This window comes from Acinonyx jubatus, chromosome C1, assembly GCF_027475565.1.
Source record: "Acinonyx jubatus isolate Ajub_Pintada_27869175 chromosome C1, VMU_Ajub_asm_v1.0, whole genome shotgun sequence".
Taxonomy (NCBI): Eukaryota; Metazoa; Chordata; class Mammalia; order Carnivora; family Felidae; genus Acinonyx; species Acinonyx jubatus.
In genome coordinates, this window is record NC_069381.1 from 103,061,918 (window position 1) to 103,134,006 (window position 72,089).

Sequence of the window (72,089 nt, forward strand, 5' to 3'; positions counted from 1 at the left end):
TCCATTTTCAGAATCCTGGTCTAGCTGCAGGTTTGTGCCAAGAGAGAAGGCTGCTGGGAGGGGCAGCTGGAGGAGGGAGGTGGAGCTGAGTGACTCACAAGATGAGTCACAGATCCAGTTAAGAGCACAGAAAGAGGCCAAGGTCCTCCCCACCCCCCACCGCTCTGCACGTTACCCTCGGCCAGCGTCAGCCGGCTTCCGTTCCCCTTTTCCACCGCCCCTTACCCACGTAGCCAGGGAAGGGCGGTGGCTTGGAGAAAGTCTACGTGAGGGACTACGTCATAAGAAGTATTTCATTACTCAACTTAAGTACAGGGGCAAAACACCCTGCGATTTGCAGGCTGGGTATCCACAAAGTGAGAGGGACAAGAGTGCCTGGACAAGTCACTGAATCTGCAGTTGAAGGGCCTTGGGGGGAGAGGGGGAAGAAATTGGAAAAATCTGGGGTGCAGGTGATTCTGCAGGCCAGGAAGGGGCTTCTAATTGTCTTCTCACGTGTGTCTGGGGCACTGACTGCCTGGAGAAAGAAGAGGACACAAAGTCCAGAGTAACTGGTGTCCAAGGAACACAGGGACAATCATCTTAGAATCTCTAATGGGAAAGATGAAATGGGACGAACCTTAGATGTGTGGTTGTTTAGAAAGGAGCAAGAATGGCAAAAGCTAGGTTCTCAGAGATCATTCAGAACCAGCTCCATTTTTCCTGCCTAGGTGTCACCTCCCAAGTGCATAATACGAAGTCATGGCTGATTTTTGTTTTATTGGTCTGTGAGCTTTAGTTTCTCTTAAGAAACTGAGCCAACAGGAGAGGGCTCTGTACAGCACCGAGTTTAACACCATCCCCACTCCATGAAGAGATTGAATCTTTAAAAAAATGTTTTTATATAATGTTTTTATTTTGTTGATAGAATCCTGTATGAGGGAAAAACTTTTGATTAAATTTTTTAACTGTCAACAAAATGAGCGCAGGTTAAGGTAGGAATCTGGAGGCCTATCCTATAGTATACTTGCTGCATCAGGGCTGGGGTGGAGAACGTAGGGTGGAGGGGTAGCGCTGTCTTCAAAGGGGAAAAATAACCCTAAGTATTTCCCTTCTCCAATAAAAACCTCAGTAGACACCCCCCGTGCCCTGGATTAAAGGAACTAAGTGCACTTATTTAAGCCTGAGAGATACCATCCCTCAGCGAGGGTTACGGGATCTGCCTCCCCCTTCACCCACGTACCCTTCCTTAACCAAGGAATTCTTGCTCATTTTGGGCCAACGTCACGGACCCCTCTCCTCCCTTCTCCTGAGCACAGTAATTGCATGGGCCTACCTCTCCCCCACCCCCTCATCTTCCCAAAATACCACAAACCAACCAGAGTCTGTTTTCATTCCCCAGGCATTATTCCTTCACCCTCCATCCCACACAACCCCCTCAAAGAATAAAGCAAAAACAGTCTACTCATCCCTATAGAAAAACATCCATGGACTCAGGGTCCCTCATCCTTAGAATGGAGAATTTTTTTTAATGCCTCAATAAATAGTTACCTTCCCAAATTAAACAAAAATAATTTATTTCTGAATAAAAAGCCATAGGGCCTAAATAAAGCCCTGTTTTACCATACTCACCCCTAGGCCACCCCCAGAATTTCCATGGTTTTTATTTGAAAAGAGGCCAAAAGGAATCAGATTGGTTAGTTTATAAATCAAAACAAAAACAAACATGACACAAAGTTTCTGTTTTTGTTCATTTGTCCTCAGTTTTTAAAAACAAAAGTATTAACTAGAATCTAATAACAAATCAAACCCAAACACAGCAGTCCAGTGGAGAATCAAAACTTTCCTGGTTTTATTCTCTGGGAAAACCCCTGGTCTGTTTCCACTTTTATTGATCCAGGCCAGAATCCTATGCGGTAGACGGCACCTATGGGAAAGCAGGGTGAGTGTGCAAGGTGTGAGCTGGAGCCACCTGTTGTTCGGGTGCCCTCAGGGGACAGTGTTTCACGAGGTGGTAGTCTCACCAGTGTTGTTCTAACCCCAGAGACGGAGTGAGGTGAGCAAGGCACTCACTTTGGGCACAGAATTTAAAGGGTGCCCCAAAACTCAATAAACCAACCTACTATCTTAGTGCAGTATTTTTTGAAAATCAAGACCAACGTAAAAAATCCACAATATCAAATCCACTAAGTATCAAAATTTTAAAGATAGGATTCAACCTGCTCAATTCAGCTTATTTCCCTCACCCTAATCTCAGTCCCGTTGGATTCTGTCTTCAAGATTTTGGTATTTTATTCATTATGGATATTTTTGCATTATTTTTGAAACACTGTGTTAAAACAGTATTCGTCTTAATTACTGAGTTTTTCAATACCCCTTACATTTTGTACCCAAGGGAAGCGCTCATCTCCTACTAGTCCCAGCCCTGCCCAGAAATATATACATCCCCTCCTTTGGAACCTATCTCCTTTGACCTCATTGCTTCTTTAAAACCATCCTATTTTCAAATAAAAGCCTAAGTATTAATAGCTATAGGAAATTATTAAATCAACAGACATCAGATTTAAAAAATAAGTGACCTTCAAGTTTGCTGAGGAGAGAGTAACCTTGCTAAATTGTGAGCAGTTCCAATGAAGAGGATGGTCTTGATGGGCTTTGTTACCGAGGGGTATGGTGGGATGACAACTTTCCTGATGGGGCAGAAGCAACATATGGCAATTACAGGTCTCCAACACACACATCCAGCCCTCGTCCGGTTTAGAGCAAATGTGGGGATTACAGTCCATGAGATGGGTTAGGAGTACATATCTCAAAAGAGAAATCCACGTACAGAAAAATAGCCCCAATTAACACTCTGGACACTTAAGTACACTTATTCCCCTTCTTCGTATGCACCCAGGAGTGTATACAATTGCATAGTTGATTTTTTTCCCCCAGAAAAAAAAAGAAAGAAAAAGGAAAATTGGCCCAGGATAGGTTCTCCAGTTTAAAGCTCTTAGAAATGGTGCTGGCCAGAGTGAAGGCTGGCCAGATTTGTGCTTTGTGCAAAATGCAAAGGGGCTTCCCCTTCTGTGTCCATAGGCCCACTCCACCCCCTGGGGAAAAGGGTTGAGTCAGGGGAAGGGGGAAAACCCAAAGAACATATCAGCTCATTGGGAGGAATCTGTGATCTGTGGTTACAGTTCACTAAAATATATTTCTCTAACTACCTTTTTTATAAATTGCCCCTAACCCCTACCCCCGCGTTTTAACATCAATCCTATTATCAAAAATATGTCTTCTTACAAAGTATTTTTTTAATTATTTTAATAAACTAACCACAGATTAAGGTCAGCTATGGCTTAACAAAAGAAGCCGGGATGGTAAGTTCATTCTCCAAAAGTAGAGAGGAAGGAGAAAGAATCACTTAAATAGGAAAAAATAAAACCAAAAACAACCACTTTTTTAAAACGTTTTTGTTCACTGGGGTCTTTTTCTTTTCCTTAAAAACAAAAAAGTCAAAATAAGTTGCCTTCTACAGAAATGCAGCAGCAGAGGATGGTAGTGTTCTATTTAGGTTTTTGGTTTTGTTTAAAACAGTCCGGCCAGAGGTCTGTCCTGCTCCCACCCTTCCCGGGGTGCACTCAAACCTCACTGTGTGGTTATTGCTAAGTAGTTACAAAAGGATCACCTGTGCACCCGCTGCCTGGAGAAGATTCAGCCCACACAGCTGCTCTTCTTGTCACTCCTCCCTTCCCCAGAGGGAACTTTTTTTATTTAAATAAAATTAAAGTCGTTTAAAAAAAAAATCACAATCTTAACTTAGCTGAGGCTCAGCCCTCAAAAAGGATGAGGAAAAGATAGAGGGCGATCAGCAAGACTGTTTAGAAGGAAATAAAACTCGAGAGGAAAAGGATTCCCCTTTTAAGTTCTTCCCTTTCCCATCTCAACAAACCAATTTCAACTAACCCCCTCCTAATAAGCACCTGTGAGCACACATTACTGCCTAGTCTTTCCAGATCCTTCAGGAGGAAGAATTTATCCAACCCTAATTCCTACCTTAATTCAAACCAATAGCAAATTTATCTAATTTCCCAGTTTCCCTCCACACTCCCAACTCCACCGTCATGTGCTTTTTTCCAACCTACAAGGACTTTGGTCTGTTTTTTCTTTTATTGACTGAGAACCTCCTTTGCCTGCTCCCCCCCCCACTTCTGCCCACCTCCCCACTCCCACACACTAAACCTTCCCCTCTTTCCCTTAGGTCCTGGGGTGTACCCAAGCAGTTATGAGACAGAATCAGCATCTCCCCGCCCCACCCCATACTTCCTCAGTCCCATCAAGATTGGCAAAGGACCAGTGGAGCCCTCCAGGCACCGTCTGGCCCTGCCCTGCTCTTGCCAGCATGGCAGCTCTCCAGCGCGCACCCACTTCAAAGTTTCCAGCCAGGCTCCCACCAACGTTACTGCATTTGCCCCATTTGCATGGGGGCTGGGTCTTGATGAGCCAATTAGTGGAGCTTAACTCTCTTTGTTTAGCCCCCTTGCCCTCCAAGGTTCCCCCACTCAGAACCTGTGCACCAGCAGCTCCCCACCGGGTTCCCGCTCCCTCCTCCTCAGTTCTTCCCTGTAACAGCAGGAGCAGAAGTTGTTTGTCTCCGGGTGTCCATAGAAGCTGCAGTTCGGTTGTTTGCATTTGGTCTGGGCCGGAGGCAGCCCCCGGGGACCTCCAGCCCATCCATCTGGCTCCGGGGGCTCTCTGTAGCCGTTGCTATAGGAATCAGCCACGCGGAAGGGGAGTGGTAACAACGCACCCCTGTGACCGCCATCCTTGGAGTGACTGCCTGGCTCCAGAGAAGGGATGCAGTCCTGATGGGGGTAGGGTCGCCCTGGAGGGCACTGTCTGGGGAAGGTGGCATATGGTGGTAGGCCTCCCCCACAAGGACCCCCTGCCAGCTGCCGCCGGGGCTCCTGGCAGTGGACCCCAGCCCCTGTAGACCGAGGGACAGTAAAGCCCCCGGGGTAGCCAGCAGAGAATGCCATCGCCTTGGACTCTGCTGGAGGGGCAGTCAGCAACTCCTCCCCACCATCTGGCTCTGGCTTTTTGGCTGGAGGAGGCCCGCCGCCTAGCCCTCCATTCAGGAGCTTCCTCTCTGCTTCCTTCTGCTTCTGCTCTGCCAGGAATCGCTCTTCAGCATCAGAAAGGTAGCGCTGGATCATTTCCTCCTGATACTGATGGCGGTGACCCATCTTCAGGGTTCCAACAAAAATAAACTTCCCCTCCCCTTGCATTGCAATCCTCATGATGCTCAGGCTTTGCATCACCTCCTGGCTATACTTGCTCCCTCCGTTACCGACAGACTCCGCCGTGGGCTTCTCAGACACAGGCCCGTCCCCAGCTGCCTCCTCCTTGCCCCCCTTCCAGCTCTTCAGGGAGTTCTTCTTCTTCTTCTCCAGTGTCTCAGTGCCGCTGCTTACCCCCGCCCCTGCTCCCATCCCTCCGGGCTTAGAACCCTTGCTGTGCATCAGGCCGCCCATGTTCTTCTTGAGCTTGCTGCCCAAGGTTTTGCCAAAGCTGCCCAGTTTGTTAGCCACGGAGTCTGCTCTCTTCTTGTCTTTCTCTCGACCTCGTTTTGCCTTCTCTTTCCGCTTGCTGCCCTCATTGCTCGTGGAACTGCTGCCGACGGACTCTTTGTCTGATTCCCCAGACTCAGGAGTGGACCGGGGCTCATCTCCAGCTGAGGCTGTGGGGGACTCAGGTTGGGCCAGAGGAGCCTGAAGGGAAATTAGAGCAGTGTTATGGTTGTCCCATTGGTCTGGTTGAGGGAAGTCCCCGGGGACCCTAGCTCATACCTCTGGCTCATGGGGCTCGCTGCAGCGTTGCTACAGGCATTAGCCAGGTGGAAAAGGGCTGCTAACCCCCCTATAAACCCCATCCCTGGAGAGCCTGCCTACTTTCAGAGAAGGACTGCTGTCATGGCAGGCGAGGGATTACCTAGGAGGGCACTGTCCTTTCTCAGCTCCAGTCAGCTCTCCCATGGACCAGGGAGCGATGTGTCTACTAGCTAACTTTTACCTCGCCCCCGCAATTTGACTCCCTCCTATAATAAGGAGATGTCAAAGTGAAGCCTGAGGCTCTTCTGCAGCAATGAGCAACTAACACAATACACGGCCTCTGGGTAAGGAGGAAGAATATCCATAGACACTAGAGTGTGTCCTTTGTTATAAATTTCTCTATACCAGATTCTGCCCAGAGGTAATCTCAACGAAGTCTTGACTAACCATAGCCAGGTCTGACCATTCTGCATCCCTCCAACTTTTAGACATTCAGCACTGGAGTCCATCAGTTTGCCTTTGCTCCTGTGTTCCTGCTCTATGCATAATGATGACAGCCTCCGAACCTCCTGGATTGAGATCTCTTAAGCTATTCTGTCTCCTCTTGTACCCACCACCACAGAGGTCTATATATACAAGGCTTGGGACAAAGTAATGACCATCTCAAGTTGACCAAAGTATCTAGGAAACTTTTCTTGAAGAATGTGTTTTAGTATCACAAAGTAGAGCTTGGCTGGAGAGGAGCTATGGAAAACAGAGGGCACTAACAGATAGAAAGGCAGGAAAAAGTGTCTTTTGGAACTTACCCAGTTATTCCTAACCTTGAATTACAAGCTACCATTCGGAAGGGATTCAGAAGGAGACCACCACCAGGTCTCCTTGGCTTCCCTTCATTGCAAATGAGGGCGCAGAAGTCCTCACCTGTGCATCAGAGGACACTGGGATCCACTTCACATTCATGTAGCCATGCAGCAGGTGCAATTTGACCTCTAGGGACAGGATTACACTGTGAGATGGAGAAAAAGAATTAAAAACATACTGTGACCTTTAAAAGGCAAAGCAGTATGAGCCAGCTGGGAGATAGGATGGGAGAGGGCTACAGGGCTTGGGACTCTGATGAGGTTGGGTTTGAATTCTAGGTCCACCAATTAGTGTTTCTATGGCCCGGAGGCAAGCCACTTCACCCTCCCTAAAACTCAGTTGGGGTTGATAATGGGTGTAGATAACATCTACCCTGTAGGGTTGTTATGAAGATTAAAACAGTATTTGGAAAGGACCCAGGATAATGTCTGGAATACAGGAAATACTAAACAGTAGCCATTATTACTGCTGCTAGTATAAATATTAAGAGAGACTTTTTGATAGGTAGGTGAGAACATACTTTAAAAGCCATAAACTCTGAATTTTTAAATCAAACCTTCTCAATTGGATCCCCAGGGTCAGGGAACCCAAAGAAGGAAACACTGTGTCAGAGGGAAGGGCAGAACTTTTATATTCATACACTGTTCCCTGGAAGCTGTGGAGGGCTCAGGTAGAAGACTAAACCCACTGGAGGGCTTGGGGGAGGGTGACAGGCAGGGAGAACAAATCTTTCTGGCTATTTAAATTCCAGAAAGGCAACAATCCAGAGCAAACCACTTTGGCCAATTATTTAAAAACCCCTCTCATGGGGCACCTGGCTAGCTCAGTCAGTACAGCCTGCGACTCTTGTAAGTTTGAGCCCTGTGTTAGGTGTAGAGATCACTTAAAGGGTAAAATCTTTAGGGGCGTCTGGGTGGCTGAGTCAGCTGAGTGTCCAACTCTTGATTTCAGCTCAGGTCATGATCTCATGGTTCATGGGTTTGGGCCCCAAGTTAGCCTCTGCACTGGCAGTGAGGAGGCTGCTTGGGTTTCTCTCTCTACCTCTCTGTGTCCCTCTCCCATTCACTCACTCACTCACTCACTCACTCTCATAAATAAATAAATAAATAATCAATCTTAAAATTTTTTTTTTAAAATAGGGGTGCCTGGGTGGCTAAGTCGGTTAAGCATCTGACTCTTGATTTCAGCTCAGGTCATGATCTCATGGTTCATGAGATCAAGCCCCGCATCCAGCTCTTCGTGGCATAGGGCCCGCTTGTAATTCTCTCTCCCTCTCTCTCTTGCCCCTCCCACACCTAGGCGCAGGCACGCTCTCTCTCTCTCGCTCTCTCAAAATAAATAACCTAAATTTTTTTTAAAATAAATAAATAAACACCCTCTCACTTGGGCTAGGAAAAAAGTGTGATTTGATTTTTTTTTTTTTAATGTTTATTTTTGAGAGAGAGAGTGCGATCGGGGGAGGAGCAGAGAGAGGGAGACACAGAATCCGGAGCAGGCTCCAGGCTCTGAGCTGTCAGCACAGATCCCGATGCGGTGTTGGAATTCAAAAACCGCGAGATCATGAGCTGAACCGAAGTCAGACGCTTAACTGACTGAGCTGCCCAGGCGCCCCATGATTTGATAATCTTGATTTTCTGATCACTGTTTGGGAGACTGTGGGGTGTAACAGCAGAACACCCTTCATAGTATAAGGAAAGACCAAGTTGAGATCCCAGATTCCCATCTCTTTCGTGGGAAGACAAGGCAAGCTGCATGTTGCAAGATTCCTGGTGCCCAACACGTCCCCCACTTTTCCATCTTCCCCAAAACGCTGGAGTCAAGATGTAACTGTCTTCCCTGTGGGCTGAGGAGAAATTCCCAGGGAAATGGACGCTTTTTGTGGAAGAGACTGCAGCCACCTAGCAGGTGGGCCTGCCTTACCTGGCCAATCGGACGTTGTCACTGTCATCTCTGCCCCACTCCCAGCCCTTTCCAGGGTCCACAGCAAAGTGCAAGGGCAGCAGCTTATGCTCCGAATCCGTGAGTGGGATCACAGCTGGGGAGGAAGAAACATGTCATCAAGGAGTCTTCTTGAGGAGAGAGGAAGGCAACTGAACACAAACGAACTTCATTAAAAAGGAGGCTGAATTGTATCACAGGTCTCTAATGAGCTCGCTTCTCAGGTTTCACAAGTGAAATCCCCAGGCATTAAAAATGAACAGACTGGTTTCCCCTTACGAGCCAGCACACAATTTAGGCCACTAATCTCCATGACTCCCCAGCAGTCAGTCAAGGAACACTCACGATGTTCTTGCCAGTTAATGTGGGTTCGAGGAATAAGGCAAATACAGCAAAGCATCACTTGGAAGGTTCTGTGTCCTTAATACATTCACTCTTTACTCCAGAATGGGGAGCAGTAAATACAGGCAGGTTACTGTGTTCTCCCCAAAGCTGTTCTTAAAAACAGTATTTATTTTTAATTTAAAAACCCCGGTTTATCTTTAGCTTAGTAAAACTGTATCAATGTGCGTGGTCTGGGTTTGCGTGTCACTTAATTCTTTCCTGCTACATTCTCTCCCATTTCAGTTTCTCCAAGTGAGAAGAAAGCACCAAAAGACACCACAGACACTAACACTGCATTCAGCACCTTGTTCCTTGGCGGTCTCCTTCTGCTCCATGGACACAAGTGCAGAAAAGTGGGCCTGATCATAGGCGAGCACCAGAGGGGAGCGGTGACACTGGCTGGCTGGGACCTCCAAAGGCAGATAGATTCCCCCAAAGGGAATAGGGGCAAATGCTGCAGCAAACCACAAAGATTGTTATTCAGGATGTGTTCCTGCCTACAGGGTAATCCCCACACCCACTCTACCAAGTGAGTGCCCCCCTTTCATTAATTCTAACCCCTTGTTCATCATTCTTTCCTAAGAAGCCTCATCAATTAATCCCAACCACTTTGCTCTTAATCTCTTGAGAGTTTTGCACTGTTCTCATGTATACCTTGCTTCTCCCCAGGGGTCTACGTAGCCCCTTCCTTCCCTCCTCCCAGTGCTCAGCCAAGGCTCTGCAAACAGAAGGTGCTCAGGGCATGAGGACTGACTCACCTTCCCCACCAGAGTCCCTCAGCATGGTGTCGGCCACAACAACTATGGGCCTCCTAAGTACGTGAGCAAGGACAAAGACATGGAATTCTTCTAGGCTCTCATACACGGGCTCCTCTGAGCTCTCCACCCTAGAGTTACAGGAGAGGAGATTGTGGAGTGGAAGGGGAAGAAAACACAACAAGACGCCCTTGAAGATCAGTTGTGCAAAGACAAAAAAGAGGAATGTCCTTTCCTGGTTTTCTCATTCTTAAGGCTGCCACGGACATACCTGATTATGTTATGCTACCATGGCTGTTTCTAACCCCATTTCACAGATGGGGAAATCCAAGAAAAGAGATCTGAAGGCCCTAAAGTTAAAGTTGTATTAGGAATCTGGAGGTAATCCCTCTGCTAAAACCAATCTTGTTCAACAGCCTTCCCCAATTCGCTTTACGCTATAGCTCAGTATACAGCTGTGTAGTTCCGCTCTACCCACTACAACCACCCACATACCATATGCATCATGTCCTACACAAACAAAAGAAACAAAAATTCCTCTTCCAAGGTCCATTCCGTGAAGAACAGTATCTCACTTCACCATCTACTAGTAGCCTAATCAGAAATCTGGGAAATATTTACCCTTTAATCTTCAGTTAATCACCGGGCTTGACCAATTCCATCCCTTCCGTGTCTCTTGTATCTACCTCCTCTGGCCTGTCTGCAGTCCACTGCTTAGTCACACCCATGGCCCTCTCTCCTGGATTCCCACAACTGTACCCAGTCTCACTGCCCTCCACTTCTCCACCCACTCTGCTGGCAGTATGTTCAAATACACGACTTTGGCTCCCGTCACTCGCATGCACACAATACAGTGGCTTCCTGCCCCCTGAAGCAATGTTATTCAACACTGGGTGCTTGGGATAGATGCAGATTTCTGGGCCTGAGCTCAGTCCAACTCAACTGGACTTCCTTAGAGTGAAGGTCCCCAAATCTGCATTTAAAAAAAATTTTTAACGTTTATTTATTATTGAGAGACAGAGAGAGACACAGCATGAGCAGGGGAGGGGCAGAGGGAGGGGAAGACACAGAATCTGAAGCAGGTTCCAGGCTCTGAGCTGTCAGCACAGAGCCCGACGCAGGGCTCGAACCCACAAACCGTGAGATCATGACCTGAGCCAAAGTTGGATGCTTAACCGACTGAGTCACCCACCCAGGCGCCCCTCCCAAATCTACATTTTAACAAGTCTCCCAGATTATTCTTATGCACAATAAAGTTTGGCTAGGTTATCATTTTTAACTTTGTGTTTCAGAAAATTTCAAAATTTTAAACATTCACAACTAGAAAGAATATTACACCTAGACTTTCATGTGTCCATCACCCAGCTTCAACAATTATAAAACACATGGTCAAGGTTGTGTTCACTTAGACCTTGATCTATTTCCCTGTTAACTCCCACCCACACCCCCACCCCACCAGATTATTTTGAATCAAATCCTAGACATATCATTTCATCCATAAAATTTCCAGTTTCTATCTCTAAAAAATAAAAGACATTTAAAAACAACCACATAACCATAAATATCACATTTCAAAATTTTAACAATAATCAAACATGTAGACATTGTTTACATTTCCCCAACTGTCATAAATGTCCATAGGTTCCCACTAGTTGATTTGTCTAAGTGTCTTTAAACTTAGGTTCCCTTTCCCTTTCTATTTTCCTTGCAATGTATTTATTGAGGAAAGAGAGTTGTCTGTCCTGAAGTTTCTCAACATCTGGATAGGATATGGTTTTAATTCCTTAACATGGCACAACAGAAACCTCAGCATAGCACATGAAACTGTGGTTACCCAGCCTAGTCTATCACTCTATACTACATACTCTGTATTCTGGCAACGCCAAACTGCTTGTAGTTCCTAGAACATACCATGCTGTTACACCCTTCTTTGCCCTTGCAATGGCCCCTCTCTTTCCTTCTAACAATCCTCTTAGCCTCAAGTTCTTTGGACACTGAGGACTCAGTAAAGATTATTTTCTACTCCCCCACTTAGCCATACTTACCCACCACAGTTGGCTCCGTTGGTACCTAGATGCATGCGGGGTTCACTCGAGGCAAGCTTGATCAGCTCATTCCATTCCTTCTGCCACTCATCCTCTGTGTAAACCAGCCCTGACTGTGTGAAAGACAGGCAGGAGAGATGAAGCAATTAGAGGCTAGGTTCTCAAGGCAGTAGCTGTTCAACTCAGTCACACTGTCCCACTGCCTATTCTCTTGGCCTTGGCTTATAATGTGTACTACAAAGTCACAACTCTTCTTCCTTTCCTAGTCAAGATCCACAGAAGTTTCGGCTCTCTCTCACCCTTCTTCTTCTTCCACTCTTTTCCAGCCCATTGTGGTCTAGCTTCTGTTTCTTTCCTCAGCCTACACCCCTTACCCCATTTACATGACTTCACCTAACCAACTCTGGCAAAGGATAATGACCTTCTAATTCCCAAATTCAGTGGATTCTTTGGTTCTCATCTTTCTCAGCCTTCACACAGATTTCAACTCCTTGTTAAACTTCCTTTTCCTTTAGCTTCCACAATACTACTTTCTCCTGTCTCTCTCAACTCTGTCCACCCTAGCAATATTGGTGTTGTGTCAACAATATCAGCAGCCTTGCTCCCTTCTGGGTGATTTCTTCTACTGCCATAATCTCATCTACTGCCATCTATATGCTCAGGACTCTAAAATGTCCCCTCCAGTCCAGACTTCGTCTTAATTTCTATATTCATATCCAGCTGCCTACTGAAGATGGCTACCTGCCCGTGACTATCTCAAATTCTATGGAGTCAAAACTGAACTCCTACCTCTTCCAACACCACACTCTTCCTCCTGTATTCCTGCCTTAGTGAAGAGCACAGAGTAACAGCCAAACACCCAAGCTAGAAGCCAGGGAGGGTACCAAAGACTCCCCTCCTTGTACCCACTCCACACCTAGATTCCTTAGTCAACAATTATAAAGCATGAACTACTGTGATGGACCCTTAAATGGTATCACTACTCTAGTCTGCATTCTTCTCATCCACCTCCTACAATGCTAACAGAAAGATTTTTCCAAAATTAAAATCTGATGTTTGCATCCTGTCACAAATTCTTTTCAGAACCATCATTACCTACTAGATATAGCTCAAACTCCATAAGCATAGCATACAAAGTCCACTTCCTGGCCCCTACCCACCTCTCGAAGGCATCATTTAATTATCTGTAATTCCTTGAATGCACTGTGTTACTTTGTGCTTGAGCCTTCGTCTAGCTTGTTCCTTCAGTCTGGAGCAGCCTACTCCCTGCCACCTGGTGAACAGTTTCTCCACTGTCAGGACAGAATTCAAGTATTTTCTTCTCTGTAGCCTTTCCTAAATCTTCCGGGTAGATCCACTCCTGCCTTTGTGGTCTCCCTCCTCAACTGCTATATAGACTTCATCACAGAAACCATAACCTGTTACCTTGGTGCAATTATGTATTTACATTTCGGTCTCCTACTACTACTCTTACGGGCCAGGAGCACATTTTAGGCAACATGCTAGTGCCTATGATGTGATCAGTAATCGAGAAATGCATGCTGAATGAAACTATAATTTTTAGCAAAGGAATGGGAGAAGTGATACAAATAATTTAAAAATATCATTTGGCTTTAGAGTATACATGATAATTTGGGAGATGAGTCTATGTTGTTAATTGTATTTGGCTTACGCTAATATTTACATGAGTTTATACTGCTTAAACGCACATTGACAGAGTAGAAAGAATCACATTGGAAACATGAAGGGCATGAGGAACAAATTTTAGAATTAAAGAGCTGTTATAAGCACATTTAATCTTAATAACAAAAAAGTGACAAAGCTATTTTCTGTTTGTAAAATTCTGTAACAAAGTTTTCTATTAAAAATAAAAAGAACAATGCACAGGCAATATATACTGGGTGCTCTGGTCACTCTCCGTCTTCCTCTCACCTATTTCAGCTTCCTGTTTTTATACACACAGCCACTAGATGGTGTACCCTTCTAGCCTGAGAATGTACTTACTGGTTTGTTTGATTTTTTCTTTTTTTAAGTCTATTTATTTAAACAATCTCTACACTCGACGTGGGGCTAAACTCACAGCCCTGAGATCAAGAGCCACATGTTCTACTGACTGAGCCAGTCAGGCACCCCATCCTCACTGAATTGGTTGACACCAATTTCAACACAAAACAAGAAGCCCTGATAAATCAAAACCAATTTAGTTTGTGTGGTATTTGGTCCTGATTACCCCCCAGTCCTTCACACCTCCCTCCATTCCCACGTCCAAGATGCTGTATAATACTTTAAATGGTCTCAACTAAAACACTTTTCTAGGCCACATTTTCAGTATCGAACTTTTACTTAATAGCTAAATGCTCTAGTCTGGCCTTTTCTGGACTCTGGAGTAGGCAAATGTAAGGTTCAGGTATGGAGTGAAGTCAGTGGTGAAGAAGGCCAACTCGAGACCGGTTCTGGCTCAGGCCAAAGGAGCTCTCCACGAGGTCCGTGTCAGCTAACCAGGGAGCGTGGGATTTGGTGGTAGTGAAGAGGGCCGTCCACTTGGCCTCACCCCTGTGCATCTATTTCCCCTCAGGAATCCTCTGGGGAAGACTGGGTGATCAAAGACAGCACTCTGATCTTAATACTATCCTAATTTTAACGACGGTTCTTTGTTTTTAAGAAAGAAACATGACACATTCTACCTACATATTTTAATCTTCAGGACATAAAATTCTAATAACTAAAAAAAAAACAAAACAAAACCTCTTAGTACTATACAATGGCCAGTTATGACACAGCAATAAAAGGTGACAAGAAAGAAGATGGAAAGAAAAAGGAAAGTTTCTGAAAAGACAATCCCATATTTAGGCCAGAGCACCCAGCCATAAAAATGGCAAAAAAAAAAAAAAAAAAAAAGACACACAAAGAGCATGAGATAAACACAGAAGACAGAGAAAACCAGAGGAAAAGGAAAGAGGGAGACCTGTTATCTTTATGGAAATGTACAGAATCATTATTATATTAAAGTGAGGGGTCGGCAAACTCTTTCATTGTTCTGTCATAACTGCCAGTCAATCTTTTAGGCTTTGCGAGCCATATGCAACTACTCTATTCTGCTGCTGTTCTAGTCTACATGAGGAAAGCACTTAACATAAACAAACACACAGAAATGAATGGGCAGGGCTGTGTTCCAATAAATTTTTCTTTTTCTTTTTTTTGTTTTATAAAACCGTGGGTGGGATTTGTCCCATAGGCCATAGTTTGCCCAACCCCTGTTATGGGGATGGAAAGTACACAGAAAATACAAACAGTCCATTGTTACTTTCTTATACAAAAGCAGTCTCAACATCTGCTGAACCCCTGAAAAGTACAATTAAAACTCAATTTAACAGGCATGTTTTTAAGATTTTCAAACAGAGTACATGAAAAGCAAATAGTACATACAGCCAACAACATTTTTAAGCATTTACATTTTTATAAGGATTGAAAACACAGAAGTCCTTAAAAATTGGTCTAGCCTTATTAGAGGCCAAAAAACCCAAAACAATACAAAAATCCTGTGGACTTGTCATTATCTTATTTTGCAAAAGACTGCTACTGAAGGCTTCCTGAGCACCTACCCGATGAGAAGCACAACATTAGCTACCTCCTCTATAGGTCTCGGCTTCCCCACACTAGTTCTCATGACTGTATCAGGCAGGCATCGGCCCTATGGCATCGTCTGCATTTTCTATAATTTCCAGGATTACAAGAGGAGCGCCAACTGATTAAACCCCAGAAGACATTGCCTACTGGGAAGCACAGAGCATTTTGTGTAGCTAACTCTGGGGAGTAAGGTGCTCCCACCCAAACTCCTTCACCTCCTTATTCTGCTGTGTTTGCTGCCACCTCCAGCGCCGTTTTAATGCTTCCTTCTCAGCTCCTTTCTCCATCAGTGCGTACAAAGCTTTACGCAACATCAAGTCCCGATCATGGAAACCCCACATGCCTGTGGCAAGGAAACATATCAGTAGGACACTTTACCATGACTTCACACCACTTATTAATTATGATGCACATACCCTAGCATGAAGGAAATCAGGCTGAAGGCCAGGTTCAAAGAACCCACTGTGACATAGGGGAGAGCGACTTAATCATGAAAGAAAAGATGTTCCCACTCTGGAGGTTCAGGAACTTCAAGAACTTAACAGTGGGGGAATATACCACGTCCTACAAACTCCTGATAGAAAGCCCCTTATTCCTGACGTAAGTCTAACAAACTAAAATACAGGGTGGCAGCAGATAAGACAGGTCTGGCACATGGCCATCAGCATCAAAGCTGGAGGGATGGTTGGAAAATGAAGACTTTTTAAAGATCTAAGGCAAAAGACATTGAATTATAAATAAGTTGTACAATTAAAGTAAGCAAATATCCCAGAAACCGATGAAAACACATCTTTTTTATATACCAGAAGAGTAAGCATTAAGTAGAATGATATCCACACATAGCTCTATAGCGCTTGTATGCTTGCTGCTCACTACTTCTGGGGGGCAGCTCTTGGAGCGGGACCCATGCTAAGTCCTGGCTTCTCCATATGTCCTCTGAACAAGGCTGAAAATCCAGGGCAGAGCTCTCCTCCATCCCGTCCCGCATGCCCATGTGCATGTGCACACACACGAGCGCGTACACGAGCACGTACACACGCACTGTATCATTACTTCTGCCTAAGATCAAGGTTAGCTGGATCAAGTCCTGCACATGAGATTTAATTCTATTGCTTTCGGAGGGTATGGAACACCATCTTCAAGACTCACCTAGGGAGGCTGCATGGAGAAGGCAGTTTCCATCCCCAGTAGTTGCCAAAGGAAGCAGCCTCTGGCAGGTAGGGTCCACACTCACCCACCAGTTCAAACGCCCTACAGAAAAAGGAGGAAAAGGAGAGGAGCAGATTATCCTTCCCACCCCCTTGCCCTCAAACAACTCCCAACTTGCCTCCACTCAAACTTGGGTAGGAAGCCTACCCAGAATAAAATCATCTCTGTTTGTCTTTATACCTTCGTCACTTACACCTAGTCCATCAGAAGCTGGAGAGCATGATTGGTTAGATCAGCAGTTGTTACACGGGGACCACTGATCTCATCAATACCCAAGGGACATTTGGCAGTATCTGGAAATATTTTTGGTTGTCACAATTGGTAGGGGGGATGCTACTGGCATCTAGTGGGTAGATGCCAGGGAGATTGCTAAACGTAATATAATGTACCAGGCAGCTCAAACAACAAAGAATTATCTGGTCCTAAATGTCAACAGTGCTAAGATTGAGCAACTCTGCGTTAGATAGGAGGCCAAAGTCACAGGTTGAAATCTGTGTTGGCTACTTGGTCTGGCTCTGATTCCTTCACTCTGCGCCGGAGACCAGGGAATATTGTGCCGGTGAATCTCAGCACAAACCCAACATCAGTAAAAGAAAAACCAAAGCATGTAGTCCAAGTGTCATGTAAGTATCATCTGCATACGTGACAGTCAGCGTTGTCAGCTTGTATGTGGTATGACTTTAAAAACATGAGCAACAAGCAAAGTACATGAAACACCTAAGAAAATGAGTCTCAGTCCTGTACAGTCATCCACAATTGCCAACCCATTATTCATATGAGGACAATATTTTATGAATCATGCTTAAAAGTTTTCCTGAATTACCGAAAAGTCTACAGAAAGAAAAATTGGCCTATAATGTCACTAAGCCAGATAACATGCTAACTTTTTAAAAAAGTATAAATAGATGCACACAGTTACCGAATGAAAAATGAAAGCTTCTTACCCATGCCCCTACTTCCTAGCCCCAGTCTTTCTTCCAAGGGAGTTTTTTAATACCTGACTAGCTTTTCCCAGAATTCCCAGCAGCCCCAACCCATCATATTAACTAATTTTAACAATAATTTAAGACAAACACAATTGTAAAGGCAAATAAATCTTTTGGGAAAGGTTCATGTAAACAAATGGAACTTCTAAATTAATCACCATCGTACATCATCTATAGTTTGGGTCTTTCTGGTCACAAGGAGTTCCAGAGCCAACTGTAATTCATTTGTATTTTTCTCCCCATGTCTGGATTTTTAGGCATTGATTACTGGGCCTTTCATGTGTATATCTGGTTTCCCTTCCATCAAACAGGAAATTTCCAGAGGAAAGTGTCTAATATGTGTCCTGAGAAGAAGCACCTAGCTCAGTGCATGTTTATCTGACTGATTCCTGACTCTGACTGCAGTCAGATCCCACACTTAGACTGGAAGCTATTGGTCAAGGCCAGCCCCTCCACGTGGCTGCCTCCAGGTGGAAAGCAGAGGGAAGGGCCTGGGAAAAGAAGCACTCACTGACCTGCCTGTTCCAAGGCAACCAACATGGACTGTTCAATAAGGTCTCTCTCTATGAAGCTGCGGAAGTCTTCGTTGTACACAGTGAGATCTGGAAGCTGGAAGGCACAGATGGGCATTTCCAGGGGGTGCTCACTGCTCCCCCCACCCCCACCATTGGAGGAGACATGGGATCGGGCCAGGGAAACAATGCTGGAGCTGGCGTGGGAGATGCCCCTAGACAGGCGTTTTTCTGCAATGAGAAATGGAGTTACCTTAGAACATACACAGCCCAGAGAACTTTCCACTCACATGGTGATAGTTACCTCTTGACAAGGGTTACCTCTTCTAGCACACAGGGGCTAACTCTGAATCTAACTGGCTGCCACATTTCCCAACCCTTTTTCTCAAGCCAAATACAAATGGAGAAATCTAGAAAGTAGTATTTTTGCAAGCACTTATATTAGCACCAAATATATATTCCTCTTTCTACCCTTTTTAAGAGAATTTGCCTGAACTTCTCCCCATGATTCTATCTTCTTTCAATTCCATTTCCCAACATAATAGGGACTCATTCAGTTGGCAACTTGGTCACTGGTAGGAAAAAGAGGAAATAAGGGAAGTGGGGCTTTCGTTTGGCTAGACTGAATCAAATAATCACTCTGATAATTCTCACTGTTTGGAGAACATAGGAAAGCATTTCCATTATAGAAAATTAATGATAAATCACCAGGGAACTTTCTCATCTACCATCAATATCATTTACTTACATTATTTATTACAACTTTTCTCGATACTCATATTTATCAGAACTGTAGAGGTACAGTCATTCTCACTTAACATGCCACAGAGAAAGACAATAACATAGACAGTGCCCCCAATCATTTCATTTGTTTCAATTACATGGCACTTACAATTCCCCAGCAGATATCCTGTGATCACAATCTGCTCAGTGTCATGTTACAATTCCTTTGCATGGCTTGAGTTATATCAAGATTATTAAAATCGCTAAAAATTATGTTGGGAAGTAGTTCTTAATACAATACTTGCCAGAGATGACACACAAAGTCAATCAAGAGTTGTCTAAAGTTATTTCATAGTGATGTTCTTTTTTAAACCATTTTTTTCAAGTATTTAAAAAGTACCAAAAAATAAAAATAAAAATAAATAAAATAAAAAAATAAAAAGTACCATAAGCCCATGGTAAAAAATCAAAATACCATCAATAGGTGCAAAGTATTACAAAGAAATCTCCCTCATATTCAAAATTTCTGATCCCTTCCCCCGAAGCAAACTTTTGGATCCTTTTAGAATTTTTTTATGCACACAGAAGCACATACAGCTTTTAAAATCATTTTAAAAAACACTAACAAGAACACACCATATAACTCTACTACATCTTACCTCTCTCAGTAGATTTTAGAGATGCTTCGAAAACAGCACATCAAGTTCTACTTAATTCTTTCCAATGGCTAACGAGTACTCCACAACATAGAAGATTTTAATTTATTTAATGGACATTAAAGGCTGTTTTCAAGCTTTAACTTGTCCTTTTTTTTTCAAGCTTTCATTTCCAAGCTTTATGCTACATATGTGTGTGTGTCTATTTATGTATGCATGTATATATTTATTTAAAGGACATATATATACGCCCACATGCACATACACATATATGATAAATTTCTAGAAATCAAATTGAGTCAGAGTACGCATGCATTTTTAAATTTTGATAGACACTGACAAATATTAACCAAAGAGGTAAATGGCCATAATCCTTTGAATTTTACCTTTATGTACCTTATCACAACAACTAGATTGTTCTCCTTCCTCTAGTTCTCTCCCAGTATCTGCAAAGGGCCTTACTACAGAGTAATATTCAAGATGCAGTGAGACAGTGCGGTACCTTCATACAGCGTAATCCCCATAATGCACCAAGACACACTGAGGCCACCTTAGTTTGGCAGAGGAGGAATAGGGTCATTTCCAAAGGATGACTCCATTCAGCAGTCCCCTCTCTTCCTTTCTATTCCATCTACAGAAACACCCCCTCAGTTACCCCAGTACCTTGAACGATGTCATCCTGCCGCTGTAGGGTGGGCCGGGGAGGGCGGGCAGACTCTCTATCAGAAAACCCTTTTTCAGGGGTCCTGGAGCCACCACTCCCTTCACTAAAGGGTGGCGGCAGGTTCCCAGCACGAACTTGACGTAGCTGTTCAAAATCACTGAGGGCGGCACTCACGTCCCAATTCTTTCCTGGCAGGAGACAAAGCAAAAAGGGAACTGGGTGCTCAGAGTACAGGGAGATTGAGGAAAGACCTAGAACGATCACTCAAACCACCTTCTCAAAACTAGCAAGCATGATCTCATGAGCGTGTCCATCATTCTCCCAATCCTTACCCTGCTTTAATTTTCTTCATTAACACTTCACTGTGCGGTATCACAATTTATTTATTTACTTGTTGTCTATTTGCTAAGTCAGCTCTGTGAGCACTGACACTTTGTCTCTGGACTGAAAGGGCCCACGCAGACCTAGTGAGTGACCTTGTTTGACAGCTAACACAGAGGAAGCCTAAAGAAAGAATGAGCTAGTTTGCACCAGGGACAAGTACGACGAAAGCCCAGGTCTCTTAGTTCTGAGATCCAGAGAGTTCTTAGCCTAGACATGCTCTAGGACGTCCTAGACCATCTGAAACTGTGTATGTGCATTCTTCTATAGAAGGAGCTGACAGCTGTCATCAGCTTACCAAAAGGAATTGTTAACTGCCCCTAAATTTAAGAATCACTACTCTACTGAAGAAAAGACCCTAAATGGTAGATTTGTCATAATAGATTTTTCTGCTGCCTTCTCCAGTTGTATTACTCAATAAATCACATTAAGACATAATCGTTCACACTTTTTTCTCTTCTATTCCATCTGCTACCCACTTAATTCAATTCCTATCACCCAGTGTCCCATCAATCCACTCTAAAGTATCACATGAGATTAATCTTTTTAAAGCACAGTTCTTTTTTTGTTGTTGAGAGAGAGGGCACAAGTGAGCAAAGGGTGGGTGTGGGGTGGGGGGGGGAGAGTGAGAGAGAGACAGAGAGAGAGAGAGAGAGAGAGAGAGAGAGAGAGAGAGAATGAACCAGGGCACACCTGCAGTGGGGGCTCGTGGGTTTTTTTTACCTAAAGTGGGCTCATGTTCACCTGAAGCGGGGCTCGAGCTCACGCGATGTGGGGCACGAGCTCATCCAATGTGGGATTTGAACTCACGAACCATGAGATCATGACCTGAGCCAAAGTCAGATGCTTAACGACTGAGCCACCCAGGCGTCTTAAAGCACAATTCTGATCATTTCAGTTCCACAATCAAAATCGCGAATTTCTTGCCACTGCCTACAGAATAAATTCTAGACTCCTGTGTCGGACATTCAAGGCTTTCTATGACCTGGCCTACTTTTTTTTTTTTTTTTTTTTTACATTTATTTATTTTTGGGAGACAGAGTGAGACACAGTGTGAGTGGGGGAGGGGCAGAAAGAGAAGGAGACAAAGAATCCGAAGCAGGCTCCAGGCTCTGAGCTGTCAGCACAGAGCCCAACGTGGGGCTCAAACCCCCAAACCATTGAGATCATGACCTGAGCCGAAGTCGGACGCTCAGCCGACTGAGCCACCCAGGCGCCTCTATGACCTGGCCTACTTTTCCAGGTTTTTCTCTGTGCTTCAATTTCCCTGACTATGAAAATGGAGATGATTCCATGCAGGGCTGTTATGAAGATAAATGAATTAAAAGCCCTGGTACACAGAAAGCTTTATATATGTATTTATTGCTGTTGCTGTGATGTCTTGATATTATAATTCTCCAGTTAAGCTGCATGAATCATTAATGCCTAATGAATTTACTTCTGAACCATTACATTCACTATTTCTTCCAACTCCCTTTGCTCACACTGCGTCAGTCATACTGGCCTCTGTGCCGTTCCTACAAACAGCTAAGACTGCTCCCACCTTTAGACTTTCCACCAACTATCCCCACTGCCTAGAAGGCTCTTTCCTCAATTTTTTCTACATAGACAACTCCTCATCTCCTTCTAGTATTTGTTCAAATGTCACATTCTTAATTAGGCCTGCCTTGACTACCCAAGTAAAAATCATAACCTATCTCACCATTTCCCTTATCATTTTCCATAGCATTTCACACCTTATAACATACTTTCCAATGACTTGGTTATCATGTTTATTATTTATTGACTGTGTTTCCTGCTATAATATAAGGCCAGTTTTGTTTTATTCAAGCACCTAGAACCTGGCACATAGTAGGTATTCAATATATATTTGTTGAAGAATGAGGACTTTTTTCCTGACTCAAACGAACGAATGAAGGTCTACCACACAGTTGGAAATACAGAACACCGTACTGAACACTGACTCTGCATTTCCAACTCTGTGGTAGACTCCTTAAAATCAGATCCTCCTAACAATCAGCTTGTCCAAAACTGAATGTCCATCCTCCTCCTCTTTTTTTTTTAATTTATTTTTTAAGCATTTATTTATTTTTGAGACAGAGCATGAGCAGGGGAGGGGCAGAGAGAGAAGGAGATACAGAATCCTAAGCAAGCTCCAGGCTCTGAGCTGTCAGCCCAGAGCCCGAGGCAGGGCTCGAATTCATCAACCGCGAGATCGTGACCTGAGCCAAAGTGAGATGCTCAACTGACTGAGCCACCAACCGAAGGCGCCCCCCTTCATCATCCTCCTTCCTAAGACTTGCTTGTCTCCTTCTTCTATATTCCCCAAATCTGTAATGGCATCACAAGCCCTCCAGGCCAGAAACTGGCCTCGTCTTCAGCTCCTCACTACTCAAACCCGACTCCTCTTCCCTCATTACCTAGTCAATGTTTGCGCTCATGACACATCTCTCAAAATCTGTTCTTTCTTGCCCATCTCTATTGTCACTGTCCCATGCACGTCTCACGATCATCCCCTGGTCTTTGGGAGGGGCTCAGTTAGTCTCTCTTCTGCTAATATCTCCCCTCTCAAATCTTTTCCTTACACTACAACCAAAGCTAGCTTTTAAAGAAAAAGCAAGAGAGAAAGACAAAGGCAGGGGGAAAAATGAAGATCAGGCCCTTTGATTTCCCTTCGAAATCCTATCTTAAATCCATCCACTTCTCTCTCTACTGCCACCACAGCACCACTATCATCTCCCACCTCAACTGTGGCAACAGACTTAACTGGGTCGACCACTTCTCTGGCCATCTTCCGATCCATTCTATAGCCTTCACCCAAAGCTCAAATCCAATCATGTCACTCCCCTGACTACAACGCTTCACCAGCTTCCCAATGAACACAGAATAAAATGGAAACTTCTTACCACAGTCTACAAAGGCCCCCGTATTCTGCTTCCTGCCTCTCTACTCATTTCCTACCACTCTTGCTCCACTCCTCCTACCTCGTGCCAAACTCTCTTTCACCTTGGGGTCCTTGCGTAAGCTTCTGTATCGACACTCTCTTGTCCATCCCTTTGTCTTGCTACCCTCACGCGCTCTTCCGGGTTCAGCTCAAATGTCACTTTCTCAGAAAGGCCTTTCTGTATCCTACATCTAAATTAGGTTTCTCTCTTATACTTCCATACTACCCCCTCAACTTTTCCTTCATAACACAGAAGTGTGTGTGTGCGCGCGTGTGTGTGTGCACACGCGAGTAAGCGAGAGTGCGGGGGGGGGGGGGGGATTACATCAATATTACTTGTAACATAATTGTGAAGAGCCAGCCTCTGAAACCATATTGTCTGAGTTCAGATCCTCCTTAACTTCTCTGAACCTCAGTTTTTAAAACTGTAAAGTGGGATAATAAAACCTATAATGCAGAGTGACTTTAAGAATAAAATAATCTTATCCCAAGTACCTCACACATATTGAATGCGTACAGCATTCAACACATGTTACAAAAGGAAGAGGAAGCCTTTGAGCTGAATCCTGGAGGATGAGGAGAATTTGGGGAGAACAAAGGAGGAAGAGACACTGCAGACTTCAAAAACAATGTGACCAGGGAAAGGTGACAAGTGGGGCCAGGCTGAAACATAAGAAGGTGGCAGGAGATAAAACTGAAAATGCCAGTCAAGGGCAGAGTCATCCTGAATTAGCATACTGGAGTTTAAACCCAGACCTTCCATCTCCTAATTAACAGGTAGAAGCAAATGTCAAATTGTCACACCTTGCTAAGGCTAACAACCTAACCTGCCCCTTCCTCCACAGGCTTACCCATTTGTATCATTATATACTTCCATCGTCAAAAAACATCTGTTAATTATGACTCTAAGCAAAGGATCCTACTGACATGATTCCAAGCTTTGAGGATCTTAAAGTCTAGAATGTTCACATTTATGGGTATATACAGATATAAGTAAACGAAGGCAGCAAAATGAAAACATTAACTTAATTCACTCTACAAAGAACCATCTATACAAATTAGGGAAGAAAAGAAACAAAACCACGGATGATTCCAAATACAAAAACCCAAAAGTCATTTTTATAAAGAGGAAACCTTACAGATCTAGAATTACGCTCTTAGTGGACTAATATAAAATTTCACTTGCATTACCATAGCACAAATTGACAGTGGAGAAAGCCACCCCCAAAATTCAAGGTAAAAAGGGGATTTTGCATTTTAAAATTATGGTGAGTCATACACAAAGTCATCAGAAGCAACTTAAATTTAAGGCCTGCCATACACAAAGTACCTTTCGGATCACTTTAAACTGTTCCAAGTCATCCTAACAATAGCCTTTTATTCATTTATGTTTTATTTTTTTATGTTTATTTTTGAAAGAGAGAGAGAGAGTGTGTGAGCAGGGGAGGGCAGGCTCCAGGCTCCGAGCTGTCAGCACAGAGACTCAGGGCTCGAACTCACAAACCTCGAGATCATGACCTGAGCCAAAGTTGGACGCTTAACTGACTGAACCACCCAGGCGCCCCCACTATAGTCTTTTACTTTCTTCTCATGCTCCCCTCATGACTCCTTACCTTCCAGGAGATCTCGGGCCAGCCCAGGCTCTGCACCTGTGGAACGGACAAAATCCGACAGGACAGCATCCATGTCCAGGGTCATGTGATCATTAAGTACTTTCAGGCAGCTGAGATAGGGTGGACATAGATCAAAACTCAGCCCTCCACCTGAGGAGGAAATAAACACATAAGGCTCAAATTACACTGAGACAGGATGATCACAGCCCAATTTCCGCAGCTTCCTAACCAAATGGGGAAACTATCCTGCCTCATTCATTTCAGTTGAATTTATTATGAAGAGCAACATTTACTTTCCTGATTCCCCATTAATTTCTTAACTACTAAATTAATCACAAAACTTAATGTCACTCTCAATGCTTTTCTTCTGTCTTTCTAGAGTATTCCATTTCCCTCCATCAGTTTGCTTACCCAAACTAATAGAAGGAAACAGCAGACTACCCACCCTGAAGAACTCCCCACCTTGTTTATTTCCTTCCTGGCATTTGCTATACCCTGAAATTATTTTAATTCATTGCTGTCTAGTCTCCTCCTCTAATATTTAAGTTTCTTAAAAGCTGAGTGCTTGTGTGTCTTGTTCACTAATGTATCCTCATCATGTATCACTTGGCACAGTGCCTGGCATACAGGCCCTCAGTAAATATTTGCTGAATGAATACTATACACTGAATAACTTTAGAGCTGACTAGTGTTCTGAGCCTGGCTGTGGACACGGAAGGAGCAAACTGACAGCTAAAACTACTCAAAATGAAACAATAAGCTATTACACAAAGCAGAGTAGAGATCCCAAAGGTACACAGAGTTCATTTTTGTCCATTGACTTCATGAACCCAGGAAACATGCCTTTCTCCACCCAGGACAAATGAACCAAATAAGTTCACCTGAAAAAGATCTCCTCTTTCAGACTTGACTTTGGCAGAAATTCTGTCCCTGACCTGATAGCCTGGCACCAATCCACATTCCTCTGAAGTTGGCAGTCCCAGCTGCGGAAGCAATAACAAAGTGAAGAACAATCTCTAACCAAATTTGGCCACAGTAGACAGGTTTAGTTCTCTGGAGAAGACGGCTTGTTCCTACAGTAAATGTAACACACCTGTCCTACCACACCCACCAATCTCTTGCTTTTTTGGGGAAGGCCAAAAGTAGAATTCTCAAAGGTAAAACGTGACTCGGGTGACTCTCTTCAGAAACATCTTCTCCTAAACAACCTGAAGTCTAAGGGTGACTCAGATACTTTTTCTTCAAACGCCCCTTACCCCAGGACACAGCTTGTTCAGTGGTATGATCAGATCCTGATTTTCTGCATTCCTTAGAAATATTAAGGCAAATAAACAGCAATGATTTGTGGGTCATAAAGCCAGTAGGTCACTAACTTGGTGACACCGAATTTTTTGAGAGAGGGCAAAATACAAAGTATTCTCTCTTGTACGATTCCAGTAGTACAAGAGATCCATGAGTGCAGGGGCGTGTTTTATTCATATTTGTAGCCCCAACACTTAGCACAGCACCTACAATATTGTAGGCAGTCAGTAAATGCCTGATGAGTAAATGATTAAATGACTCAGTGAACCTCCACACCAGCCACCACCAAACCAATCAATTTTTGGCTTAAGTTAGCAGATAAGAAATTCCAGGGTCCTTCATGCTTCATATAATCCCTCTATTTCTAGATGGTCCTAATCCATCTTCCCAAGTTTCAGAAACTCTCCTTTCTGTTACTACTTCCACCACCCTCGGATCGTATGATTTTGACCTACACCTGTGTATGTTAGCTGGGTGGCTTTGGTCAAATTACTTACAGGGTTTCAGTTGCTTCTTGTATATCCTAGACTTGCATTTGATGACCTCTAAGATCCTTTCCAGGGTTAAAAAAAATGAACTTCAGTTCACTACAGCCTGACATGATCCTGACATTCTCTTTCGGTCTACATATTATCAATGTCTAATTTCCTTCCACTTCAGTATCACAATTGTAAGAAAAGGCTGCGCATAAGGAACTTTTGGCCCAACATACCTCAAATTCAAACTGTTAAGTTATAATTAGTTTCTTACAATTTATACTTAAGAGTTAAATCCCTTCAGAATTCATAAATGAATGGTGGCTTCCCCCTCCCCTGATACAGAGAAGAATTTCTTCTCCAAGACCATTTTAGTCCTTGTCTCAGAGGTCACAGGAGATGGGTGCAGCCCAAATAACTTAAAAGCATGACTAATGCTAAACCAAGAGCAGAGCTGCAAAATGAATTTCAATTTTCTCTCTTAAAAAAAAAATATGCAAAGGAACTTAGGAAAGCCACTCTAATAACTTTCTGAAAGAATGTGGGAGATGTACAATAAACACACAAAGGGCAGTCAGCAATAATAGACAAGAGTTGATTAAGCCACACACGTGTAGGCAATTTCCCACCCAGCCAGACACAGGCTCCTGTGACTAAGAAACCAGTGAAAACCATCAATGCCATTCCATGACATTACAGATCTCATTTGCCAACATAGTAGGTCATTCTTTTCAAAAATTAGTTTTGGAAAGTAATGTAGAGATCCAACGGTTATCTAGAATTACTTGCTAAAAAATTCAAATCACTAAACCAAACTTCTTGGCAGCACATTGTTGTACTTGATGCCTCCAGGTGCGGCCACAGACTCCACCCTAACCCCACCCACCAGGTGAGGACAGTAGCTTTTGTTACATCACCAGCAACACCGGGCTTGCACTTCTCAAATTCCAAATGGGAAATATCCACAACACAGACTAAGACACACAGTCCCGGGCTCTGTCTCAGCACACAGGAACGAAAAAAAGAAAACACTGGCTTCCAAACTTTCACGCAAAGCAGAGGAGGCACTCAAACATCTGTTGATTGAATCATGTATAGACAAATCTCAACTGGGGTCAAAACCCGCCAATCCTCCAAGTGGACAAGACTAGTGATTACGTAATCCAGTGTCTGCCCCCATGCAGGAACCCTTCTATCACATCTCTGACAGAGAAATCAGCCTGCCTCCACATCGATACAAGCTTTGACGGAGAACTCATTCCTTTGCCACATGTCCATCTTATTGTTGGACAACTCTAATTGTGAGAAAACGCTTTTCTAAACTAAATCACCAGCCCACCTCCCTCTGTAACTTTCACATAATGGCCTTTGTTCTCTTCTCTGGAAAATAAAATCTATTCCCAAGAATGATGGCATTTTCATAGAAAAGGATTAGAGAAAGCATTTCTTCACAGAAAAATGGGTTGTTTACAAATAAATATAAGGCTTAAAAAGTCAGGTGGTTTGCCCAAAGTCTCAACCCAGATATTTTGGACACACGCTCTCTCTACTGCACCACACTGCCTCCCAAGGCACTGTGGCATTACTGAACCCCAAATGACCCTGATTCTTACCCACTGAATTCTAAGAAAGGGCTGAGCCTCTCGCTCATATTTATTAAAGACCTAGACTCCTGCCTTATATTGCTCTCACTTTAAATCCTACTGTTTTCCTCAGCAATTTTGACACCCACCTGCACAATCCATCCAACGTTTCTGCCAGAGAGTTTCATAATCTCATCAAATGCAAAGACCTCCATCTCCACTCCAACGCCCCAGTCCTGGACCCTGCCATCTCCTAAAATTACTGCACCTCTGTACTTTCAACTTCCAACACCTTACTTTGGCTACAACCTCATCTTGCTTCCAGCCTTCCCTCTCCACTACTAAACCTGCTCTCTTAATTCAAGATATCCTCACCTCAGACTAAGACATCCAATTCCTTATTCACCTTATTCACTAATTCAACAAAAATCATGGAGTGTCTACTATGTGTTAGGTACGCTATGGTCAGGATTAGAGACACAACAATGAACTAGATAGATACAATCTTTATCCTCACAAAGATTCTAGACTGGAGGGGAAACAAAAAAACCCACAAAATTTCATAGAAGATTATAATAAAGAAATGCCCAGGAAATGGGTATTATCTCTTACAGGGAGTCAGAAAAAGCTTTCCCAAGGAAGTGCTATTACATCTAAGGACCAAAGAATGAGTAGAAATTGGAGACAAGCTGGGAAAGAAAGAATACCCCAAGCAGAGGAAACCTGGCTCAACGTTCTGTGGTAGGAAGAAACACAGAGGTGAGAATGGTACAAAATGAGAATTAGGAGAGGCCTAGTGGACCCTGTTAAAGATTGAGATTTCATCCTAAAAGTAACGAGAAGCCATTGAAGGGTTGGAAGTAGGGACTGGGCATGATCAGATTTGAAATATCAAAAGATCTCCCTGGTTGTAGTGAGAAGAAGAATGTGGAAGGAACACACAGATTTAAGGAAATGGTTGGGAAATTATTGCAAAGACGTGATGGTGAGCTGGACTAGGATGACAGCAGTGGCGATGAAGAAAAATGGATAGATGCTACTTTGTCCCTTCTTGCCTAATTGAATATGAACCCAAAGACCAATCACTTATTTTTCCTGTAAAAGCCTAGTTCTGCTGTCCGTCTAGTTCACTGGCCCCATATGGATGGCTCTCCCATTCAACTTCTCTGCTATCTGAGGTTCCTGAGCAAGACGAGATCACATAACCACACAGGGCAACCCAACTACAAATTAATGGTATCCAGTCTCATTACTTTCAATGAAACACTGCTGTCTCCGCTTGACTTTGGTACAAGTCAACCCATCTTCTCGGCTACTGACCCACACCTCCACCATTCTCCTACCCAATCCTCATCACCTCCCTTACTCCTGACATGTGATCTTGCCTCTGACTTCACAGAAAAAAATTATGAAACAAGGCGAAAGGGATTCCTTCGTGTTTCCTCCCCTGTCCCCACCTGCCGGTTGCTCTTCTCCTCCATCCTGCAAAACTCCTTAAGAGCGACGACATCCACTGATGCCACTTCCTCACCTTAGGTGCAGTGCTCATCCTGCCAAAATGTGCTTCTACTGAAGGAGAGTGAGTGGCACTGACTTACAGTAAGGTCATCACAATCACCCTTACTGCTTATCTGAAGTGTTCTCTCTTTGTAGCACTTGACGCTGGTCACTCTTCCTGCCTCTCTGGCTCTGTGTCTTGGTCACCTTCGCGGACTCCTCTTCCTGTGCCTGCACCAAGGGTGAGTGCACCCAAGGCTCTACCTCTGGCCTTCATCTCATTTTATATCACCTCCACCAGAAACATCATTCATGCCCCTCAGCACTCGATGCTGATGACCTTAAACGTATTCACAGCCCCAAACTCTCCACCTCACCTCCTACATGCCCTTCAAACACAGCACATAAAAACATGATCTCAGGGGCCGCCTGTGTGGCTCAGTCGGTTGAGCGTACGACTTCGGCTCAGGTCATGATCTCACGGTTCCTGAGTTTGAGCCCTGCGTCGGGCTCAGTGCTGACAGCTCAGAGCCCGGAGCCTGCTTTGGATTCTGTGTCTCCCTCTCTGCTCCTCCCCTGCTCATACTCTGTCTCTCTCTCTCTCAAAAATAAAGATTAAAAAAAAAATTTTTTTTAATAAAAAAAAAATCTCATTCTCTCCTCTCTGTCCTTCCCCCTTCCAAAGTACTCCTCTTCCAGTACGCCTATTCTAGCAAATGGTACCATCGCCCCTCCCCCCATCATCCAATCACAAAAGCCTGGGAGCCACCCTGGACTTCTCTCTTTATCCTCACTCACAAATAGTCCATTATGAAGTGCTACTCATTTTCCCTTTAAAATTTCTCCGATCCATCCCACACTTTCCATAAGCTACAACTCTTATTCTCTCTCAGATTTTCATAACCTGCACTCCAGGAAACAGCTTCCTAATTTCTCCCTCCTCCTCTCTCCAGGCATTGCTTGCTTATGGAGGCTGGTCAATCTAAAATGTTAATATGTATTATATCTCACTGCTCTAACTTCTTCAATGACTAAAACTTAAGATTCCTTCACAATCTGGCTCTCCCTGACCCTCCTGCCTTATTCACCTGCCACCATTCCCCTTTCTGTGCTGGTAGTTCCCCAAGTACACCATGTGCTCACATTTCAGTTCCTTTGCCTATGTTGTCCCCTCTGCCTGGAATGACTTATGGCCTAGCAGGTGAATTCTTATCTCTTCTATAAGACTAACTCAGTACTACCTTATTTTCAAAACATTCTCTGGCTTCCCAACTTAAGTTGCCCACTCCCTCCTTGCTGCTGCACCTGGTACTCTACCACTATTATATTATTTATCACACCAGAGTACTTGTATTTATTTACACATTTGTTTCCAACACACACACACACACACACTAGAATGGATGATAATCAGATAATCAGTGTTGTAAACAGGTAAATCTAAAACAGTGGTCATTGTAAAGACATGTGCTTGTTATATGATCTTATTTGCAACAAATTTCTCTTCCTTAAACACTGTTTAACTCAGACTAATATTACATTCGGTCTGCATGGTCTGAGGGCCCAACTACTTAGTAACAGAGAAAAATGACCCAAAATTAAATACCGATTATAGATAACAGAGCTATGTTAAAATGTCTGAGAAACTACTGACCCTACATTTTCTCGTCTGCCACGTTCCCCCAAAGCGTCCATGTTCTCACATTATACCCTCTCCCGGTTCCAGTGATGCACTACAGCTGTGTCTGAGCCCCCTCCAACTCCTCCCAAAACTCACTGGAAAACCACAACACTTAAGGCTGTCAAGAATTTTCAAAGGTCAGAGACTCCTCCATGTCTATGATGTCAGTCCCAAGGAATCCAGACAGGGAGAAAGAGGAGGGACAAAAAGCCTTAGAAATTTCACACAATTCTTGATTAGGTGGGAGGGAAAAAGGAAAGACTCTGTTGCCAGATTGTTTTTAATTAATATGGATCGTTCCAAGTGAAAGAAACAAAATATAACCTTCTTAGAAAAAAGAGAACATGACCAAATTCCATACGAAAGAGACCTGTGTAGACCTATGTTACAACCCAGAGATGGTAAGATGGCTCTAAAAGGAAAAAAAGAAGTGACAGGAAGTAACATGCATTAAATCTTCAGACATTATTTCACTTTAACATCCAAGCAACACGAAGGGGTTTGTTTGTATCATTAACCCTACCTCGTGGATGAAGTTGCCAAAGCTCACAAAGGTTAGGGAATCCACTCAAGATTACACAGGTAAGAAGCGGCAGGACCAGGATTTTCATGAACCCAGCCTATATGACCCCCAAGACCGGACCTGGCACTACAGCACACCCCATCCAGCGCGGAGGACTGAAAAAACACGTGCCATCCACCTGCCCTATTTCAACTCTTTTCAACACCACACTGAGAGAGAGAAATGGTTCTGGATTCAGGCAGATCTAGGTTCAAATCCCAGTCTACTACTAAGGGCTATGTTACCATGGGTAAGTAATACAACCATTTTGTGTCTCCATTTCTTTATGTATAAAACAGAGAAAATATCTGCATTTCAGACCTCTTGGTAGGATTAAATAACCGAAGATACGTTAGGGCAGTGCCTAACACACACAGTAAGTCCTCAAAAAAGGTCAGCTGCCTTCCTTCTGCCTAACTCCCCCCACATACTCTGCCTCACTCCACTGCTACCCAATACAGCCCGTGGTATCTTTCCTCCAAAAGCTCTCACCACTCCTTAACAAACCTTCCGGTCTCCCAGCCATTTCCAAGGCACAGTCAACACACGCACACAGGACCCAGTCTATCATTCCCATTCCAGTGTCTTTCAACTCCTTGAGCCTCAAAGAAAACTCACAAAGGGCCTCCTTTGGTTGTACCTTCTACTAGACGGTCCCTCAAAAATAACGGCAAAAGAAAACTATCTGTACTCTCCCGGACATACAGACACAGCTGAATAGCTCATTTATTCCCAAATTTCCAGGAATAGCAAATTCACACATATTTACTGAAACCCTAATGTCTTTAATCTACCAGTCCTTCCTCCCCACCTTTCCCCCTTACTACTCTATTCATTCCAGATTCAAAGATTTTAGAATATTCTCTTAATTTCATGCATGTTGTCTATTTTGGGGGAACAAAAACAAGTGTATACATCTCCTACTCACCCTGCACAATTCTGGATTGTTTTCTACCACCACTATAGTGTATACCCAAGGAAAATCCACTTTCTCTCCCTAAATCAAACTTAAGAGAAAAAACTCAACCCAAAAAAACTCTATCATATAATTTACCATTCCCAAACAATGTATTGGTTTACCATATGCTATTGTGTGGATACAGCCCAGTAAGGACTCAAGAATTGGTCCTGTGGCTTTATCATATCAGTGGTACATACAGAACAAGAACAAGATTTAACTATTTTTTAAAAAGTTTCTAGATTTTGGGGGCACCTCGGTGGCTCAGTCAGTTAAGTGTCCATGTCTTGATCTCAGCTCAGGTCTTGATCTCAGGGTTGTGAGTTCAAGCCCCACACTGGGCTCTGTGTTGGGCATGAAGCCTACTTAAAAAAAAAAAAGTTTCGGGGCGCCTGGTGGCGCAGTCGGTTAAGCGTCCGACTTCAGCCAGGTCACGATCTCGCGGTCCGTGAGTTCGAGCCCCGCGTCAGGCTCTGGGCTGATGGCTCAGAGCCTGGAGCCTGTTTCCGATTCTGTGTCTCCCTCTCTCTCTGCCCCTCCCCCGTTCATGCTCTGTCTCTCTCTGTCCCCCAAAAAAAATAAATAAACGTTAAAAAAAAAAAAAGTTTCTAGCTTTTTAAATCAGGCCCACAAATAGCAGAAATGAATCTCTAAGAGACAAATTTATTAACAGCCAAATGCTAATACAGAGATCAGGGAGAAGCTCACAGAGAACTCCTTATGAACTCGCATTTCTCTTTTTAGTGCTACTGATAAAAGGCTCTTTGGATTACAGTTATTTGGGAAATTTAATAATTCGGAAGACTTGTACAATGGAAGTGACCTTTAGAAAAATAAGGGCAGAGAGAGTCATAAAATTGGCACAACAGAAACTTGAATAGAAACAGAAATCATGATAATGTTTATTTTCTTAGATCCAGACCAGTATTTCTATTTACCACACACAACAAATTTTTTCTTTTCCCTTTCAGCTAGGGTCAACGATAGTTCAAGGTTTGAGTCTCATTAAATTCAACTTTTAAAAGAATAGTCTGTAAAAAATAAAAGTTATACGTAAGTCCTTAAAGATTCTGATTACTAAACTTTTGACATGAGAGAAAAAATAAATACTACAAATCAACAGAGGCTGGCATCATAATAAAACACATTCTTTCTCTAGGATCAACCCACAAACATTTAGTAGCTGACAATCTTCTCTCCCCTTCTTGATTCCTAATTATTGGTCATTTTGCCATCAATTACAGAACATCTATTCAAGGAGAGAAATAGCAGAAGGAAAAAAAATTTTAATTACTGAGTATCTATAATTAGTTATCCACAGGAAATTTACTCATTTTGTAAACTTCTGATAAATTAACTTCCTTCAGCACACAACTACTAAGTTTTTAAAAGCCCCAAACAATTAAAAAAGAAATTTATCTTTTACAAAATTATATAACTCCATTCAAAGGAAGATACTTTTTATTACTATCATTATGTTTAAAGTTCTCTACCTGTCCTAGCCATACCTAGACCTCATTGAATTCCTGTAGGCCCAATATGTGCAACATTCACTGGCACTTGCTGTTATCAAATACTGCCCTGTAACATTACTTCCTGATACATCTTATCTCTCAATTTGACTATCGGTCAGTCATTCAATCAAAAGTTACCAAGCTGGGTCTGCCATGTACCAGGCACCGCCCTAGGGCTTCTGGAGATACAGGTGAAGCTACAGCCCTACCTTCAGGGCACTCCAGGCTGCTGGAAGAAACCTAAACATGTTATTTGTGCCCAGTGGGGTAGGAAGAGGTATAAGAACAACTGGTTTACCTGGATGGGTTAGGGAAGTTTCTCAAATTGGTATGTGTAAGAGATCATCAGGATGGAAAACAACATACATTCTAGATAGAATTAAGGTCATTGAGGTTGGCACCTTTCTTTTATGCTTTAAAAAATTCTAGGGGCACCTGGGTGGCTCAATCAGTTAAGCTTCCAACTCTGGATGTCGGCTCGGGTCACAATCTTGCTCGGGTCATGATCTTGCGGTCATGGGATAGAGCCCCACAGCGAGCTCCCTGCAGAGCAGAGCCTGCTTGGGATTCTCTCCCTCCCTCTTTCTCTGCCCCTCCCCCATGCATGCTCATGCACTGTCTCTCTCAAAATGATAAACTTTGAAAACAAACATTCTAACCAGGACTAAAAAATTTCTTGGCTCATAGTAGATGACCAACAAATATTTGTAGTTCTAAATTATTCATGCTAGTCCATGTGTATGGATGACTGAGAACTAATCTATATCTAAAACAGGCTTGTGAATTATTTACTGGTTCCAAATGTCATCATTCACCCCACAGACACATATAATCAAGGTCTATATGAACAAACATATGGCTGAATATAGCTTGCTGTGATTTGTTTTTAAAGCACTTTCACAAATACGGCCTCATTTAATACAAATTTTAAAAATTAAATACTCTTTGAGATTTTTAATCCCCTCTTCTCTGATGGAAAATACATACACACAGAGAAGCTTACAAAGCTTAAATGATACCCAGATAGCAAGGAGCTTGGACCTAGGTATTCTGAATTTGAATACAGGGTTCGTATCAGTTCTCCGGGGGATTATGGCAAAATCAAATCAGTCTAGCCATGTAAACTCCACAGACTAAAGAATTCTTTAATATTCTGCTATTAAAAATATTATCCGAGACACCTGGGTGGCTCAGCTGGTTAATCATCCCCTTTTGGCTCAGGTCATGAACTCATGGTTGGTGGGATTGGAGTCCCGTGTCCCTATGCTGACAGCTCAGAGCCTAGAGCCTGGAGCCTGCTTCAGATTCTGTGTCTCCCTCTCTCTCTCTGCCCCTCCCCTGCTTGTGCTCTCTTTCTCTTTCAAAAATAAATAAGCATTAAAAAAAATTTTTTTTTAAATACTACCCACGTTCTTCCACACTACCGGCCACCACCATCCTCCCCACTTCCCCACGAACTCTACCAATACACACATATTTCTATTTCTGGGTTGGAATGAAGAAGCAGAAACTCCAGGGGCACCTGGGTGGCTCAGTCGGTGAAGCACCCGACTTCGGCTCAGGTCATGATCTCACAGTTTGTGAATTCAAGGCCTGTGCATCGGGCTCTGAGCTGACCGCTCAGAGTCTGGAGCCTGCTTTGGATTCCGTGTCTCCCTCTCTCTCTCTGTCCCTCCCCGACCTATGCTCTCTTTCTTTCTCTCTCAAAAGTAAATAAATAAACATTAAGAAGCAGAAACTCCAACCCAAGATATCCTGAGCATTATTTGGGTCTCTTTCATTTGTATATGTTGTGCCTTTTGTAGTAATAATTTTTTTTTTTTTAAATGTTTTATTTTTGAGAGAGAGACAGAGACAGAGCTCAAGTGGAAGAGGGACAGAGAGAGAGAATCTGTCTCTGGACACAGAATCCAAAGCAGCTACAGGCTCGCAGCTGTCAGCACAGAGCCCGACACATGGCTCAATCTCACGATCCAAGAGATCATGACCTGAGCCAAAGTCGAATGCTTAACCGACTGAGCCACCCAGGCGCCCCATAATTTTTCTTTTAAAAGCAACCAAGCCTCTTATATTTAAGCACATAAAATTAGTTATGAGCATATAATACAATCTGACAATTCTAGTCTATTTACGAATGTAGACTATACACTTCTATTTTTACATAATTAACCCTTCACATTTGGGGTTTATGTGGAATAAGCCTGGTGGTGAGGCGCAGAAAGTCAGTTTGCTTTCCTTGTTTGGCACTTTGGAATTATGACTTTAAAACCAGGACATCAGAGATCACTTCATTCCAAACCCTCAAATTACAGACGAAGGTATAAGAACCAGGTGAGTGAGATTAAGTGACTTGCCCAAAGTCACAGAGCTAACTAATGCTGTGTATGGACTATAAATCCGTTGATTCCTATACTAGTAATCTTTACCTGACTTTACATATACCGATGACTTTCGATTTTCCATGTGATCCCTTTGTGGATTTATCTATGAAAACTTCCTTTCTTCCTGCCACCCAGCTAAATCTCTCACTTCTACAGATGTGTACCAAAGAAAAAGGTATATAATTAGGAAATGTAATCACTTAAGCAAGCCATATTAATGGCAATCATCTACATTAGACAATCAGGAAGGCATGCTAAAATCAAATCATCATTTTTGTTTTGTTCATCACCACTAGAGATATAAACTGGATTTGAAAATATTCTTCTATCACTACATCCCTGAGGCCTGAAATTCTGTAGGAACAAGGTAGGATAAAATTAAGTGTTGACAAAGAGATAGATTTTCTTTTTCTTTTCTATGGACAGTTTGAAGCTATAACATAGTACTCTTATGCTGTTATGAAATCACAGCAATAACTAATTTTGAACAGAATAAAACATAAAATAAAAACCAAGAGAGAAATAAAGCATCAACTTTTAACACATTACTTCTCCTTGTCCGAAAAAGTAAAATGCCTGCAAGCATCCTAGCAATCACTTTCCTCACATTCACTTTGATTCACGTTGACCTGTAGGAAAGCTACATTTCTTCCTCCTCTTTGGAAGGGCCACCATCAGCACAACAGCACCAGGCCAGTGCAATTCTCCCGTAATGAAAACCTTAACCTCCTGACTCAATCACTCAATAAGCACTTAGCAAGGACCCACTCTGTGCCAGGCAGTCTGCTAAGTGAAGGGGATGCATAAACCAATAAGCCAACAGCCTAGACATTCATCTGATGGGCTGGTTCCAGAGAAAACCCCAAGATAGGTATCAGCTAACTTCCTTTATTCAAAGATTTACTGAGTTCTAGGCACCAGAAACAGAAAAAGATGTAAACTTGTAAAGTAAGCGTCTTTCAAATTTACTAAACAACTTGCTCTTCTGAATTAAAATCACACGTTCTTCTCCAAGAAAGACAATCATCAGAAGTTGACTGTAAAGGCTTTTGATGGTAACAACTAGCCAGATAATTTGGTCAAAGGTACTGTTTCCTTAATCTTACCACTTTGGGAGGCCATACTGTCCTGGGCAGAGACATTTTATCAGTATAGGATCCATAACGGAATGTGGTTGATCTTACCAACAGACTAGGATGAATTGTTTCCTATCTAGATAGATACTTCAGTAGAATGTATGAGAAGCCTCTGAAGTCAAACATATGACAAATCCTATTTACCTTTCTTGCCACAATAGAGTATGTCTAAGTAGTATAGGCAACCCTTCATGATGACATAGCCCCATGCTAAGTTTTCAGAGTAACAGGTCTCTGCTTTTCCTTCTCTCTTCCACAAAAAGTACAAATAGTATGAATCAGTACATAAGTCATTTAGCAAATATCCCATGGTCCTGAGTTTTTCTCCTCGAAATTAATCCAGGAAATCAACCCTTGTTAAAATGAGTCCTATCCCATTAATATTTTTAGCATTATTATTGGTAGTGGTGGTGGTGATAGCAACTGCTAGCTTTGCAGTTCACAAAATACTTTCAAATGTATTACTTCAGTCACTGAAAAAAATAGGGAGAATAAAAGGAAACATCATAGGCAACTATCTCAAACAGGAAAAATCGAACCCAGTTTAACTGGAATTGAAAAGCAAGCAGTTTCAACTCTATCACAGGATCAAGAAGCTATTTCTATCAAGAAAGCATAGGATTGACTCTAGCAAAGCAAAATCACAAATTTCCCCTTAAATTATGCCCTTAAATGCTAGGCCTAATTGATTCAATTTGTACATGCTAAGACCGCAGTTTCAGCAAGAATCTGATATAAATCTCCAATACCCCAATCCCTTTCCCAATGTTTTACTCACAGTTAAAGGATCAATAAAAATTTTTCTAAAGAAGGAATACTTACTGATGAGAAAGCTGCTGCAGAAAGACAAACTGACAACACTCACCATTCAAGTACCTTTAAAGATTTAACAAATATTTACTGTGCACCAATCAAGGACCAAGCACTAGGTTAGTTACATCCACATAAATCATCTCACTGACCTTATGTGTCCTGCACAGATATTCATAAATCCCAACTCTTAATTGACTTGGGTCCCCAAAACCACTTCTAACACTAGCCCCCTTCACCCTATCTAATTAATCCCTAGAACTCAACTGGAACACCGCTTCTCACTCTCACAGACCTAATCATTTTTTAATGCTTCTGACCTACCAGGTAATGCTTACCACAAAACCTGTGTGCCTGTTTTTAAGCTCCTAACTCCAGAACAAAAACCATGTAGCCTAGATATGGCACCTGGTGATAATGGTCATGATCTAAAACAAGTATTCTCTTGGATCACACTAGCTAAAGAATAAACCTAGAATGCTAACAAAACTGAATTTCAGCTAGGCAGAAGACACTGGATTTTAATAGTCTTCCCAACCTCGAGACTATTTTCTAGTCCTCCAAATATAGAAAGCCTTCTCTATTTGAATGAACTGCCAAAGTTTGACCCAAGAGTCCCTACTCACATACTCAACAGAGAGAACTGGGGGAAAAAGAAAAAAAAATATTCCAACTGGTATGACCACATTACAACATTAACAACATATTACTCACCATCATGTTACAAGAAAGCACTTGCAAGTGGGCAAGGAACATTCAGGAAGCCAAAGAAACAAACAAAACTCTCCCAGTCCTCAAAACACAAACACATCCAAATTCCAAAGCAGGTGGCACTGTCCAGTTTATACCCAGGTATGAGTGGGTGGAGAGGGAGTAGGAAGGGGGGAGGGGAAGAGAGGAAAAGCATCATTGGGCAGGTGTGCTTGTTGGCACTAAGATAGATTTCTTTCTTGGATTCGTGGAGAATCTTTTTAAACAAAGAAATACTAGAAGTCCCACCTATCTTTATAACTTAAGTAATCACAGAGAACATGCAATATATGTAAATGGTAGCATGTTATAGTGGTTACATACATTCCCTTTGGAATCCACCAGATCTATACGTAAAGCTTAGCTCTGTCACTTTTGTGCTATGTCACCTTGGGCAAGTTATTTAACTTCTCTGTGCCTTAGCAGGGACCTCATCTGATAGTCACTGTGCTATCCTCAGCACCTTAAACAGTACCTGAATATCTTGGCTGAATTAATAAATATTTTATTAACACCATAATAAATATATAAACAAAATAAGTATTTTAGATGAATTAATCTGTAAATAGGCATAAAATATCTATCTTACGGAACTGTTATGAGTATTAAGTGAGGTGATATATAAAGTACTTAGCATAACTCACAGTAGGGTCTCACTATTAAATAGTAAAATTTTCTTCCCTTCACTTCCCTGCCAGGTCAGAAGTTATAACAGATGAGCCATGGCAAAGACTAAAATAGGTAAGAATCGGGGTGGCTGGGTGGCTCAGTTGGTTGACCGTCCGACTCAATTTCAGCTCAGGTCATGATCTTTCAGTTTGTGAGTTAGGGACGCATCCGGCTTCACACTGGCCATGCAGAGCCTACTTGGGATTCTCTCTCTCCCCCTCTCGCTGCCCCTCCACCCCCCAAATAAATAAATATGTGGGGTAAGAACTGTAGAAGCCAAGCACTGGAAAATGTTTATTACTAGGGCCCTAGTCATAAGATCCAGGAATATTTCATCTTGGCAGATGAAATTAAATAATAGACCCTTGTGGGACGCCTGGGTGGCTCAGTCGTTTAAGCGTCTGCCTTCAGTTCAGGTCATGATCTCATGTTCGTGAGTTCGAGCCCCACATCTGGCTCTCTGCTGTGTGCACAGAGCCTGCTTCAGATCTTTTGTTACCATTTCTCTCTGCCTCTACCCCGCTTGTGCACTCACTCCCCTCCCTCCCCCTCTCTCTTTCTCTCTCAAAAATAAGTAAATAAAAACTTTAAAAAAATAATAGTAATAAACAAATAAATAATAGACCCTTGTAGTAGGTACATAATAAATGTTAGCTGATCCAGAAAATGCTATTGTGAGTCTTCAGGTATCAGTTACCAGGCAGATAAAAGCCTGGCAGAATAGGAAAAGGGAAGGGAAAGGAAAGGAAAGGAAGCAAGACTGAGTCACATCTTAAATATACCAGACTATGTATTTAAAAACCAAATATAAAGGATTTTTTAGAAGGCTATTCAGTTCTCTAAAACTTCCTATTAGCGAAAACACTCTATTGATTCACAGTATTTCCTGACCTTTTTACGTAGTAAGACCTGTGTAAGTAAATTGTTCTTAACTGCTGACAGGGGTAAATAAGCTTAAAAGATTTGGGTCCAAAACTCTCCTCTTCCCTTTACTCCAAAAAGACTGATGGGGCCTTTGAGGCTACCTCACCTACAGCCTATAACCAGAGCATCCTATCTACATGCAAAGGAAAAGACATTTCATCTTCAAAATGGGAGGTCAGAGAGTACAACACAATTAAATCCAAAATCGGAAGGAATCTTTTCCCTTGACTACGAAGAACTGAATGTCAGAAGATGGCTCTAAGGAATGCGGGTCACTGTTGCATTATGAGCCCAACAGTGTACACATTTAGTGTCTGAAGAGAAGGAAAACCTATGCAGAACTGAAAAGGCTTGTGGTTAAACCTCATCATAATGTGGTCTTTGACTTCCCATTTCACTTCCCAGGCATCTCCTCATTTTTAACCACTTGACCCACCTCTTCTTAAGCAATAGGATATAGTAGAAAGAGCACTGAACAACAGTCAAAAGAATGGGCTCTGAGCCAAGTTCTACTAACTCAGGAAGTCTGCAAACTTAAACCGGTCACTTAAACTACATATTCAGTACTGAGAATACTGGGCCAGACTCAGTCCTCTCCAAAGGCTTCCACCAAGGTATCCCTTTGCAGAGTAGATGTATCAAAAACCAACCAAACCCAGCTCCTCTACTGCTATAACCCAGACTGAGAACATATGCACTATCATCTCCCCTTACTATAAAAGCAGTTACCAAAGTCTATTTTTTTTCTTCAAAATCACTCGAAATCTCTTCCCTCTCTCCATTACCATCACCCCTGTAGAGACTCCTTTTCCCCAGGACTATTATAACAGTCTCTACCTAGCCTCTCTTCTTCCATTTTACACTGCATAACTGAAATCTATTTTCCTAAAATATTCATTTACACGTACAATTCTGTGCTTGGGGATTTTTCACTGTAAGTACAAACCAAATTTCCCTGCCTGAGATTTAAGGCCCTCTCCAATTTACCTAACTCTCCAACTTTATTTATCTCGTTCATCTACTTGCTCTGTCCTCAAGACAAGGTGGGCTCAGTTCACTGTTCCATGCCTTAAATGCCTTCTAAATACGCACTGCTCTAATGTCTTCCCCTCTAAATTACCGTTTTCTCTCTTCTCTAAGGTCTAGGTTACCCTAAGTGTAAAATTTCCCCTTATCTACTCACTCTAAACTTCTATATAATTCCAGGGAGTACCTGGCCAGGTCTGTCGGTAGACCACGTGACTCTTGATCTGGGGGTTGTGAGTTCAAGCTCCAGGCTGGGCAAAGAGCTTACTTTAAAAAAAAAAACAAAACAAACAAACAAAAAAAAAACTTCTATATTATTCTGTATAACAGTACTCCTCACTTGACACTTAGCACCCATGACTTTGTGTTACTATCTATCTTTCTATGCAAATATTCAGTCTTCACAACAATTATTTTTCTTGATTGACTTGAACTCTTTCTATACCGAGGCCTAACTTCTCATTGGGCAAATACTCAATAAAATGTTTGTTGTTAATGGTAACTACTACCTTGGACAAGTCAAAGTTTCTGGACCTCATTTCCCTACCTAGAAAATGATGACAATATGTAAATTTCCTTTAGGTTCTAAAATGCTGTATGATGGTATACATACTACTTTGCAGTTGTTATTTGTTTCTCACATTTTTTCTATATACATATTTATGTATATATAACTATTTCCCATTTAACACAGAACATGAATTCCCGAGGGGCTGATTCTCCTACTATCTGTTTATTTACTGGGGTAACACGTCCTTGGCATCTCCTTAGAGCATGCTGTCCAAATTCCAGTACACAGCAGGTATTCAGTAGAAAGGAATTCAGTCTCAACCTGGCAGCTAACATCAAGAGAAATTTGTGTAGACAATTTTTTTTCATTTTAATTTCCATAATGAACTGGCATATTACAAAAAACTTCAAAGATAATGTGAGAGAGAAGGAATTTAATGTTAAAATGAGAGGTCACCTTGTGCCAAACAGCTAGGAATTTATTTTAGGCAACCAAAGAAACTAGGATGAAGCAAATATTAAGTCTAACTTTCGAATTCTATTTTCAGGATTCTGAGGAGTATGGGAAGTCTGTATCCCCAGTCACTAAACACGACCAAGTATTCTTCATGTCAGATAATTGTGTCCTTAGTAATGTCCGGAAAACTTCAGAAAATGAATGAGTACTCTAACACTCAGCCAGGTGAGCTCTTAATTCAAAGAAGATGTAAGCAAATACAAAGGAATTCATAAGAGCAGGAAGTTTTGAAAATAGATGAGAACTCGCTGTCCAAAATATTTTTGTTAGCAGCACGATAGAATGAAAGACCATTGCTTCCTCAATTCTTCACACAAGACTATCTTCACGTAAAGACCAAGACTTACTCATACTAAAGGCTCAGAGGGATTTTCTTTTCCTTCAATGTCATTTATTAATGATTCAAAGGACAATAGTAGACCAACTCATTTAAAATGACCCTGACTTCTCAAAGAACCATTTTTGAACACAAAACCAATACTTTCAAAGCTGAATTCTATATATGATGTTTTCCAAGTAGGTATGTGGCCTGGAGGCAATTGGGATATAGTCAAGGTACAGGTTTATAAAGACTTGTAACAGGGTTTTGAAGGATAAGAGGAAACAGACCCTCTTTAACCTATCCTTATTTTTCCATTCCTGTTCCTCAATCCTATTCCATACTGCTAACTCCCCCTATCTTTGCTCTCCATCCCATTTCCTGAGCTCCGCCCCGCCACTCCCTCCCCCCCCAACCCCCCCACCCCTGCCCCCCCCTTAACCTAAGAACTGTTTGGAGTTTACAAAGTAAGAGTCTGGTGCTAGGAGCCAGGGCTCATACCCTCTTCCCTGCTAAGTCTCCAAATACAATCAAGGGCCACAGGTAATTTTCTCTTCCATGGTTTTCCCCACCACCAGCTCTCCCTTATCAAGACTAGAGAGAAGACATGGGGGTGGCAGGAAGGGCGGGGCGGGGAGGGGGTGTCAGTTATTCAAAGAAACTATGCTATTAAAGCCAACTCAATCAATTCTGCCTAACTATTGAGAGCAAAAGTTTTTTTATCTCGGACTTACTTTTCAGTGTACTCTGGCCTACAACCCTCACACATTTACCCACAACCTTCCCAAGTATACTAAATGTGTGCTGAAAAATATACTAAATGTGCGCTGAAAAACATTTTATTAAAAAGTTGAGCTTAAGGGACGCCTGGGTGGCTCAGTCAGTTAAGCATCCGATTGGACTGCTGCTCAGGTCATGAGCTCGAGGTTCGTGGTATCAAGCCCTGTCAGGCTCAGTGCAGAGCCTGCCTGGGATTCTTTCTCTCTCTCTGTCCCTTTCCCCCAACTCTCAAAATAAATAAATAAACTTAAAAAAATAAATGTTAAAAAATTTGAGCTTAACATAACTACAAAAGAAAAACTGGACTTGGGATTATCCACTTCAAAAAGGTCCACAAAATTCTGCAGACCAGGAGAAAATCAAGACTGGATATATAAGGTCTGACCATACACAACTGCCAATATTTGACTGCTTTTACCTAAAAACTGCAATTTCATACAGTTCCAGTTAATATTTAATTTCTACTCGGTGGGGGAAGGAAGAACTTCTATGAGGCCAAAACGATGTTATATTGGGAATATACCTTCTAGAATTAAAAGCTTCAAAATATTCTGCTGAGATTCAATCTGGTTTCAATAAAAAAAGGGAAGTGTTAAAAGCATATATACGAATGGGTATATCAGACTTTCTTCTTTAGATGCCAAAGAATTCCTGGTTCTCAGCAGTGTTTATTAAGTGAACAGAGAGGCTGCTTTTTCTCAACAGCCAGTGTCCCATCTCCAGTGAGGGTGTCAAGACCTTGATGACAACAGCAGAATTTGATAGCTAGTGAAATGAGGCTGGCCACAGGAGCACAGTGCCTCACAGATGCCATCAGGATCAATTCCCAGGAGTTTCCTCATTGGATGATATCACCGATCAATTCCCATTTCATTTCTCAGGGAATGTTTGCTCTCATCTCCTGCAGGAAGTTAGTCTTGACTACTCTCACCCAATTATGTGCATTTTATGTAATTTTCAGTGCTGAATCTTACTTTTATAAGCTCGATTTTTCATGGGGGCCCACTCTCACGCTCCTAATTAAACTAACAATTCACCTACGCAAAGGATTGTCTTTATTTTTTTATTCATTAACCATTTAGTCACTAACAGTTACTAAATGCCTACCATGTATGAGTTACTGTGGCAAGCCCCAGGAAAAATACAAAGATAAAAGACACTTCTCTGCTGTCAAGGAGCTCACAGTGTAGTAGAAATGGCATGCCAAGGGCACAAATAAGCAAAAATACAAAAATATACAACTACTACCAGACAAGTATGGATAAAATGACAGGAGAATTCAGAAGTGGGGACTCTCCTGTTGGAGAAAAAAAATCAGGAAAGTTTTCATGGAAGACATGCTTTAAACTGGGACTTTAATGGGTAGGATATTTTTTCACAGGACAAGTGAAAAAGGCAATGGAGGAAAGAGGCTTAAAGATTAGGTGAGTAAATGGATTAGATCTACGTGTAGACGGATGAAAAACAATGTTGAGAGAAAAAGTTGCAAAGGGATACATACAGTTCAATTCTATTTATGCAAGATTTCAAAACAAAGCTATATATTGTTTATGTATATATAATACATTAAAAATATAAAGTATAAAACATGAAATTGAATGATACATAGCAAATAAGGCCAGTAAGCATTTCCCAAGAAAGAAAAAAGGGGAAAGGATGCAGAGGAGGCCTTAGCTACATCTAACATTATATCTTAAAAAGAGTAAGAGATCCAAGACAAATATGACAAAATGTTAATATCCATTAAATTTCGGTTATGGGCTCAAAAATGTGTTAGTTTTTTCCCCCTGGACTTTTCTAAATATTCAAAATATCTCATTACTCAAAATTTTTAAATTAAGAAAGGGCCAGGTGACTGGAAGAATACTGGAGTCATTAACCCAAACGTAACAGTCAGGAGCAAGATGGTTTCCCTAAACTTTCAGGGAACACTCAATCAGTTCAGCTCTAAACTGAACGGGATGCTTAATATCCGGCAGTGTGCACAAAAGGCACTCAGACCAGGGCGGGGCGAAGGCTGACAGATAAGGACAAGAAGGAAGTTTTTATGGCCATCCTAAATCAGACATCTGAGGGAAGTGACAACCACGCTCCCACACACAACATAAATGCCGGTGTTACCAAGTCATCTCCCCAAAACAAAGCCAAGGAAACTTCCAGTTACATAGGAATTCAGATGAAGACTCACTGTGAGTAGTTACTCTGTGCCTTCTCTCCCTCCCCCTCCCCCAAACACTCACAAACAAAAACAGAATGTACCCTTGCCCACTTGAGAAAGAATTAAGAATTGGCAGCTCTGCCAAAGTGGACGGTTTCCAAACCCAGACCCGTCTCCAGAGAAGATGGAGACAGAGCCCACAGAAAAGAGTAAAGAAATCACAACTCAGTTAAGTTTTGAGGAAGACTTATCAATGGAATGTATCCATCCTTTCACATCCCCTTGTGTCCCAAGTTCCCCCAAGGGAATCTAAGGACCTCCAAGATATCCTTCTATCCTGTTCTTCTCCAGCAAAACGACTACAATACAAAAAAACCCAAACTCTCACTTAGCACTTTAAACCCAAACAATTTCCTTTCACAAAAACCCAATGAAGGGGCACCTGGCTGGCTCAGGCGGTAGACCATGCAACTCTTCATCTGGGGGCTGTGACTTCAATCCCCACACTCGGCCTAGAGCCTACTTTAAAATACACACACACACACACACACACACACACACACACACACACACACATATATATACACCCAAAGAAATTAAAAACACAGGAAAGGAAGATTTAGAATACAAGTATAATGTCAAATCTTATGTTTTTTAAATAAAGATAAACATAGTTTTTGGAGGTAACCAATTTATTAGAGCCCATTTCTTCTACCAAAGTTTCATTGGCACAATTTAAAATTAAGTTTAAAAGAAAACAACTTGAAGGGAACTTTAGCAGGAGAGAAAATTACATCTGCACACTCAATAAAACAAATACCTTGACATTCTTCTACATCTGAATCATTACAGATGAATAATCCTAACATCCAAATCATTCCACTCCAGGGCACCCAACTGCCCCAGGTCAAAAGTCCCTATTCTCCCAGGTACTCTCGGGGCAGACTTTCCTCAGTCAGACCTGGGAAAATACCACTGTTCACTTTGGACTGAGAAAAACAACAATGGACTTGAATGTCTTCTAGCACAATGCAGTGTGGCAGGACATAACAAACACTGGAATGGGACGTGAGGGAATTAGAGAGGTGAAATGACATTTATTAACCACCAACCACATTACGGCCACTGAAGACTGAATTCCAGAACAAACTATCACAAAACTACTTCTGTGATCCTGAGTAAATCTCAAGTATTCCCTTTGAAAATGAATGAGAAACAGTTCCTGTAGTTCTCAGATTCTAGGAGCCTACAAACAGGATCATTCATTAACAAATGTGTTACTGTTAAGCATAATGAAGGTATTTAAAAAGGCTTTTGCTTTGTTGCTCTCCAATGCACCCCCTACACCACTGACAAAATAATCTTTCTAGAACATGAAACTTTATCACCCGATGCTTAAAAACCCTGAAATGCTCACCATTTACTGCAGCACAAGCTAAAGCTGTCCCAAGTTACCTGAAGAAGTCTGGCTGTTTTGTTCCTTCAAGCTTTTGTTCATGCTGTTTGCTCGGCCTGGAGTGTACCTCTCCCCGTCTTCCATAGGGTACACCCTTAACTCATCTTTCAAGACTCAGCTCAAATGTCATCTCCTCTGGGAAGCACTTTCCAACCTCTGCATGCCCAAGGCAGAACAGACCTTTAGGCCCTTAGAATCCCCCCTACATACTTCTATTGCAGCAACTACCACACTTCATTACATCTATATATTTATGCATCTGTCTCCTCCCCCTGGACCCATAAACTCCTTGTAGGTAGAGACCTCGTCTGACTCATCTGTTTCCTCGGTGCCTAAGATAGTGCTTACAAGGTAGGAGGCATTCAAAGGATGCTTGTTGGAGTCGGGGAAGGAAGAACAAGGAAGAAGTCCATTAAAATGGCCTAAAGCCTACAGAATAGTGTATTAGTGTATCGTTACCACTATCTCTGGCCTTTTGCTCTTTTCCTAAACCCTAGTCGTCAGAGAGCTTATTCATTCTCTTGGCTACAGCCACTACATCCATGCTGATGCACCACAAAACCACACTTGCAACTGTACTAACCTCGTCCTCCACTCTCCACCAGCTTCACCAGCTTCAGGCTCATCTCTAGGAACTAGAAGAGCTTTCACTTGGACGTTCCATTACCACTTTATATCCGATACCTCTTATGCTGAACTCATCAAATTCCCTCCAAAAATGAGGAAACCTTCCTACATTCCTTATCTCGATGTCTCAGAACCCAGGCTAAAAAATGTCATGGTCATACTTGATGGATCACTCTCCATCTGCCACATCCATTCCTCACGGATTTCAATTTTTCCTTCACAATCTCTTTTTCCCCCTTTTCTCTCCTGATCGCACCCTCTACAACTCTAACTCAGGTCTCATCACCTCACACACCCCGGGTGCCAATCTCCCTTCCATCCCAGCCAATCTGGTTCCTACTATCATATTAGTATCCTCCTCAAAAATTCATAGTGCTTCACTATTTTCTATCCTTTAAAATCTCAACTGATAAGCCTGCCTTATAAGACCCCTATAAAACACAGCTCCAAACCAACCTAAGCACCTCATGTCACTACTGTTCACTGATACTCAGGACAGTCTCATCACTGCCCCAAGAACACCCAAGCCTGGTCCAGGCTTTTGCTTGATCCCTCTCAGCTCCAAATGAAATGGTTTTGTTGTTGTTATTTGCTTCACCTTCACCCCTTGTAACTGACACAATTTTCTTTTTTGAAGATATGGAATAAGTTACAATTTCTCTGTGATATTAATAACTACCTGAGCGCTCTTCCCCAAGTACATTCTATGGTATGAGGTCTGTACTATGCAATCAATAATATAATTTCAGATTTTCTGGGGTGCCTGGGTGGCTCAGTCAGTTAAGTGTCCGACTTTGGCTCAGATCATGATCTCACGGTTCATGGGTTCAAGCCCCATGTCAGGCCCTGTGCTGACAGCTCGGAGCCTGGAGCCTGCTTCATATTCTGTGTCACCCTCTCTCTCTGCCCCTCCCCTGCTTGCTCTCTCTCTCTCTCTCTCTGTCTCTCAGAAATAAATAAAAAACACTAAAAAAATCTTTAAAAATAATAACTTCACATTTTCTTTGTTTCATCTGTCTGGCATAATAGAGGCTCAACAGGTATTCACTCCTCCTTATACCCCTTACTCCCTACTGGATTGCAAACTCTCCAAAGGCACAAAATCATTTTTCCTAATCCTCTGCAGTAACCAGCATAAAACTAAACTCAAAGCAGGTCACTAAAAATAACAGCTTAATAATTTTCCCTATCCAAAATTATTTCTTAGAGGAAATAAAAAGATGAGACATAATCCTAAAAAACACAACTGAAAATAATCCTGAACTAAACTGTATAAATTAAGATTCCTGACTTCTACCTCTGATTTCCACCCATAAATACTACAACTCCTGACTCAAGAAGTAAATAATAATCCTGTGCTCATGACATCATAAGCACATAGTTTGGTAATGACTATGAGAAGGTAGGGGGAAGGCAGGGGTGGGGGAACGCAGTGGTGAAGGCAAGCAAGTCAACTGAAAGAACATGTTGCAAGAACAGCCGTGTGATTTTTTTGTTTATTACATGTGGACACTGCTCCCCATATCTTTTTTTTTTTTAATTGGCCAGATTTTCAAACAAGTTTACTTCAGGAGGAAAAACCTGACAGATTATTAGCAGAGCTGATATCTGGAAAAGCTTCTACAAAGCCCAAGTCCTTCGAAAAAGCTACCTTCATTCATCTTCAACAAGGCAACACAACACGATAGGATTCCTCCAGATATACCGTGAGTGAGGACTCATTCTGGCTACAACATAGGCATCATCTATAAATCACTCTCAGGCATAAGGTAGAGAGCTTAGGTGGCCATACTGGACTTGCACAGATTTTGAAAAGAAATTCATCTTCATTAACATACTCAGTATAGTCCAGTCTTAACTATCCATTTTAAAGGATTTCTGAGGAAAATCTTTAAACCAAGGTGGACTCTTCTTTGCCATCAATATACCCGCCTCACCATCAGGTAACATAGGCTTAGGAATGCAAATTCATTATCAGCATTAGTATGATCCTCAATAACATTGAAATAAATCTGGTTTATGGGGTGCCTGGGTGACTTAGTCCGGTAAGCATCCAACTCTTGATTTCGGCTCAGGTCATGATCTCATGGTTCCTGGGATCAAGCCCCACATTGGGCTCCATGCTAACAGCACAGAGCCTGCTTGGGATTCTCTCTCTCCCTCTCTCTCTGCCCCTCTCCAATTCTCACTCTCTCTCAAAATAAATAAACTTTAAAAATAAATAAATAAAACACATCTGGCTTAAAAAATAATGCATTTTCAAACCAAGAAATTTCCATATTAAGTTCTGAATTACATATACTAGTGTGCCCTACAATAGCAGAGATAACTGAACGTTAAATGCACCTAAAACATGACACTGTCCTTACCATAAGCTCTTTAGGAGAATCCAGCCATAACCCACAAGCCAGTACAATAAGAGACAGGCACAAGCAGAGCTCAGCATGGTGAGTAAGGTGTGTGGACACAAAAACTTCTACAAGGAATCCTGTCTCCTGGATGGTCCCTTTACACCAAGATGGTCCAGGAGAGAAACTGAAGTTACAATGTACCGGTGGCCGCCTGACTCCTTGTCCCTGAGTTCCTGGACTAGAAGGCTCAATACTTCTCACTAAATCCATCCTTTGTTCAAGAACCTACAATGACTCTATTGACGCTTCCATCAACACCCAGCAGAGTCTGGCCTCTGAGTCCCCTCCACCCTCTTGCCTGCTCTACCCATGACTTGACCACCCACATTCTCTCCAGCCCCTCTCATTTATTCCCCCAACAAACACAGCTTAGTCATTCACATCATCACTGCACACTGTACCTTCTATACTTTCTGTCTGGAAGATCTTTTATTTTCTTTTACTCCTAACACAGAATAGCTATTTCATTTACTTGAATGCTCACATGTATCTCATAGATAAGGACGGACAACTGTCCAAGATCACACAGTCAAGATTTGAACCAAGTTTGATCTAACTCCATTGGCCATTCCTCTTTATAACTCTAATCCATAGCCTCCAAGTCCATTTCACATTTTGCTGTTTCAGGGAGTGCCTGGGTGGGTCAGTCGGTTAAGCGTCTGACGTTGGCTCAGGTCATGCTCTCCTGGTTCATGGGTTCAAGCCCCGCATCAGGCTCTGTGCTGACAGCTCAGAGCCTGGAGCTTGTTTTGGTTTCTGTGTCCTCTTCTCTCTCTGCCCCTCCCCTGCTCACACACACTCTCTCTCTCTCTCTCTCTCTCTCTCTCTCTTTCTCTCAGAAATAAACATTAAAGAAAAAAATTTGTTTTAATTTTGCTGATTCAGAAATCTTTCCTAATTGATCTCACGGAATCTTACCTTGTTACTTCAACTTTTCTAGCCTCTACATACTCCATTTGTAGCACATTAAACTTGCTTTCATTTACATGTTGTGTTCTAAATGTTAAAGCTTATAACAGTATGCCGTCCCTTTTTATATACCCGTTGTGATGGGTATATAGAGTCATGTCCCAAGGGCAAGGACACCCATCTTTATATCTTTTCTATATTCCCAAAGTCCACCACTGGAGTTTGGAGACAGCTTTCTCCACAAGAGTGCTCAATCATTATTCAGCAAGTATTTCTTACTTAAATTAAAAAAAAAAAAAACTTTCTTCTATCATATTAAAAAATCTACTGAATTCAGGCATTCATAAAACTGCCCTGCATGTTTATTCCAGTTACACAGAATTTAATTCTCTGAATTTATTGGGGGCTGATGAGAAGATTTCACAGCTCCTAAGTTCCCACAGGGAAGACATTCCTGAAGGCACACCTCAAAAGCACTGTCTCAGGATTTTCCCTCGATGGGATTGGGGTAAGAAGAGGAGGTGCTCCTTACAAGAAGCCTTACAAGAATCTTCCAGAATCCATAGCATGCTTAAGCCATGTTTGAGAAGCTCTAAAACTTTCACAAGTGGCACTTAGTATCCCCATAACAATCTGAAAATTTATTTTTAATACTGTTATTCCATCATAATTCACTCAGTTACATACATTGAATCAAAAACCCAAACAATGCCTTCTGCAAAATGGGAATGGTGGTAGACTACTAGGCTGCCCTTTGCTTATATCCTAGGTTTATTCAACTGCTTCAATCCGCAGCCCCATCCCATCCCACCAGCCACAGAATAATAAATGTAGAAGTTGATATAAATAGATATAAACATACTTTCTGCCTGGAAGTTCTTTTCTCTTTGTATACTTCTAATAAAGAATAACTATTTCATTTGCCTGAATGCTCATACATACTTTATAAATAAGAATGTAGAAGTAAATTGTCCAAGGTCACATAGTAAAAACCATAATCAAGATCTGAACCAAGTTCTATCTAACTCCACAGGTCAAGCTTCTTTAGGACTCTAATCCATAGTCTCCAATTCCATTTCAAATTTTGCTGATTCAGAAATCTTCCCTAATTTATCTCATTGACATAAATAGAATTTCCCAGACATCACTAATACTGGCATCAACCGACTCACAAATTAAAACAATGATTAATAGTCAAAGAGGGTGTGTGTGGTTTTTAAAAATGTGATGTTACCCTCCAAATTAAATCTTTTTTCAATAGGGGTCCCAAAAGACGGAGATTAAGGATCTAAAGCTTCAGGAATATTTCCAAGTTGTTGGTGACATAACTCTATCAAGTCCAACTAACAATTACCATTCATTACTGTTCAGCCTGCCTTATACAAGTCAACAGACAGCCCTTTCTTTGGCAAAGGTTTACTTTTTTTTCCACAAGGGAGTCTTTGGCATTAAATGAAAGGGATAAGTCAAGTGAGGCAACAACAACAAAAAATTAGTAATGGTTTGGAAATTATTGTCTTTCCATCTTTCCTTCCTGCTTGAATGCTTAATGCCCAAAGTGGATATCTGTTCAATTCTAAATTATTCATGTTAATGGATAATTATTGGCAGAAAGGTGCTGATAATCCAGAATGGAATAAAATCGAAAAGTAATCTATTTCAGTTTCAGAAGATCTTTTCAGCATATTTACTTTCTCAATTATTCCTAGCATGAGCTAATATTTGTATTCATCTGTGATCACTAAGTACATAGTAACTGGCCACTTACTCAGGGAGGTACTCTGAGACATGCCAGGTAGCTAGTGGAAATTAGAACAAGACTGGTATAAAGACGCCAGATGAGCAACATCAATTTCATTTATTTTACAGTTCTGTTCAGACTTCAAAATATCAATAGACTAGCAGAGCAGGTTGGATACTAAACTTTAAAAGAACTGTTCAGAAAAACAATGAGGACAAAGAGTATAATATATTCGTTTGTAAATTACGCACAGCAAACGTTTAATTACAAGTGTGAGTCTCCCAAGTCACCCAGCAGAAGTCCCTGCTGTCTTCTCACCCCACCAGGAATGCAATCTCTTTCACTAGGAAGGAAATTTTCTAAATATTTAAAATGTAGGATTTGCTATCCTTTTTGGACTAGCCTTATCACTCCCTCTTCTTGTCCTTTCCCACCTTAGAAATAGATTCTGAAACACAAAAGGATCCAGCTCCTCCAAGACCTCCTAAATAAATATACTAAGTATGACAAGCCAAAGACTGAAAAATGATCAGCATCTGATTTTTCTAAAAAGCATATTGTATACACAGTTATCAAACTATAACAAAAATAAAAGTCAAAGTCCTGCTAATTCTCGCCTTTGCATTTATGAAAAGGAAATCCCCCGAAGAGTGTGGGGAGACTCTCAATTTCACCAGTTCACTTCTTTCAACTTAATTTCTGTATCTGTATTGTGCCCAGAGGAACCACCTAGGTCAGACAGACTACCTAGACAGAGAGGGAGGGAGGCAGGGAGGGAAAGAGACTCGGAAAGACTCGGAGACACTCAGAGCTCTGGTCCTTGTGAGCCGACAAGCTAAAAATACGCCGGCCCAGTAAACAAATCCCATTCCATCCCGACCGGAGCCACACCGTTAACCTAGTAATTATGAGAAGAGGAGTGAGATCACGCAGCCCACGGCTTACTCATCATCAGCTTCTAAAGTTTCCATCGGCTCAGAGCAACTTTTCTTTTTTCTAAAGTTCATAAGCCTGCCCTAGAATCAATCAATCAATCCTTCTCTCTCTCCCCCTCTCCCTCGCTCTCACACTCGCACACTTTTCGCTCCCTTCCTCCATTACTGGACGCATCTCAGTTGGCTCTCTACAGGGAAGAACAAGCTTGTTTTCTTTTCGTTGTACTTTTATACTGAGACTTTTACAATGAACTTTATCCTCCTCTGCGGGTAGGATAGGGGGTAGCCTGCACTCCAACCACCTTAAAACTCCACCATCCCTTCCCGAAAGTCTCGCTGACAAGGGAGGACCGTCCACACTGCCCAGCACAGCTTAGGAAGGGAGGCCGGGAACGGGGCCGGGGGGCTAGGAACGCGGGACGCAGGTGAAAGAGAGGAGTAACTGGGGAAAAGGTTGGGGCCAAGCAAGGAACAGTCAGGGAGAGGAGAGGGTGACCGGAGGCGGTGGCTCCGGGTGAAATATCATCGGAAAGGAGAAGGGGGACAGTGGAGATCGGAGGGTCAGAGTTTGGGAGTCCTGAAGAGGCGGGAAGGGCAGGAGCAGACGGGGGAAGGTGACAGGGCAGGGGGCTCCGTTACCCTCGCGGCTCCCGGGGCAAGGCCCTAGGCCGGGGCGGAGCGCGGGGCCCGGCCGCCTCTCCTCATTCCTCGGCTGTGACCCCGGGGTCCGGCTGGCCCCTCCCCCGACGACGATGGAGGCGGAGGCGGCGGCGGCGGAGACTGCGACCGCGGTTGTTGCTCCGCACAGGATCAGGAGCCGGAGCCAGACGGCACTGATCTGGACTGGCCTCCCCCAGTGGCTTTTTGCCTCCTCCACACCCCGTCGCCACTACGGCTCCGGCAGCTGGTTCGGGATCGGTGGCTTTCGGCCGTCCGGCCGGAAACTAGCGCCAGTTTCCGGCCGGAGCGTGTTGGTGGTGACACCCAAGCCGCCCCCAGGCCTCCTCCCGCCCCGCCCCGCCCCGCCCCGCCCCGCCCCGTAGCAGCCCCGCCTTTAGTGCCGCTCCCCTGGCTGTGGCCAGTTTGGCGCCTGCCCCGCGCGTGACCCCATGTTTTCCAGGACCGCGTTCCTAAGGCCTCGGGTCTGGAGAGTTCTTGAACCGGAGCTGCAGGAGTGCAGGGTGGGCTCTTGAGACTTTGAGGTAGAGTCAGTTGGCTCCAGCCCTTTGGGGAAAAAGCAGAAAGCGGCGAATAGTTCTGGAAAGGTGAGAGGGGTGATAATACTTTGGAACGAGAACAGTGAAGTTCTAGTTACTCGGCGCAGTCATTCTGGACTGACCAGAGGAAAGTTAACCATACTTCTTCCAGACCAGTCTCCACCCAGTTTTGCAAGTCTCCTTAAATCACTCGTGAAGTGAACATACCCTTCCCTGTGGGCATGTCCGCCTCCGACTGTTAGCCTGATGGAAAGAAGTCGAGTATCGCTGTTCTTGATAATGCCCTTTAACAGCATTCCAGCATAATTCAATTTAACAAATACTTACTGAGTCCCTACTATGTGCAAGATACTGTGTTGATATTGGGGACACAAAAATGTATAAGAAGACATAATTCCAGGGGCGCCAGCATAGCTCAGTCGATTAGGCATGGCATTCCGACTTGGGCTCTTGTAGTGATCTCACTGTTTGTTAGTTTGAACCCGCCGTGGGGCTCTGTGCTGACAGCTCAGAGCCTGGAGCCTGCTTTGAAACCTGTGTGTAGGGTGTGTGTGTGTGTGTCTGTCTGTCTGTCTGTCTCTCTGCCTTCCCTGCTTGTACTCTCTCTCTCTCAAAAATAAATATTAGGGGTGCCTGGGTGGCTCAGTCGGTTAAGCAGCCGACTTCAGCTCAGGTCTGATCTCACGGTCCGTGAGTTCGAGCCCCGCGTCTGGCTCTGTGCTGACAGCTCAGAGCCTGGAGCCCGTTTCAAATTCTGTGTCTCCCTCTCTCTGACCCTCCCCTGCTCATGCTCTGTCTCTCTCTGTCTCAAAAATAAATAAACGTTAAAAAAAATTTTTTTTAATAAATAAATAAATATTAAAAAAATTTTTAAAGATATAATTCCAGGCACCAAGGATCTTTCTTACACTTTAGTAAAACACATGCAACTATGTTTTATGAAACAGAACTCACATGTGTGCTCTGTGAGTTACAATAGGCTATGGCTATAAGAGCTTTGTTCTTCAAAATATAGAAGCAGACCTTCCATATTTGTTGAATGTATAACTAAATATTAGGAGAGCAGAGCCATTGAATCAATACCTCTTTATGACAAACACAAAATGAGGCCAGCCCCAGCTGTAATCTGACGAAAGAAATCCTGAATTTTAATTCAGATTCCTAACATTGTGGCACCTGATCTGCATATTAAAAATGTTTATTGTCTAAATTGCGCCCATTAGGCCTATTTAAAAACAAACACTGTATTATACTCGACTTTCCCCCTCTACTTCCTGAAGTCCTCAGTTTCTAAATGGGAGGGGTGGAGCATAGACCTGTTGGAATTATCCAGCTCTGGACTAGAAAATGGACATCTGAAACAGGAAACTGCCCAGACAGGCAGCTCTATCTCCTGAGGACACCCAGGGTTTAGAGTTGATTCAGGGCTGGGCCTAAGGCCATACCAAGGCCAAGCAGGTCAGAGTGCCTTGCAGGAGGCACACCCAGGACCAACAGTACAAGTTGGCAAGCAGAGCCATTTGGCCTGGGCTTCAAGCGTGTGGGGACTACGAATTTTGGCTGCTGTTCAGTGGCAAATTTGAGGAGGAGGGTAGAATGAGACTTGGTCATCTAAGTTGATTCTAACTGAACTCCACTGATCACGGCCACCACTTGCTGGCTAAATCTGAGGTAGGAGAACAGAGTCACAAAGGAGCAGCCTCAAAAAGCTAAAGCGGTTTTGTTTCACCAAAGTCCTCCCAGGGCGAGGTTATGCTCATCTGTTAACTATTTCTTTCCAGTCTTAATTCCACTACCACTGAGTTATTAGAACCAGGTACGGAATTCAAAGGCACTCTCCACCCTCATAACAAGGCAGGCCTTTACTTGGCAGTGACCACAGAAAGTTTCCAAATTTGAAAGCTGGGCCAAACTCAATTAAGTAACCACACTTTTTACAGGCTTGCCTGGAAATTTAGGGGCCAGGAAGTGATGCGGTTGCAGTTGCTCTGTGCTTGTTTCTTGCTCTGACCGTCCATCACTCATTGTTGTTTGTGCGATTGCTCAATGGGCTGCTTGTTTTGGGTCAGCCCAGGCTGTGTGGGTAGCGGTGTGGTCAGCCAGGATGGGAGCCAAGCCACCTGGGTTCTGGTCCCAGCTCAGCCAGCCCCTAAGCCATTAAGTGACTCTCTTCCTATTCCCACGTGTCAGGTCCTCACCTCTTCTGTAGTGATATGCAGCCATTTGGGCCGTCAGTAAGCTGAATATTCAGAAGCAACTGTCTGATATCACTGTCAGCTGCCAGAACACAGCAGATTATTTTTTGCTGCCAGGTAAAAGAATAGGAAAAAGATGAAGGTAAAAGCGGCAGAGAAAATCCTACCAGTGTACCAACCACACACCCTCATCTGCCATTTAGTACCAAGTTCTCTTCCATCCTAAGGGCATGTTTTTATTTACTCATTTTAGCAATTCACAGAGCTGCTCCAAGGAGTTTCCTGAGCTTTCACTTCACTTTAAGCAAGAACTGAAAATATAGAGCTTTGCATTTCACCGGAGAAACTAAAAGGAAGAGACTGTTTCAATACTGTGGCTAATGGAGGGGGGGGGGGGGGGTAATGTTCAGAGAAAGCTATTTTGCAGCTCACCAGGAAAAAAAAAAAAATAACAATTGTTTGCATTTATATGCTTTTGTGGTGGAACAGAAAACCAAACCAAAATAACTTCCGTTCCACTACCACCACCGTAATTTAGACCAGTGATTCTGTGGAGTTTCAAAACAACGCACAGTATATGCCTAGGAACCTCAGACAGACTAACTCAGAATTTCGGGGACTGAAAACCATGAAACTGAATATTTTTTAAATATCCACAGTTCTTTCTTTTTTTTTTTTTTAGATATAATTGTCATACAACATTATAGCAGCTTCGGTTAACAACATAATGATTCAATATCTGTGTATGTTGTAAAATGATCACATGAAGTCTACTAAACATCATCAACACACGTAGTTACATGTTTTTTCTTGCGATGAGAACTTTTAAGATTTACTCTCTTAGCAACTTTCAAATATGCAATATGGTATTATTAACTGTAGCTGCCATGCTTTATATACAGTCCTGTAACTTGTTTTTTAACTGAAAGTTTGTACCTTGTGACCTCCTTCACCCTTTTCACCCATCCCAACATTCCCCTCTCCTCTGGCAACCACCAATCTATTCTCTGTATCTATGAGCTCAACTTTTTTCTTTGTTTTGTTTCGTTTGTTTTGGTGGTGGTTTTCTTTCCTTTTTTTTTTTTTGATTCCACATATAAGTGAAATCATATCATATTTGTCTTGTCTTTGTCTGACTTATTTCACTTAGCATAATGACCTCAAGGTCCATCTATGTTGTCACAAATGGAAAGATTCCATTTTTTTTTTTTTATGGCTGAACAGTGTTCCTATATATATATATATCCTATATATATATATATATATATCCTATATATATATATCCTATATACATATCCTATATATATATCCTATATATATATATATCCTATATATATATATATATATAACAGAGATTTGCATATATATACATGTATGTATGTATGCCACAGGTTTTTTTTATTTTTTAAATGTTTATGTGTTTTTGAGAGAGCGCACGAGCAGGGGAGGGACAGAGAGAGAAGGGGACAGAAGATCTGAAGTGGGCTCCACGCTGACAGCAGAGAGCCCAATGCGGGGCTCGAACTTGCAAACCTAAAGAACATGACCTGAGCTGAAGTCAGATGCTTAACCCACTGAGTTACCCGGGCATCCCATATACCATAATTTTTTTATCCATTCAGCTATCACTGGACACTTAAGGTTGTTTCCATGTCTTGGCTGTCGTAAATAGTGCTGCAATGAACATAAGGTTCATATATCTTTTTGAATTAGTGTTTTCATTTTCTTCAGATAAATACTGAGAAATGGAATTGCTGGATATAGTTCTATTTATAATTTTTTGAGGAACCTCCCCATACTGTTTTCCATACTGGCTCCACAAATTCAAATTCCCACCAACAGTGCTCAAGGGTTCTCTTTTCTCCGCATCCTGGCCAACACTTGTTATCTTTTCTTTTTGATGGTAATCGTTCTAACATGTGAGGGGATAGCTCATTGTGATTTTGATTTGTATTTCCCTGATTACTGATGTTGAGTATTTATTCATGTGTCTGTTGGCCATCTGTATTTCTTCTTTGGAAAAAATGTCTGTTCAAATCCTCTGCCCGCTTAACTAATCAGATTATTTTTTTTTTTGCTATTTAGTTGTAGGAGTTCTTCATATGTCTTGGACATTAATTCCTTATTGGATAGATGATTTGCAGATATTTTCTCCCACTTAGTAGGTTGCCTTTTCATTTTGATTTCCTTTGCTATGCGGAAGCTTTTTAGTGTTTATTTTTTTGTTTGGAGTCAGACCCAAAAAATCATTAAGACCGATGTCAAGGAGCTTATTACTTATGTTTTCTTGCAGGAGTTTTATGGTTTCAAGTCTTAAATTCTAGTCTTTAATTCATTTTGAGTTCATTTTTGTGTATGGCATAAAATAGTGATCTAGTTTCATCCTTTTGCATGTGGTTGTTCAGTTTTCCCAACTTTTTTTTTTTTTTTTTTTTTTGGATAGAGAGACACAAGTGGGGAAGAGGAGCAGAGAGAGAGAGAGAGAGAGAGAGAGAGAGAGAATCTTAAGCAGGCTCCACACTCAATGTGGAGTCTGGTGTGGTGCTTGATCTGACAACCCCAAGATCGTGACCTCAGATGGTCAACTAACTGAGCCACCCAGGCGCCCATCCCAACATTTATTGAAGAGACTGTCCTTGCCCCCATTCCATGTTCTTGCCTCCTTTGTCATATATTAATTATCCATGGATGTATGGTTGCCTTTCTGGGCTCTCTATTCTGTTCCATTGATCTATGTGTCTGTTTTTATGCCAATACCTTACTGTTTTGATTACAACAGTTTTGTAATATAGTTTGAAGTCAAGGAGTGTGATGCCTCTAGCCTTGTTCTTCTTTCTTGAGATTGCTTTAGCTCTCTTCAGGGTCTTTTGTGGTTCTACACAAATATTAGGATTGTTTTTCTATTCCTGTGAAAAATGCCACTGGAGTTTTGACAGGATTGCATTGAATCTATAGATTGCTTTGGGTAAGTATAGACATTTTGCAATATTAATTCTTCTACCCATGAGCATGGAATATCTTTCTGTTTGTGTCTTCTTCAATTTCTCTCATCAGTGTCTTATAGTTTTCAGTGTACAGGTATTTCACCTCCTTGATTAAGTTCATTCCTAGTATTTTATTCTTTTTGACGCAGTTGTAAATGGGAGTGTTTTCTTAATTTCTTTTTCTGAGTGTTCATTGTTAATGTATAGAAATGCAGCAGATTTTTGTATATTGATTTTGTATCTTGCAACTTTACTGAATTCATTTTGTTAGTTCTAACGTGCATGGTTCTTATAAAGTTAAACACATTTCTCCCCTATTATCCAGCAATTCTACCGGGTATTTACCCAATGGAAATTAAAACATATATCCCAAAAAAGCTTATACATGAATATTCAAAACCACTTTATTCATAACAGACCCAAACTAGAAACATCTCAAATGTCTACCAACAGAAAAAAGAGGCAAATAAATTGATCAAGGAATGGAACACAAGTTAAAAAAATGAACTCCCTGTAAACACAACAACATAGATAAATCTCAAATCATTTGTTGACCAGAAGAAGCGATTTATATGAAATTTGAGGATAGGCAAAAGTAATAGATAATAATAGAAATAATACCATGATAATAGAAATACTAGAAATCAAACCATGGTTGCCTTTGTGGGGTGTGGGTATTGAATAGTAAGAGGGCACAGAGGAACTTTCTAGCATGATGGAAATGTGCTATATCTTGTTGTTTCAATGTACACATGTACATCAAATTATATACTTAAAATCTGTGAACTTTATCTCAACTTTAAAAAGAGAAAACAAATATCCTGGCTTCCTTTGTAACACTTGACCAGGTTATAAATTTACATTTACTTGTGGATTATTTTATTGATATTTGCTTCATCCATTAGATTGTGAAGCTCTATAAGTTCACCATTTTATCTTAGTATGTAGCACAGTGCTTGACCCATGGTAGCCATTCATTAAATATTGAGTGAATGAATAAATGAATGGACAGTTGAGAGCCGCTGCTTTGGGAGCACATATCAGACTCCTTTTATAGAGTCACATCCAGACTCATAATATATACCTGGGTCTCTGTATTCCTAGGCCCTCTATCTGTGCATCGTTGCTAGATTATGCTTCCTAAAATATTTCATTGATATTTTCCATCCCCCCTTTTCCTCCTGGCTTATAGAACCCTGATTATGTTCAAGTAGCCACCCTTCAGTACATAACCATGGGCTTCAAGGGGAGATTCGCTCCAGTGGAGGACTAGAGGCTGAGTGGGAAGGAGATGGGGAAACACTGATAGATCTAAGCCAATTATGAGGTTCCATTCCCCTTGTCAGTGCTTGGTTTAGGCAGGTGATAAAGTTCTGACCAATGTGAGATTCAAGGAAATCTGCTTGACCTTCTCAATCTTAAAAAGAGACTCAGAGAAATAAGAAAAGATTCTCTTCTGCCGCTGAATCTTGTTGAATCTGGAATGGCTGTTCCAGTTAAGGGACAAGCTGACATACTAAGGATGGCTGAGCAAAAAGATGAAAGGAATTTGGGTCTTGGGCAAACTGCTGATTTAGCCAATCCTGAGTGGTCTTCCTTGAAATATTTATTATATGAGATAATAGATCTTCCTTATTGTTTAAGCCATTTTGAATTTAGTTTTTCTATCACTTGTAACCGAAAGCATCTCAACTAATAAAAACCCATCAACAGCTCCTCAATATCTATAGGATGAAGTCAAAATTCCTTTGTCAGCCCTGTAAGATCCTACACAACCTGACCCCAGACTAGTCCTAACTCCAGAGTGTGGCTTGCTAATTTCCGTCTCTACATTCGTGTTCTACATCCTTTAGCACCACTGGTGTGCTGGTAAATACTAACGACCAGCTTTCCAGAAGGAAAAAATCCTGAGTTAGAACATTTACCAATTTCCATGGTGTAAATATTTCCGCCCCTGACAATTTCATGCTACTAATGTGATGTCACTGAACACAGAATTGGACAAGAGATGTGCAATCAAGTGCAAGCCAGTAAGAACACACAACCATGTTACCACTCAGCTTTCTCTCTTCGGTCCATAAATGTTCTCCCTAGAGTTCAAGGCCCAACCCGTATAATCTCCTTTTAAAGACTTCCTATAAAATCCCAAGCTGTGAATGTCTTCACCAATTGGAATCTGAGAATTGGGTTGAATTGTTAGTTTTCACAGGTATTTACCAATAAATCAGCTATTTAATCAATTAATGAAAAAACCTAGGAATAATAAAATAGCCAGAGAGAAGAGTTCAGTGACACTGTTTTTAAAGGGTTCCTAGCATTAGGCATTAGGAGAACTTTCTGCTAGAAAGTCCCTGCTGCCAGGCCCTCTGAGCACCAAAGATCCCTGGAGGTACTTTGTTGTTAAATAGGATTTATCAGCTCTCAATTATTGCGAGTTCTGGTTCCCAGGAGAGCTGTGTTAGGACGTTATCTAAAGGGCTCTTGGCAAGATTGGGTGTGTTCCTATTCTGGTCCTGACAAATCCCCTGAGGATGTAAGAATGGGCTTCGTGTAGCCCTCAGAGGCCTACCAATAGGTAGGTAAGGAAGAGAAGCCAGTTCCTGAGGCTTTGAAGAGAGCAGATGCAACCTTACCTGATCAGAATGCCAGCCAGGTGGGTCAGCTTCGTCTCCACTTCACAGGTGACACACCCTCAGGTTTGGAGGAAAAGCAAATAATTAGACAGCCAAAACATTGGCTGAGGCAATGAGGAGAGGCCGGGGAATGGAGTGACTAAGTCACTGTGTCCCCTGACTAGGTCAGCACTGGGAGGCAGGCCAAATTCAGGCTACTGGAAACTGACAGAGCATTCAGGGGATAGAAGATGTTGAAACTGCACCAAACTGCCCCTTTTTATGTGATTCACAGTGCACATTGAGCTCTTTAGGTACTGTATGCTACATTTTTTTTTTCTAAATTATACATATATGCTTTTATTCCTGCCTGAGAGAACTCTGTGGTTGAATGACTATATCTAATTGGCATCTACTAGAATCTTCCTCAGTGATGTGCCCTCTGTCACTCTCCAGGTTACCAAGCTGATCAGCATTAGTTCCCACATTACTTATGGTCTATGAACAAGCCTGCGGATCATAGCAACTCCCCACAGAGAAGTAAACAGATGATAGTTTTTTCAGCTGGAAAAAAATCTGGAATTGAAAAGTGTTGCCACAACTTAGGTTACCTTGGGTTACACTTACCCTCATGTGTTAGGGAACCTTCTCAGTTGAGGATGAGATGAAGCCCTAAAGGCAGAAAAAATTGGTAGAACAAGACCAAGAACTCAGGAGGGATCTATAAATGAGTAAAGTACTATAGAAGCACCCAAGAGAAAAGTGTAAGACCCAAGGGACATTTCAAAAGAAAGCATTGGCTATGGGAAGAGAAAGGAAGGCAAAATTGAAGGGCTGAATAACGAGACCCAGTTAGACAAAGGTCACAAGCACTAATCAGGGATGCTGGCCCTGCCATAATTTCTAAGTGGGCTAGCTCCCCACAGGAGAGCTCTGCTCTTACTTGCCAGTAAAGGATACTGAATAAAGCACCAGACTGCTGGCCTCCTTGTCTAGATCCTCCACAGGAGGGACAAAAATTCAACAAAATGGGAATTAATACAATTCAGGGAATTCTGTTGATATTTTTAAGCCCCCGCCATGTGTAAGGCATGCAAAGATACAATCATTGCCCTTAGGGAGCTTTCATGAGCAAGACTAGACATTAGTAATCCAAATCATTCTCTGCTTGACACATGTCCTTTACCTTATACAGGAAGAAAGATGGAAGGTGATGTAGACTATAAAAAGACAATGTGACCTTTGACTACAGACATTCATTCCTGAAAGCAGCTGAAAGGGCCAATTATTACTGCCCATACAGTACACTTTGTTGTTGATTTCCTGCTTCCTGCAAGACTTTCCTTTTGATTTTTAGTTTCTTCCTCCCCTCCTTCACTAGATGATTAGTGTTTACAGGCCCTTATGCAGCAAGTAGCTTCTAACACTCAGAAGGTATGACGGTTACTTAACACCAAAGCACAGCCCAGTGGGCTGGCGTTGCTCTGGCCTATTCCGGTGGGTACCCTACCCACTGGACAAATAACAAAACTACAGTTAGATTACCATGCAGACTCAGCTTGTCACTAGTGTCCCTGCTTAAACTTAGGCTAGGTGCTTTTTGTTTTTTGTTTTTTAATGTCTGAATCCATTTGTTAATACCTCTGTGTTGAGTCATTACATCTATTCTCCACAACCACGGTCTTAGCTCATTACCTCTGACCGAAAGTACTGTAAAATAACTCCACAACTGTTCTCTTGCCTTTAATCTCTCTCTTCTCTTACCACCCTTCAGGCCGTACCTAAAAACTATGGTCTGGTCAATCGTTCCCTTGCTCAAAAGCCTTCAATTGTCCTGTCCTTGAAGAAAAATTTATCTACTGCCAATAATAATTATTGTCATAATTATTACTATTATAAGTGCCTGATAATATAAAATAAAATATTATATAATTATAATTACACTTATGTATTGTAATATGTTTATGGTAATAAGTATTATTATTATTATTATTATTTTAAATGTGGTTGGCCCTAAATACCCCTGAGGGACTAAAAGAGTTTAGACAGATTACACATTCCTTTAGGACCATTGTGTAAACTGAGAAAGAAAATACTGTCATTTAAAGTCCAAACTGAGGCACCTGGGTGGCTCAGTTGGTTAAGCATCCAACTTTGGCTCAGATCATGATCTCCCGGTCCGTGGGTTCAAGCCCCGTGTCATGCTCCGTGCTGCCAGCTCAGAGCCTGGATCCTGCTTCAGATGCTGTGTCTTCCTCTCTCTCAGTAGGTCTCTCTCTCTCAAAAATAAACATTAAAAAAAATGTTAAACCCAAACTGACTATAGATGCTGCCTTTTAAAGGAGATGATGTAATTTATATAGCAAAGGAAACATTCCTCACACTGCCTCCTTCCCCTCACAGAGTTGAAATAAGGGAGAGGTAGCCATTGTAAGCCTCTGTCAGTTCTTCTGAGTCTCAGGATGGGAACTAAAACAGAAGATCCATAATTCAGAAGGACACATCAGTGGGTCCTTGGCTATAATACAATAAGGAAAATCAAATTATAAAAGGGAAGCCCCACGGTCAGGAAAATGAGAAGTCTTTAACGGAAGAGAAAAGACCAAGTAATACAGCAATATAAAACTTCCCCAGGACAAGTGGGTGGCTCAGTCGGTTAAGCGTCTGATTTTTTATTTCAGCTCAGGTCGTGATCCCACAGTTTGTAAGATTGAGCCCTGCATCGGGCTCTGTGCAGAGCTTGCTTGGGATTCTCTTTCCTCTCTCTGCCCCTCCCCTGTTTGCACACACACACACACACTCTCTCTCTCTCTCTCTCTCTCTCTCTCTCTCAAAATAAATAAACATTTAAAACTTCCCCATTGCCTCCAAATCTTCAGCAAAGCCTAACACATACACTAATATCCTGTGTGAGGAGTATTTTCTGGGGAAAATTAAAGAAGTTGATTTGCATCTTGGGACAATGTGATGTAAAACAGCAACAGCACACTAGAGATAATAAAATGATACATCCATTGAACCAATCAGTAACAAGGAAAAGCATAAGGGACACCCCCTACCCCCAGAATCCCTGGAGTCGGGGAGGGGGCTCTTAACCCTACTGGAGAATGGGTTTCAGGCAGTTTCCTTTGAATCTCACTGTAACCTTCACACCAACATGGGTTACAATTCGGTGAAACGTGTGTATTCCCTTTTTACTCTCTCACCCTGTGAGTATGACAGGGGACCTGTGTGGTACTCTGTGCCCACTATATGAGTACTAAATAAATACATATGTGGTGATGGTATTGACATTCATTTTTCATTTTCCTTTCATTTTTTAATAAACTTTATTTTTTTAAGTTTATTTTGAGAGAGACAGAGACAGCGTGGGGGGGGGGGTGGGGGTAGAGAGAGAGAGGGAGAGAGAGGGGATCCCAAGCAGGCTCTGGTCAGCACAGAGCCTAATGCAGAGCTTGAACCCACAAAGCTGTGAGATCATGACTTGAGCAGAACCCAGAGTCAGAGACTCAACCAACTGAGCCACCCAGGCACCACTCATTTTCCTTTCATTATAAAGTGGTCTGCTCAGGGGCGCCTGGGTAGCTCAGTCAGTTAAGCATCCGACTCTGATTTCAGCTCAGGTCATGATCTCACAGTTCATGAGATCAAGCCCCAAGTTGGGTTCTATGCTGACAGCGCAGAGCCCACTTGGGATACTGTCTCTCCCTCTCTCTCTGATGGCCCCCCACCTCAAAATAAATACATAACTTTAAAAAATAAAATACAGGCGTCTGGGTGGCTCAGTCAGTTAAGCGTCAGACTTTGGCTCAGGTCATGATCTGGAGGTTCATGAATTCCAGCCCCACATCGGGCTCTGTGCTGACAGCTCAGAATCTGGAGCCTGCTTCACATTCTGTGTCTCCCTCTCTCTCTGCCCCTCCCATGCTCATGCTCTGTCTCTCTCTGTCTCAAAAATAAATATTTAAAAAAATAAATGAATGAATAAATAAAATAAAATAAAATAAAATAAAATAGTCTGCTTAGAGGCCTGGTCCATCATGCATTTTCTGGTCCTCCAGCTGTGGCCAGCAGGCAGGATTCTCCTCTTCCTGTGTGAATGCTTCTGGGGCCACCGCCCCTCTACCCAAGGGGTAGAATCTGCCATCAACCCTGAGAACAGTTCCAAAGGCCTTCTCCTCAGTAAAAAGAAAACACTATGTCTCTGCCCAAGACTTATTGACACGCACACTCTTTCTTCCGTGACAGGCCTCCCATGGGTAAACTTTGCTAATAAGAAAGGTCCCAGATAATTAGTGGAGGGAATTGGAATCAAACAGAGAAATAATGGAAGACACCATTCTTGTGTCCTATTTTGTAAAACTAGTATCTGAGCGGAAGAATAGGTAACTTCTGTGTGTTCTAAGGGGAGACAGTAGACAAGAAAAGAGGCAAAAGACAAGGACAGGGTATTAGTAATAGAGTAGAAATTATAAAGGGTGATTCCCAGGTGACAAATCATACCACTCGGGCCCACACAAGGGGCATCTCTGCTCTGAGCCCTGAACTTGAAAAGGCATCATTCTGACCTTCCCCTGGCCATTATCTCTTCCTATAGGTTGAGATGTCCACAGAATCTGGAGACAGGCACATCTGGAGGCCAGAAACCCTTTCTAGAGCAGCACCCTCTGGGTGCCTGGGAGTCTGGAATTCTCAGTCCCAATATTCTGAGCCAGCTTCCAGGGCCTATGAGGGCCTCTTCCCTAGGTCCAGAGTCCTAAGGGTAAATTTTATCAGCGATGGGCCAGCTCACCTTACGCTGCCATATTCCTGGCCATAACCCCAGAGCGCCTAGGTGGCTCAGTCAAACATCCAGCTCTTGATTGAAGCTCAGTCATGATCTCATGGTTCATAAGTTCAAGCCCCGCATCAGGCTCTGCACCGACAGCTCGAAGCCTGCTTGCGATTCTCTCTCTCTCTGCCCTTCCCCCACTCATGCTTTCATTCTCTCTCAAAATAAATAAACTCAAAAAAATTTTATCTAACAACTTGTTAGTTTTTAAATATTTAGATATATAGTATATGTGTCTCTACTTATACCCTTGCCCCAGGCCCCACAAATGTCAGAGGTGGGCCTATTTAAAATAAAAAGTTCTTGGGTTTAGAGAACCATATATTTAAGGGAAAATATGATGGAGAGCCCCTCTACTTGCTAGGTGGGATGCTGTCCAATTCGTGAATCACTTAATAAAACCAATTCAACTTTTCAAATTAAAAAAAAAAAAAAAATGACAAGGGCACCTAGGTGGTTCAGTCAGTTGAGTGTCTGACTCTTGATTTCGGCTCCGGTCATGATCTCTCGTGGTTCATGAGATTGAACCCCATGTCAGGCTCTGCACGGACAGCACAAAGCCTGTTTAGGATTCTCTCTTTCCCTCTGTCTCTCTCTGTCTCTCCTCCTCCCAAGTGTTCCTCCTCTCTGCTCCTCCTCTCTCTCTCAACATAAATAAATAAACATTTTTTTAAAAAGACAAAATATTCTTCTCTGCTATTGATTAAAAGCTTTGACTACAAACCTAGATTTTTATTTACAGCTACTGACTTACCTAGAAAATTTTCTCTAAAACCAAGTAGACCCCTGTCAAATGATGATCTGTATCTAAAGATCACACTTTTCCTAACAATGCTTGGTGTAGCAAAATAGTTACTGGCACTTGTTGATTTCCTAGTTTCCAAACAGGGGTGTGGATGCTGGCCTCTAGTTGGCCTTGTCTAGTGAAGCTCTGGTCTCTGCTGGGGCTGCTCCTCCCATCCTCCTCCCCTCACCTTGGCCTCAATCTCCCTCCTCCCATTTCCATTGACCAGCCTCTGGTAAGTCAAAAGTAATGTACTTTTTAAGTACATAGTTTAAAAGGTGTTTTATTCAATAGCAAATGAGTTGACTCTTACATTCCTTTCTCTCAAAAGGAAAAAAAAAACAAAAAAAACCCTAATCATTTTTTTTAAGTGGCTCAGATTTTTTCCCCTATTGGCTTATATACTTTAACAGGAAATATGTTCCATTTTGTTGTATCAAATAGTGTATTGTTAAGGCTTTTAATGTCTGATTTTTTTTTTCCAATGGGGAGGAGGGCAGGCTGGGCTCAGGTCCTAGGGGCCAGGAAGACCTGAGTAAGGTATATACTCACAGCAGCTGCAAGGAATGAAGCCGGAGGGTGAGTGTAAAACTATATTTGGGGGAGGTGTGGCAGGGGTTAAGTATTAATCTAGAGAAGCAAAATCTTGTCATGAAGTCCAAGGGTCAAATTCAGAGCCAAAAATAGAAGATGACATCAAAGGTCAGGAACTCAGTCTATTTCATTCTGTAGCAGTGGACCCTTTCACCTCATACCTGCCTTAATCATTGCGCTGGAGTTTACTGAGTCCCAGAGGCCCTTTTATGGGATGAGCAAACATGGGCTAAGCCCACTAACCTTTCAGGTTTAGCGAAAGAGCAGCAACCTGCTGGTGCTCCATGACGGCACCAGCCTGGTGGAATTCAGACTCTGGTGCTCAATGAATACTTTCCAGATGATGAAATCAATCTATTAATTAGTCGACAATATTAATGAAAAACATGTAAGATTATTAAAACATGCATATTGCCAGCAAACTCAGCTTTCCTCAAGAGAGGCAGAAGGGAAAGACGTTTAAATTTTAATTTAAATGTGGACATTTAAAATTCATCATTACAAACACAGTGGTTCCTCTAGACTTTCTTTTGCCACCAAATACACCATCTAACAGTCATTTTGCAGCAACGACAGTTTCTTACTCAAAAATGAAGAAAAATCTAGCCTCTCTCTCTACCCCGCACCACCCACCCCTCCTCTCTCTTTACTTTTCTTCCTGCTTCCCAGACTGAGTCTAGAATTCAGAATGGAAGTGATGAGTCAGGGTTAGTCCACAGTCTTCACCTGTGACAAATCCTATAAAATCATATGCCTGAGTCTGAAAAACATCCGATCTGGCTGAGGGAACAATTCCAGTCCTTGGTAACTAGGATGGTCTAGAAAAGCCGCATCCACATGGGCTCACATGAGCAGAGCATGTACTTCATTGGTTCTCAGACCGGCAACAGTACATTACCTCGAAGCTCATTGGAAATGCAGACAGTAGACTTATGGGCATAAAGCGACGCCACAGGTCAGGGCGGCTGGCGGGCTCAGTCTGACTTCAGCTCAGGTCAACATCTCACAGCTCCTGAGTTCAAGCCCCGAGTCTAGCTCTGTGCTGACAGCTGAGAGCCTGGAGCCTGCTTCGGATTCTGTGTCTCCCTCTCTCTCTGCCCCTCCCCCCACTCACGTTCTGTCTCTCTCTCAAAAATCAATAAACAACAAAAAGAGAGAGAGAAAGAGAGAGAGGGAGAGAGAGCGAGAGAAACCACAGGCCATGCAATGACGTCTTATCGCCAGCGCTCTAGAACAGACTCTGCAAACCACTAACGAGGGATGGGAGTCTCTCTGCTGGGCAAGCCAGGAGTCCCTCTCCATTTACCCTCAGTTTTATTCAGCTCTATGATATCTCGCTAGATGATCTTATGTCCAATGGTATGTATTTTTAAGAACCCAAAAGAAAAAAGAGACATCTCAAGATGGTCTGTTACTGAAGAGTTTGAGGAGTCTCTTATCAGAAAGATCAGAACATTCTCATCAGTAGCAGCAGCAACAGCACGAGCTGCAGCTAAGAACACAGGCGTCTAATAAGATTTTATTGTTTGCCTTTGTTGTGGCACAAGGTTTATCACAAATTAGATGATAGCTGGCAGTGGGGAATTAGAAAAGACAGAGAGACTCCTCTTTCCTGGTCTATGTTCTAAAAGCAGAAGCAGAAAGTACTGACTTTAAATACTAAATGGTATAGAAGACCTGACCGAGTGACATCAACATTTCCTACTTCCTCCTCCACATTAGCGAGTGAAGACAGAATTTAACTCCTTTAGCTGAGAGCAATACTATTCCTTCCCAGATTTTTTTTTTAATTGAAGTGTAGTTGACATGCAATGTTATATTAGTTTCTATTCCTTCCTAACTTTGACACATCAGTTACTGCCCAGTGCCAGGGATATGAAAGGCATTCATCTCTCAATGGAGCGCCACTATGTAGCATATTAACAAAAGCACTTTTTAAAATCTTTTTAATGTTTTATTTTATTTTTGAGAGAGAGAGAGAGACAGAGTGTGAGCAGGGGAAGGGCAGAGAGAGAGGGAGACAGAGAATCTGAAGCAGGATCCAGGGTCTGAGCTGTCAGCAGAGAGCACGATGCAGGGCTTGAACCCACGAACTGTGAGATAATGACCCAAGACAAAGTCGGACGTTCAACTGACTCAGCCACGCACCT

General features: G+C 42.3%; 1 protein-coding gene across 2 annotated transcripts; it reads right to left on the reverse strand.

Moving 5' to 3' along the window:
• Window positions 1–1,531: 1,531 nt before the first annotated feature.
• Window positions 1,532–55,684, reverse strand: OTUD7B (OTU deubiquitinase 7B). Of its 2 annotated transcripts, none has more exons than XM_027056297.2 (12): window positions 55,362–55,684; window positions 25,091–25,240; window positions 20,152–20,340; window positions 18,113–18,340; window positions 16,552–16,653; window positions 15,618–15,745; window positions 11,776–11,888; window positions 9,734–9,861; window positions 9,280–9,429; window positions 8,574–8,688; window positions 6,714–6,798; window positions 1,532–5,732 (listed from the first exon to the last, which is right to left on the reverse strand). In XM_027056297.2, exons 2-12 carry the CDS (start codon window positions 25,173–25,175, stop codon window positions 4,524–4,526), a joined length of 2,532 nt encoding a protein of 843 aa, XP_026912098.1. In that variant the 5' UTR covers window positions 25,176–25,240; window positions 55,362–55,684; the 3' UTR covers window positions 1,532–4,523. The 2 variants fall into 2 exon arrangements, with proteins under 2 accessions (XP_026912098.1, XP_053070708.1); XM_053214733.1 differs by lacking the exon at window positions 55,362–55,684 and adding an exon at window positions 25,972–26,073.
• Window positions 55,685–72,089: the final 16,405 nt, after the last annotated feature.

Coding starts and splice junctions, on each gene's coding strand:
- OTUD7B (XM_027056297.2), bottom strand. CDS start 25,175: ATGACCCTGGACATGGATGCTGTCCTGTCGGATTTTGTCCGTTCCACA. Junction 20,341..25,090: donor GGCCCGAGATCTCCTGGAAG/GTAAGGAGTCAT, acceptor GTCTCCTGCCAG/GAAAGAATTGGGACGTGAGT. Junction 9,430..9,733: donor GAGGGACTCTGGTGGGGAAG/GTGAGTCAGTCC, acceptor GGTTTGCTGCAG/CATTTGCCCCTATTCCCTTT.